Genomic DNA, 72,089 nt, shown 5'->3' with positions numbered 1-72,089 from the left:
AGTTGGTTGGTTTGGTTTGGTTGGCTCGATTTCCTCCTCATCATCATCGTCTCTGATTCTCTTTGTCCACTTCCTCGACATTTTCAACCACCTCTTCATCACTTGAATCACTGGCGTATGATTCAATGTCAACACCACTCTCTCCGTTTTGGATAGCATCAATGGCATCTTGCACAGTGCAGTACACAACTCTCCTTGCTGGTGTCATTCTGAAATGGAAATAATAGTTAGAGTATGTTCAAATATAACAAATTCCAATGCAAATGAGTCCTATTTATGCAATACATTCCACTGAAGTCACACAGTACTGTCTGGCTAGCCTTATGTGCTCTCTACTTAACAATCTAAAAGGAATATACAAACCCCCGGACCTCATAAATCCACACTTTCCAGAACATTAACACCTGTCCCTGAACAATGCACCAAACATGCAACCCCCACATTCCAAAACATTTGCACTTGTCCCTGAACAACCATTTTCTGTATCTGCCTTGTGCAACAAGCAGATATTTGGGCAAACAAACAAAGTCCAGATAAAAAACTGTTAACTATATTTGACTGCTAACAGAAATAACATTGATTTAGAATTATTCAAATCTGGTCTAAACTGAAAATTATTGCAAATAACACATTTATAAAGAGTGAATCATCAAATACATTGTATTTCTGTACATATTTATCCTATATGTGATAGTGTAATGTCTCCATGCAGTGTGCAAGGTGAAAAAGTGCTATTTTGACTACCATTTTCACCCAATGTTGTAAAGTTACAACAAAGACATAACAAGCTAAAAATCTAATTTGATGCATGCAATCCACAATAGAACATGTAGCTCATGTAAATACAAACAATCACAAAAAAAAAAAAAACTGAGATTTTACTTACTTCAATGTTGATATATCCAGTCGAATGAAACAAGGCGATGCACTTTCAGGAAAGTTTGCAGGTGAAATGAGTTCAAGGCCTTATGGCCAGACCTATTTACACATTTACTATCCAATGGCATTGTGATGCAAGACAATAGGACCCATTGGCTATGTAAATGTGGTCGTTAAAAAAAAACATTTGCAAATGTGTTTTTGGAGAGCTAAAATTGATGTTGTGATTTTACAACAATGGATCTTACAGGGTTAAGCCTGGATGAAAGAACAAGTGACACATCTGTATATAACTCCGGTCTTTTAATGACACAACCACACTGCGATAACTCTATAAATAAATTGAGGAGCCCCCATAATATGCTATTCTACGTTTTTTGTTGACACAAGACAAACATATATGCATCGTTAAATGAATATTCTGGGCTCAGTACAGGTTAATTATATTATAACTAATTAGTATAATTAGTTTACTGTATAATGTTGATACCCATAAAAAATCATGTCAACTCAATGAAAATCGAGGTTACAGTGAGGCACTTACAATGGAAGTGAATGGCGGCAATTTTTGGAGGGTTCAAAAGGCAGAAATTTGAAACTTTTAATTTTATAAAAGCACTTACATTAATTCTCAAGATGAAATTGTATATTATTTGAGCTGTAAAGTTGTTTAAAGTGTCATTTTTACAGTCATTTTAGGGGTTGTTTAACGTGACATCATCATGGCAACAAAGTTGTAAAATTGGCTATAACTTTACACAGAATAGGTTAATAGGAGATTTTATTACACTAAAATAATTTTAACATGCATATTGTTTACGTAATGTGGCTATACTTTTGAAACAGTGCCTATTTTTTATATTTACAGACTGGTCCCATTCACTTCCATTGTAAGTGCCCCACTGGAATCCATTTCAGTTTTTGGGCAAGTCAAAATAAATTTTTGTGGTGATCAATATTATGCCACAAATACTGTCGATTGAGCTTAACTTGTATTGAACCCAGAATAGTCCTTTAATTAAGCATTTGATCAGTAATGACTGAAACCCATTCATCCTCTTTGAAAAATCGTAAAAAACATAATTTGGACTCTGATTGTTTTTCAATAAAGACTAAGTAAAAAATGAGACCTCATAAAGCAAAACCTCTCTCTTTTGTATCTTTTATCTTTATATGTGAAATATATCATAACTTTACTGAAAATAATTGTCAATAAAAACATGATCTCATATCATAGCTCTTTATAAAAATCTAACAGATAGCTTGCACATCACATTTTAAAGTAGTGCCTCTAAAAGTGCAAGTCCAATACATACGAACAAAATAGGAGGAACAGAAAAAAGAAAACTAAGATAAAAAAGAACAGAAACCTTGCAAAGCTTATGTCAGCCAGCTATACACGAGAGCACCACAGATGATAGCGAGAATTGTGCAGCACAGCATGATCATCATCTTCTTCTACAGAGGTGTAAGGGAGAGCCAGGAAACCATGGCAATAACAGTTGAGGAGAGCAAGAGGAATACAAAGTGAATGAGAGATTTGAAAGTTGAAGAGAACAGATGTAGAAGAGGTGTTAAATTCATGTGCAAGAGACAGAGGACATCCATGCAAGAAAAAAAAATGAAGAGAGAAGAAAAACAGATTAAACCCAGTGGAAAAAATAAACTGAAATGGAAATTAAATTCTTTTGAGCATGGTAGCATTGGAAGTCTGCATTTTGTCATTTTATATACATAAGTGAAATTGTAACTGGCATTGGAATTTGACACTTCAATTCACTGCATAGTACCTATAGCTCTAAAGTTACTGTACAAACTGACAAAATTGGCTCTTTAGTGAAAAAAGTTTCCCAACCCCTGCTCTAGAGCTTACTCAGAATGGTCCCAAAAACCAAAACATCCAGTGAGTGGCAGTTCTGCGGACAGAAACTTCTTGTTGATGAGAGAGGTCAACGGAGAATGCCCAGACTGGTTCAAGTTGACAGAAAGTCTATGGTAACTCAGATAACCACTCTGTACAATTGTAGTGAGCAGAATTGCATCTCAGAATGCACAACATGTCGAACCTTGTGGTGGATGGGCTACAGCAGCAGGCGACCACGTCGGGCAATTTATTAGGACCATAGTGTTCCTAATAAAGTGCTCAGTGAGTGTGCTGTATATCCACATATCTTGTAATTTCCAAGTTTACCCTGCGTGCTTCCTGTTGGAACTTTGCAGCCTTCTTAGTGTCAGCCACGGCTCTTTCCACAAAGCCCACCGTTTGGTCCATGTTGCTCTCAATCCTGTCTATCATGCTTCCCTGTTGACAGAATAAACTGCATATAAAATTTTGGGCATTTATAAAATGTGGTTTACAATGTTCTGCCAAAGAGGGACAGCAACAGCAGTAATAGTACAGTCTAGAAAGTTGGCCTAAATCCTACCTTTACTCTCTCTTAGCAAGAATGGCTTGCTACAAAGTAGGAGATGGACATAGTGGGAGTACAAAAACAATTGATTTGTGGCCATTTTATATTGTGGGCTTGTGGAAGTGACAGGGATTGCTGGGTTACTTGAGATTTCTTTATCAGCACATCTGCTGAAACTCTTTCCTCAGTATTGGATGTCAAACTCTGCTCAATGCCTGTTGACAACATTGGTTTACAATTACTATTTTAGCTCAGAATTTCTGAATATAATATATGAACACATTTAATCATCTAGTGACATAATAATTTAGTGGCATCAATAGGATCATACAGTTAAAGGATTCATACAGTTAAAGGATTAATTTCCATAGACAATAAAAAAAAAAAAAGAGCAGAAAACTGACTTTTGAGTTTATTGCGAGCATTGTTGGCCAGTTTCTTTATCTCATTGGTGACTGCCTCCAATTCATCCTGTGTCTCTGGGTTGGGAAATGATATAAGAGGTAAGAGAAGAAAAGAGAGAATTACAGGCAAATGTATAGAAACAGACCTAAACTCAATCATGGGGTGAGAACAGCATAGTACACATAAGTATATTTTAGATATGTATGTGGTATTATGCATATTTGTGACATTACAGAAAAATAAAGATACATTTAGATAGATATAAACAAGATAGAAGCTAGATAGAAACAAGCAAGAGCAAGGTCAAGGTAAATGGATGGGTGATTTAAACATAAAGGGTGATAAGACTTACTTTGGTCTGATGTAGGTGCAGAGAGGATGACAGAGGATGTCGCGTTATCTCAACCACTTTCTCGTCAATCTGGTCTGGATCGGATTTCTTCAATCTGTAGAACATACACAAAATGAGTCAGTTGTGACATTCAGTAATGCGATGTCCAGATTATTTCAGATAAAATGTAGTTGATTTGCAGATACCTGTGTAAAAAACTCATCCATAAATTCCTTATTTTCCATGGGAACTTCCACATCATCAGGGAATTGATCCGACTTCTGTTAGGATTTACAAACATTTGAGTATGATTTTTCACATCACTCTGCCAGCAAACCTAAAGCTTCTACCAATGTATGATCAACATGATCCATATTGACGCTTATCTTCAATTCTACATAAATGAAACACCTAAACTGATATGGATGTTTGCCATGTCCAGGGCAGGAAGACACAGTAGGTGACTCTCTGTCCTTTTCCTTTGGTGCTAAAATGCATTTGATAGGTTTTGCATCGGCTTTACACTCTCTTTTCTTCATGTTTAAATAAATCAGCGGCATATTATCTTATTTAGGTGTGAATTCTCTACTTTCAAGCCATTCTATAAACGTTAAGTAACAAAAGGTGGTTTCACACGGTTCCTCTGTATTTACAGGTTCCTTTTACAATGGGAGTAAGGCAGCACAGTCAGCTGAACAGATAGGGCATCAGCGTTTGCCAAGCTCATTAATGGAACATCAGCTGCATTGTCATGCATGAATGCTTATGGCACACATTGCACAAGATAAATATATATTTTCTTTTCGTGGCCGATTCCAGAATCGAACACGCTGGAGACGATGCAAAAATGTCAGATAGGAGTTGACGCTTGTCAGAAAGTCAGCATAATGGGGCCGATTATAGTGTACCATAACTCTCGGAAAACAACATGCTGATGATCATGTTACTCGCCTAGAACGGCACTCTTTTAACGGGCCCTTGTTGCCCCTTAAAAAAATAGGTGCATGACGCCCATGGTGTCAATGCATGTGCGCTTCTCTGATCTTATTGTCAGACAGGTTTTTTTCTTACATGATCTAACATTAACAATGTTCGCAGTGAAGATGTTGTTTACTCATAACGTATATGTATTTTGATAATTGTAACACATTAGCCCACCAATTATGATCCCCGAATCATCTTTCAAATTTGTATCTAGAAATGTATAGGCCTAGAATATATATAAACTTGTTACGTACACTTGTAGCCAAAAGTTTGGAATAATGTAAGATTTTACAACTGATCACAAAATATAGTCAGGACATTACTGATGTAAAAATCAGCACCATAACTATTTGAAGAAAGTCATTTTTGATCAAATCTAGACAGGCCCCATTTCCAGCAGCCATCACTCCAACACCTTATCCTTGAGTAATTATGCTAAATTGCTAATTTGGTACTAAAAAATCACTTGCCATTACATGAAGATTTCATACAAAATGTACAGTCTTCAAAGACAAACGACAACTGGCTCAAACAAGGACAGAAAGAGATGTGGAAGGCCAGATGTACAACTAAACAAGAGGATAAGTACATCAGAGCCTCTAGTTTGATAAATAGACACCTCACATGTCAGCTGACAGCTTCATTGAATTCTACCTGCTCAACACCAGTTTCACATACAACAGAAAAGAGAAGACTCAGGGGTGCAGGCCTTATGGGAAGAATTGCATAGAAAAAGACACTTTTGAAACAGAAATACAAAAAGAAAAGGTTAGAGTGGGCAAAGAAACAGACTTTGGACAACAGATAATTGGAAAAGTGTGTTATGGATCTTAAACTCATTGAGCTTTTTGGGATTAGCTAGACTGTAAGGTGCATGAGAAGTGCCCAAAAAGACAGCCACATATATGGCAAGTGCTACAGGAAGCATGAGGTGAAATGTCACCTGAGTATCTGGACAAACTGACAGCTAGAATTCCAAGGATCTGCAAAGCTGTCATTGCTGCACATGGAGGATTTTTTTATTAGAACGTTTTGAAGTAGTATAAGAAGCTCTGAAAAAAAAAAATTCAAACTTTAATAGAAATTTTTCATGTTATTAATATCCTGACTAAACATTGTGATCAGTTAAATGCCACTTTGGTGAATAAAAGTGCCAATTTCTTTCCATAAGAGCAAAATCTGTACATTATTCCAAAATTTTGGCCACCAGTGTATACAGGTGCTGGTCATATAATTAGAATATCATCAAAAAGTTGATTTATTTCAGTAATTCCATTCAAAAAGTGAAACTTGGATATTATATTCATTCCACACATATTTCAAATGTTTATTTCATTTAATTGTGATGATTAAAACTGACAACTAATGAAAATACCAAATTCAGTATCTCCGAAAATTAGAATATTACTTAAGACCAATACAAAAAAAGGATTTTTAGAAATGTTGGCCAACTGAAAAGTATGAACATGAAAAGGCGAGACGCTTCTGACGCTGTGTCTTGTTCAAGAGTGGCTTGACACAAGGAATGCGACAGCTGAAACCCATATCTTGCATACGTCTGTGCGTGGTGGTTCTTGAAGCACTGACTCCAGCTGCAGTCCACTCTTTGTGAATCTCCCCCACATTTTTTTATTGGTTTTGTTTCACAATCCTCTCCAGGGTGCAGTTATCCCTATTGCTTGTACACTTTTTTCTACCACATCTTTTCCTTCCCTTCGCCTCTCTATTAATGTGCTTGGACACAGAGCTCTGTGAACAGCCAGCCTCTTTAGCAATGACCTTTTGTGTCTTGCCCTCCTTGTGCAAGGTGTCAATGGTCGTCTTTTGGACAGCTGTCAAGTCAGCAGTCTTCCCCATGATAGTGTAGCCTACAGAACTTGACTGAGAGACCATTTAAAGGCCTTTGCAGGTGTTTTGAGTTAATTAGAAAATATTGAACCTTTTCACAATATTCTAATTTTCTGAGATAATGATTTTTGGGTTTTTCATTAGTTGTCAGTTATAATCATCAAAATTAAAAGGAATGAACACTTGAAATATATCAGTCTGTGTGGAATGAATGTATGTATACATTATCCAAGTTTCACTTTTTGAATGGAATTACTGAAATAAATCAACTTTTTGATGATATGCTAATTATATGACCAGCACCTGTATGCCCCTTAGCTGCATTTGCACCTGAGGTGTTCTGAAACACTGTTAGCTTCCTCACAGGTGTCCGGTATATGAATACGTCATACCTGAATCCCTGACCAAAAGGTTGAGCTCTGCATGGTGTTAGAAAAAATTTGAGGAAAACAACATTGCTGTGTGCAATTATGATTTTCATTGGAGTTATTTAGTGTGTTTGACATTGCGTATCGGTCATTTTTCACCTTTTAGGATTTGTGCTAGGTATTGTGCAATGTCCTGTCTCGATTTTGTGTGTTGACATCATTTTTGTCTTCCTTGCTTATAGATTTGAACATTGAGTTAGCTTCTGGCTATAGTTTTGATTGCAAGGATCATATTGCCTTGTTTGTGTTTTGTTTTTTGCATTCAAGTTTTGTCATTTTGTTTGTTGCAGTATTATTTTAGCCAGATTCATTAATAGGTACACTTTACCCTAACATTCAGCCAAAGCAGCCATCAAATTGCCACTAAGGAGGTATGTATGGGGTTAATAATCTCGTTTTTGTTTTGCCCATTACATTTATAGCACTGCTTTCAGATGTAAGATTTTATATTATATCCCCTTTTCTCCTAATTTGGATTGCCCAATTCCCACTACTTAGTAGGTCCTTGTGGTGGCCCAGTTAATCACCTCAATCCGGGTGGCTGGGGACAAGTCAATTCTGAGACAGTCAATATGCGCATCTTATCACGTGGCTTATTTTACAGGACACTGCGGAGACTCACAGCATGTGGGGGCACAATTTACCACATGCCCCATTGACAGTGAGAACCACTAATTGTGACCACGAGGAGGTTACCCAATGTGACTCTTCCCTTCCTAGCAACCGGGTCAATTTTGTTGCTTAGGAGACATGACTGGAGTCACTCAGCACACCCTGGATTCAAACTCATGACTCTAGGACAGGTAGTCAGTGTCAAAACTCGCTGAGCTACCCAGGCCCCCTCCAGATTTTATTTTTAATTATCATTCTGTTTTCTGGTATTGTAAGATATTACAACTTTATGGTTGTTTCAGACTTTATGCAGCCAGGAAAGTAATCATTTAACTTCCTGTGACCCAGCATGTGATAACATTTTTGAAAAAGATGTATATGTGTTGCATATGTAGTATATATTTAGGAATATATCATATTTAGGGATATTGTTAAATTTCGAAACCCATAAGTCCTGGTGTCCCTATATGATGTCTTATCTCTAAAAAGAAAATCACACTATTGCTTAAATGTTTATTTACAAAAAAATATTTGAAAATCAGTAATTATAATTACACATATTTTGCCCTTATATGTGGGAGCTAACTGCCCCAGAGAAAGTACAAAGTCATTTTAAATTTTGTATTAATTTATTTCCTTTAAATTTGTCATCTGCAGTCATGTCTGATATGAGAGAATGCAGTTTTTCACACTCAGGTTTCTGATAGAAGTATTTGCATGATGAAGATGAGCAGATGTACAGAAATGTACATGTGTTCAGTGTTCAGGAGCATCCCAATCCTTTAGATGAGCACATATGTGGATGTGTGTTTGCACACACAAAGCCCTCGGACAGACAGACACACGAACACACACACACACACACACACACACACACAAAATGTGTCAACTGCCCTTTTGTGCATCATCTTCCATGTACACTCTTTGAGGAATATTTCAAGATCTACATCATATTATGTTGTGTTTGTGCTCATTTGAATCTGGATAGTCTGTTGTAAATCATGTCATTGTCTATGTTATATATATGTTTCAGGAAGTAATAAAGAAAAACGTGAAAAAAAAAAAGTTTATTATACAGGTGCATCTCAAAAAATTTGTGGAAAAGTGGAACTTTCATATATTCCAGATTCATTACACATAAAGTGTCATATTTCAAGCCTTTTTTTTTGTTGTGATCTTGATTATTACAGCTTACAGCTCATGGAAAACAAAAATCCAGTATCTCAAAATATTAGAATATAGAATTTAAAAGACAGAAATGTCGACCTTCTGAAAAGTATGTTAATGTATGCACTCAATACTTGGTCAGAGCTCCTTTTTCTCGTCAGCCTGTGGTACTGCTGAGGTGTTATGGAAGCCCAGGTTTCTTTGATAGCAGCCTTCAGCTGGTCTGTATTGTTGGGTCTGGTGTCTCACATTTTCCTCTTGACAATACCCCATAGATTCACTATGGTGTTCAGGTCAGGTGAGTTGGCTGGCCAATCAACCACAGTAATACCATGATTAGCAAACCAGTAACTAGTAGTTTTGGCACTGTGGGTAGGTGCAAAGTCCAGCTGGAAAAGGAAATCAGCATCTCCATAAGCAGATGGAAGCATGAAGTGCTCTGAAATCTCCTGGTAGATGGCTACATTGACTCTTGTCTTGAGAAAACACAGTAGACCAACACCAGCAGATAACATGGCACCCCAAATCATCACTGACTGTGGAAACTTCACACTTGACTTAAAGCAACTTGGATTCTGTGCCTCTCCACTCTTCCTCCAGACTTTTGGACCTTGATTTCCAAATTAAATGTAAAATTTACTTTCATCTGAAAAGAAGACTTTGGACCACTGAGCAATAATTATTTGCAGTAATTCATGCAAAATGAGCCCCAACAAAGTATTGAGTGCATAAATTAACATACTTTTCAGAAGGTCGACATTTCTGTATTATACATTCTTTATTCTAATATATTGAGATACTGCATTTTTGATTTCCATGAGCTGTAAGCCTTAATCATCAAGATTAAAACCCCCCCAAAAAAGTCTTTAAGTATTTCACTTTATGTGTAATGAATCTAGAACATATGAAAGTTCCACTTTTTTTTTTTATAAAATTACAGATAAAAACTTTTCCACGATATTCTAATCTTTAGATGCTCCTGTATATATGTGTGCCAGTGGGAATTCCAACAATAAAATATATATATATAACACATGGCTATCTCATCTTTTTTATGTTTTAAATTTAAAGTTGTGAAATATAATTGTTGTGAAAATAAATGTATTAATTACTAATAACTGTTCTAATTTGTCTGCAAATTAAAAAGCATTATTTATGAATTGGTAGGATCAGCTACATGCATTGTACATTTCTGATTCTAAGCTTTAAAATGACATTTATTTTGATCAAGCAAGAGGTTATTCTTTTATTACATAATTATTATTTTTATTTTATTTTTTTCTGCAGGGAGTGCACCCACTAGCATGGTATAAGCTCAGTTCAATTAATTATTCAATCAATAACTTTGTTAATAGATATATTCTGAAAAAAGAAGTACAAAAACACATCATAATTACTAAAAAAGAAGTTGACAGTAAGATCTAATGCACTATCTTGGGATAACATACGCAATATAAGAGATGTAATAACAATCTTAGTGGGATGGCCATATTTGACAGGGAACACAATACACATTTGGTAATTAAGCATTTATTAAAAAACAAAAAAAATTATTTGGCATATTGCCATTATATATATATATATATATATATATATATACACACACACACACACACACACACTAAAGAGAAAGGTTTTGGAATACTAAAGAGATGTAACTCTAAAAAGAGTGAGGTACAGGGTGTTATGAGGTCCTGGGTCACGAGGTATGCATTTAAGGGTTAAATAGGAACTGTTAAATCTAGCCTTCATGAGCCATCCAAAAATCTACAACCACCTTAAAATCTATCGTTTTACGTATCAGGACACAATAAAAAATCATTTGGTCCTTAACAGGTCTTAAAATTAGGTAAATGTAACCTCAGATGAACAACATGCCATATTACACCGTGCCATGATTTAGTGAATAAAAATAAAGCCAAAATGGAGAAGCCATGTGTGAAAGACAAAGTACACCCTTACTGCTTCCATAGGAATTAAGAAGCTAAGTAGTAGCCAGGTGCTGCTAATCAAATGCCCTTGATTAATTGATCATCATCAAGTGTGACCACCTCTATAAAAGCAGACGTTTTAGCAGTTTGCTGGTCTGGAGCATTCAGGTGTGTTAACACAATGACAAGGAGAAAAGACATCAGCAATGATCTTAGAGAAGTAATTGTTGCAACCTATCAATCTTGGAAGGTTTATAAGGCCATATCCAAACAATTTAGAAGTCCATCATTCTACAGTGAGAAAGATTATTCACAAGTGGAACACATTCAAGACAGTTGCCAATCTTCCCAAGAGTGAACATCCCAGTAAATTTACCCCGAGGTCAGACCGTGCAATGCTCAGAGAAATTCTGAGAGTTCAATCTCAGACAAGCATGTTAAAGTTCATGACAGTACAATTAGAAAAATACTGAACAAGTATGGCTTGTTTGGAAGGGTTGCCATGAGAAAGCCTCTTCTCTCTAAAAAGAACCTGGCAGCACAGCTTAAGTTTGCAAAGTTGCATCTGAACAAACCACAAGACTTCTGGAACATTGTCCCTTGGACAGACAAGACCAAAGCGGAGATGTTTGTTCATATTGCACAGTGCCCTGTTTGGTGAATCCTCATACCAACTGTCAAGTACGGTGGTGGAGGGGTGAAGATTTGTGCTTGTTTTGCAGCACAGGACCTTGGCACCTTGCAGTCATTGAGTCGACCATGAACTCCTCTGTGTAACAAAGTATTCTAGAGTCAAATGTGAGGCCATCTACCAACAGCTAAAGCTTGGCTGAAATTGGGTCATGCAACAGGACAATGATCCCAAGCACACCAGCAAATCTACAACAGAATGGCTGAAAAAGAAAAGAATCATGGTGTTGCAATGGCCCAGTCAAAGTCCAGACCTCAACCAAATTGAAATGCTGTGGCGGGACCTTAAAAGAGCTGTGCATAAACATTTGCCCACAAACCTCAATGAACTGAAGCAACGTTGTAAAGAAGAGTGGGCCAAAATTCCTCCACAATGATGTGAGAGACTGATAAAGTCATTCAGAAAACGATTACTTGGAAGTTATTGCTGCTAAAGGTGGTTCTACATGCTATTGAATCATAAGGTGTACTTAGTTATTCACACATGACTTCTACATTTTGGCTTTAGTTTTGTTGAATAAATTATGTCACGAGTTGTTGTTCATCGGAGGTTGTATTTACCTAACTTTAAGACCTGCTAAGGACCAGATGATTTTATCATGTCCTGAATCGTAAAGCCATAGAATTCATGGAGGGTGTACTTTCTTTTTCACATGATTGTAGCCATCCAAAATATTAACAAAGACACTAATCAATACAAGTAAAATACAAAAACATCTAAAAGAAGAGGCAAGAGATTGTTGAAAGGTTTGGATAGAGTATTAATTTATTCATTACACACGGTCCACAAGTATTTCGTCTTTGTACAATTCTCACAAGGACAAACAAAACTGTTTATCTGTAAGGAACACACTTGCTGAAGAGCTTTTATTTGTAACACTTCTTCCTTCATTTAAATCCTCTAGACAGACAGAATATCCAAGGAAGAAGGGAGAAAGTGGGGAGGATGGATCGTCGGTCTTGAAATGAGGATTTAACTTGGGCCTTACAATGGTGCATCACCCATTTCAGTTTTCCAGAACAACTAGGTTTGCCTGTCATTAGGCTCTGCTAAAAATTAGAGCTCTGATGTACAAAGACATGTTTCAGTATGAGGCACCACTATAAGACTGTGTTTTATGGACATGAATGTGTGAAGGTTGAAGTTAAACAGTATGTTCACACTGAAAGAGAAATCAGAATGTGCACCTTCAAAATAATCAGTCTCTGGGCTTCAAGATGCACTCAGCATAACGGTCTAAAACCAAATCTACCTTATTCCATTGAATATTTGACTATTGGTAATTGCTTTTATTTCACTGTCTGTGTTGAAATAAGACAGCCTGTATTACTGTTTATCTGTACAGATAGTCAGCCTGGATGTTGGCAGCAATCTCAGCCTCCCACTTGTCTCCATTGTTGAGGAGTTTCTCCTTATTATACAGCAGTTCCTCGTGAGTCTCTGTGGAGAACTCAAAGTTGGGGCCCTGAGAGAAAGACAGAGGAAAACATTTGCTTCAATTAATCTGGTCCGGTTGAATGTATGGTCAGTTAATTCTATGAGCAATATCATGTCAAATATCAGATTATACATTTCACTAGTAGATCCCAATACTAGTGAAATTATCGGTGCCTTAAAAGTGACATCAAATATTAGCTAATAATTCTGCTTACTGGAAATACAGAATTATGTTAGATACATTTGCTGCTTACACACAGTTGCTGATTACATACATTTAAATACAAATTCTAAAGAAATACTTTCTCATTACATCTAAATAATCTTTTCAAAAATACATATTTAATGCCAGTGCTTGCTCATCCAGTTAATTCATACTTTACTGATGAAATCAATTCAGACATGATAATTGACATTAGGATGATATTCTCCCATTGCATTATTATACATAATATTCCACACTATACTGTATATAGTAGATTTATTAATATGGCACTCTCATTAAACCTCTGTAAAGTAAAAACTTTTCTCCTGCAGTGTCAAACTCAAACATTCAGAGCTTCAAACAGACATTCGATCCCTAGTGCTGAAATTGTGGCCACGATTCTGCCATTGGAGACAAATTTTGGGAATCCTAAAGGATTTCTATCATTGTAGGGCAAAATCGGCAATCTTACAACGTTCAGTGTGACGCGTTCAGCGACGGCCGATTAATAGCGTTTGCGATGATCTTTAGCCTCTGACAAAGTTCTGGCAGTGTCAGAAATTTAGCATTGCAACCATATAGTGTGACTGCTATTACGACAGCCAGATGATATAGTCTGCGCCTCTCTCCCCAATTCACTTGGAAAGAAACCTGCTCACATGTGCACTATAGCAACATTTGTGCTCAGTTATCACTCAAGCTCTTTTAGTGTTTTTTCTTCTTTTAATTTGATATAAAACGTTTTATTAAATAGACAGAAAATACTTGGCGAAAAGTGTAATACTTCAGAAATATGAACGCAATATTCTCTGAATTAAATAAATACAGAGCTTACAAAAAAATAAAAAATATAGCATTTTCTCGTTTTTTTTTCTTTATATTTATCATGCGTTTTCTTTAATTACTATTTTACTTTTAATATATTTACTTTAAATGTCTGTAAACTTCTTTATTTAAGATTCACACCACAAAATTTAAATTGGTAAGTATTTAGGGACATTTGAATCCAAATCAGCAGATACAGTTTGGATACAATTATAGAAATCTGTCATTTTTGTGTATTATCCATAGGGAATTTGCAAGCACGATATGTTATTAGCCTATATACATTTTTTATATTTTGTGTGGCCGAAAGTTAACTTTTAATAACCCACCTTTTTATTTTTCCCCTGTGTGAACTGAGAAGCCCACAAGTCTTTTTATTTCCACAATGAATATTTGCTTGTGGTACCCACTCATTACTGTAGGCTACCTCCCGCAATCGCGTTCATTCTCAACATCTGTAATTGTTCGTATTTGTGATCAGGCTGTCTTATTATAAGCCTATTTGACAAAATCGATCTTTCTTTTTACATTTTAGCATATGTTTGTGATGAAGTGGTATTGGAGCATCAGAAATGCTGATGTCCTGACTTTCAGAAGAAGTTTTCTGAAAAAATGCTCCTCCAGGGCAGGCAAATCTTTCGCTTCCAATCTTTTCGCCATTTCGCTTCTATTCTGCAACGCTTCACGTTCACTGATCGGGACCACAGTTAGCTACAATGTGTATCATACAGTCTGACATAATGTCGCAGTGTGCCTTATCGATATCAATGCATCCATATCATACAGTCTGACAAGCAACAATCTTAAAGGACTGAAAAAATCCTACAGTGTATAGCAGGCTTAAGTTTCCACTGTATCAGCCGAACTCATCGTACAACACCTGTGGCTACTAGTGTGCAATGAAGCGATTTCCATTTAGGACATCAAGTGTATTGGATAGAACAGATGCTAAAATAATAATTGTCACTTTTTTTTTTTTTTTATTGTCACGCAATGTATTGTCCCACGATAAACCGTCACACCCCTAATGATTATACACATACAAATGTTTTGATATACTGACACGCAGTACTTAAAAGTGAAGTTAAATTGTTCATTTTCACTTCAAATATAATGTCAGTAATGCCTGAATTGCCACTTAACAATAGTGATTTTTTAACCTAACAACAACTGTGGAAACAGATCAAACCCATTTTATATCCAACCACTGATAAGCTTTCATTTCTCTAGATTAATTAAAATATACCAGAATTTCTTGAATAAAGTGCTTATGGCAAAAATCAGTAGTCTCTGTCTTGCACGTTCTCAACTTTAAAGCATGTGCATGATGCAGCAGCAGCTCCATAAAAAGTGCTTACAGAGAACGCATAGAATGCACAGCTTATCGAGAATTCACGTGGGTGACATTTTTATGTCTGAAAAAATGGAATTACAGGTTAATCTGGAAAATAAATCACATCCCTCGTCTACATACAGGCTATACCATATACTTGGTGTATAGAATATACCTGGTGACCTCTCTCTACCGAAATCTCACCCCTTTGCATGAAAAACACAGTGATAATGGCCAGGATGAGTACTTGCACTAGTGTGGCGCCAATCTCTTACCTCTACAATGGCATCTACAGGGCAAGCTTCCTGGCAAAAGCCACAGTAGATGCATTTGGTCATGTCTATGTCATAGCGCGTTGTTCGCCTGCTGCCATCAGCACGAGGCTCTGCCTCAATTGTGATGGCCTGAAAGAGAAGCAAAGGGTGTCACCAATTTACATGCATTACTTTGGGGGAGAAAAAGTATGTAACAATCCTGACAGCTATAACATTTTATACTGTTGTAAATACTATTCCTATTTATTTGTGATACATAGCTAAGTTTTCAATAAGATGAATTTACTGCTTGTAATTACACTGTTATAAACACAGTGTAAGCAGAAAGACCAAGTGCAGTGTAAAAAAAAAGATTGTACCTGTGCTGGGCAGATGGCCTCACATAGTTTACACGCAATGCAACGCTCCTCTCCAGAGGGATACCTGCGCAGTGCATGTTCACCACGGAAACGGGGAGAAAGAGGGCCCTTCTCGAATGGGTAGTTAATTGTGGCAGGCTCACGGAAGAGATAGCTCATAGTCATTCCCAAACCTGCACCAACATTCAGATAGGGCCATACTATTTAGAGGTATCCCATATTAAATTATAAAAAGAAAGGTAACAAGTTGTTACTGACCTCTGAACAGCTCTGTCCACAGAAGAGTCTGAGCCGCACGGTCCGTGATAGACTTCATATCTGTAGCTTCCTCCTCATTGTTGACATACTCTAAATAAAGAAAATAAGCATTGTGACAAATGAAAGGACTTTGAAATAAACATACACTAGATTAAAATAGAGTGATTCCTGTTTTTGCTATTTTAGATACTCACTGATCCCCGCTCTGTGCGCTGATAGGCTGAGAGGACGTGCAAGATTTTGACTGGCCAGTAATGACCCTAAAGAAGAAGCCCATATCATAATCAGGTATAAGGCAATAAAATAATCTGTGCTTAATTCAGGGACAAACTCTCAATATTTTGTTGATATGTATATACTCCAGGGTCTGAAATTAAGGATGGCTAGGGGCAAAAATGACAAAGGCACCAGTAATTAAAAAAAAATGCCCTTATAATGAATTCTGCTTGTATATATTTGTAACATCAGACATAGTTCTTAAAGGGATAGTTCACCCAAAATGAAAATTCTCTCATCATTTACTCATGTTCATACCATCCCAGATGTGTAGGACTTTCTTCTGCTGAATACAAATGAAGACTTTTAGATAAACTCCAAAAAGCATTTTAAGGCCACATAGTCCAGTGATTAAATCCATGTCTTCAGAAGTGATATGATAGGTGTGGGTGAGAAACAGATCAATATTTAAGTCCTTTTTTACTATAAATCCTCCTCCCTGCCCAGTAGTTGGCAATATAAATGAAGAATGTAAATGATCAAAAACATAAGAATGTGAAAGAGAAGATTTATAGTAAACAAATACTTAAATATTGATCTGTTTCTCACCCACAACTATCATATCACTTCTGAAGACATGGATTTAATCACTGGACTATGTGGCCTTAAAATGCTTTTTGGAGCTTCAAATTTCTGGCCAAACTTCACTTGCATTTTGAAGACCAACAAAGCAGAGATATTCTTCAAAAAATGTGTGTTTGTGTTCAGCAAAAGAAAGAAAGTCAAACATATCTGGGATTGCATGAGAGAGAATAAATGAGAGAATTTTTTACTTTAGGGTGAACTATTGCTTTAAGTTTCTATTATAGTCCTAGTTATTCATATTATGCAGCAAATATGAGTTGATGTTGAATACATTTTTGGTTAAGAGATAATCAATTCTTAATCTTGAAAATTGTATTAATAAATTGATTAAAGTATTTGACAAACGAAAAAAATTGCCCTCATAAAAGGTAAAAATGGCCTTAATATAAAACTTAATTTCTGACACTGATATATACATATGTCACTGCATTTGTTTCAATTTAATTTGTACACCACAAATGTTATGTTGACTCACCTGGCCTGGATACGGTGTAGAGCAGACGTAATGCTGCAGACATCTTAAAGAAGTCCACTGAGAGTAACAGGGAAGAAGATAAGGAAATATGACTTGTTATAAAAGTATCTACTATGTACATTGCTGTGAAAAAGTATTTGCCCCTTCCTGACTTTGTCTATTTTTCATACTAATTTGTTTTAGATCTTCAAACGAGATATAACATAAAAAAGACAACCCGAGTAAACACAATATACAGTTTTTTTTATTGAAGCAAAAACGTTATCCAACCCCTATATCACCCATGTGAAACACTAACTGCCACCTTAAACTTATTAGCTGGTTGTGCTACCTTTAGCAGCAACAACTGCAACCAAATGCTTCAGATAACTGGAGATCAGTCTTTAACAATGCTGTAGTGGAATTTTGACCCACTCTTCTTTGCAGAACTGCTTTAATTTAGCCACATTGGAGGGTTTTCGAGCGTGAACTGCCTATGTAAGTTCCTGCCACAGCAACTCAATCGGGTTCAAGTCAGGACTTTGACTAGGCCACTCCAAAACTTTAATTTAGCTTCCTTACTCCTATGCTTTGGATCATTGTCTTGCTGCATAATCCAGTAGCAATTCAGCTTCAACTCACAGACTGATGACCAGACGTTCTCCTTTAGGACTTTTTGGTAGAATTCATGTTTCCCTCAATTATTGCAAGTCAACCTGGCCCTGAAGCAGCAAAGCATCCCCACACCATCACACTACTACCTCCATGCTTGACCATAGGTATTATGTTCTTTTTGTGGAAATCTGTGTTTGATTTACGACAGATGTGACTGGACCCTGTCTTCCAAACAGTTCCACTTTCGACTCAGTCCACAGAATATTCTCCCAAAAGGTTTGAGGATCATCAAGGTGTGTTTTGGCAAAATGCAGATGAGCCTTAATGTTCTTCTGTGTTAGCAGTGATTTTCATCTCACCACTCTTCCAATGATGGCATTTCTGGCCAGTGTCTTTCTGATAGTGGAGTCATGAACAGTGACCTTTATTGACGCAAGACAGGCCTGCAGTTCCTTGGATGTTGTCCTTGGCTTTTTTGTGACTTCCTGGATGAGTCGTCGCTGTGCTCTTGGAGGAATTCTGGAAGGTCGGACACTTCTGGGTAGGTTCACTACTGTGTCAAGTTTTCTCGGCTCTCACTGTGGTTCTTTGGAGTCCAAGGGCCTTTAAAATATCGTTGTAACCCTTCCCAGACTGATGTATATTAATCACTTTTTTCCTCATAATTTCTGGAATTTCTTTCGACCTCGGCATAGTGTGCTACTGGGTGAGACCTTTTAGCCAACTTCATGCTGCTATTTAGGTGTTTATTTTATTAAACAGGGATGGCAGTAATCAAGCTTAGTGTCTAGTCCAGCTGAACACCATTATGAATGCACTTTCATAGATTTGGGGATTTAGTAACTAAGGGACAAATACTTTTTCACACAGGCCCAGTTGGTATTGGAAAACTTTTTTGCTTCAATAAATAACATTATCATTGTGTTTACTCAGATTTCTTTCGTTATTTAAATTTTTCTTTGTTTTTAGATTTTTTTTTTAATTTTTGAAACAATTTAGTATGAGATGTACACAAAAACAAGAAGAAATCTGGATGGGGAAAGTACGTTTTCACAGGATTGTACATTCAATTGTTATCAGATTCAGATGAGATTACTAAAACATTCCGGTGGACAATCTATTGATGTGTTTTATATATCATGACAAAATTAGAAACAGGTCCATAGATTTTTGGTTAAAATGTACAAGTAATGGGAAATGTATATATTTTAGGTCCTGTGACTGGCCACCATTTCTTTTCACCAATTTTTTACTTTAAATTTGTTGCTTACTTGCCACCATTTCTTATTCATTTCTTAAATTCTCTTTGTGAGAATTGAAAATATTCCACGTAGCTTCTTAATTAAAAACTATCTGCACCAATAATAATTTACAAGAAATAACAGTAGTTTTAGATGAAACCCTTGACATTTCATGTCAGCTACCCGGTCATACAAAACAGTGTGCCATACTTTCCCCCTACAGAAAGTAAACAAAAACCCAAAACATTTGTTCCGCTAAAATCATGATTAGGGATGGGCAAACCCACATATTTTATTTTCGATACCAATAATTTCAAGTCCAATATCACCAATATCGATACTTCTATTACATTGATTTTTTTTTTGTTGAGATTTCTTGGGATAAAATGGGCAATATAATATATTATTTTTAGTCATAATTCAAGTCATTATTTATTTTTTTTTACATTCGTGAGCCTAAACAAAAAAATATTACACTTCCGTTTTGTTTACACTTACAATAATTAACCATGGTTTCACTACAGTAACTATAGATTAACCATGGGCTTTAGTTGAACCATAGTTTCCACACAATTAACCATGGTTACTACTACAATTTTTCTTGTAAAAAAAAACAAAACAAAAACAAAACTTAGTTTCTACAATATTACTTTAGTTCAACCATGGTTAACTTTTTTTTTTTATTTTATTTAATTAGTTATTACAAACAATTACACACAATTATAAGTAAGAAATGTCACCTTTAGATATGTTGTTATTTTAGTGTGGATTTACTACCGAAGCAATGATGTAGTAGTGTCTCTAGAAGATGACATACTGTGAATTACTGAAAAAAAAATAACACATGAAACCTGATTTCTAAAATGTATTTACATTTATATACAGTACATGTGTAAAATGTGTAAGAAATTAATTTTTTCCATAAAAAAAAATGGCTATTGTAATTATAGTCCCACATGAACATAAATGTATATCTTGGTAAGTTTCTTGCTGGCATGGTGTACAGAACACTACTAAGAAATGGTAACTTGATGTTAAATATGTATTTAAATTAACAGGTGTCATTAATGTTCCTTTTATTAGGCTACTATGAAAATTGTTAATACTTTATTATTATTACTCAAATAATCATTCATAATACACAATAAACTGTCAAGCATTGTAGCTAATATGAGTGTAGTAATGTTCACGTAAACACGTTATCTTGGAATACCATTTATAGCCTACCTAAAAATGAAAGGTTATTTGTTTTATTTTTTTACTATTATGTGATTTTCTATGTATAGTGAAATTGTTTTCCTACTTAAAAATATAATTTGATATAACAAGAAAAAGGCAATAACATGCAGTATTTTCACAAAGTTTAATTGTATACGTTATATTTAAATGTATATACATATATTTTGCAAGGAAATATATTTACAGTGCAAATTATGGTCACTCCTTGTGCATTAGACGCTAGAAATTCTCAGATTTTTCTGTAATTACCTCTACAAGGCACTGATCTCTCTTGTTTGAAAGAGTTTTGTGACAGCGCAAGCGCGTGTCTGCTTGTCTTTCAGCATTTATGCATGAAAATGAGCGGAAGAAGAAATAGTCCCCATCCTGCACAATATTTGCTCATATAGCCTAATCCTTTTTATTTCACTTTGAAGCGTATGTTTACTGTTCATGGTAACCAAATATTAATATCCCTAGTTTAAAAAATATATCCATATTTTTGTATGAGGATCGATATTTTTACAACTTCAGTATTGGAAGTATCGATACTTTAGGATCGATCCGCCCATCACTATGAAGCAGAAACATTAGATGTGAATGATTTCCGCCCGCATATCAATGACCTCAACTCTATGAACAGTACGCATGTAAAACGTGTAATCTAATGCATAATCCAAGTCGTGCAAAGCCTACACACTCCAGACAATAAGGACAACAGCAGTAAAGTTCAGGACACTCGTGCTATCCACGCGTTTACTGGTTAAAACATAGCGGTAGTGAGACATAGATATACATTCATTTATTCTTCGCACGGTTATCATTACATATTTAAGTGTTGTTTATTTGATATTAAAAGGCTAAATGTTGACTGTGCAGTGGTTCTGGTAGCTTAGCCACAAGTTAATTTCTCAAGGACTTTCAATGACTGTAATGCCACTACGCTTACATTCTTTATACCAATAATTGTCTGATTACCATTATACAATTCGCTCAGTTCAACACAATGCGGTGTCTGACTACTCAAGGGATAGACGATAAATACAATGAGTTTGCAAATCAGTTCACACTCACCGGACAGTCGCTATTTGGCCTTCTCAACCAGAACAGCGGACGATTATGAAAATGCACAAGCAGAACGCCGGAAGTGAGGTCACACATTAGATTATCTTCTTCTTCTCCTTCTTCTTCTTCTTCTTCTTTTGTTTTTTTATGGCGGTTGGCAAACCAAGTTAACGGTGCATTACCGCCACCGACTGGGCTGGAGTGTGAATCAAGAGATATTGGAACTTAGCTAAAAAAAAATAAAAAAAATAAAAATTTAAATCCTTTTGTCTAAGTCTATGTCTCTCAGATACTTAATAACAAAGTGATAAATGTTACTAGATGTTTTCCCTAATAAACCTTGCATTGTGAAATTATTCTGATTGATCATTCTGAGAAACTGAAAAAGCTGGTTTCTTTCTTGACTGTATTTTGTGCACTGAAATAAAATATGCTCCACAGTTTCTGAATGAGTACAATGTTGGCATTTCCCTGTTGGATGTTTCCCTATTAATTTCAATGAAGAATTGAGCCCTGTGTGTCCTATTCTTAACCGTGTAATTATACTTTCCTCTCTTCTACTCCTACACTCTATCCTTCCTATACCCACTTCTGGTTGTATATTATATAAATGTCTCCCTTTATCCTGATCCACCCAATACTCCTGCCATTTTGATCTTGCATATGCTTTAATTAATATTCTAACTTCAGTTTTAATAATCTATTATGTTTTAGTGTTTGTTTTGCAAGTTTATCAACCTCCTCATTCCCTTTCACTCCAACATGTGCAGGTACCCAAAGAAACCTAATTTTTAAATCCTTTACATTTAACTTATGTAAAACCATACATATTTTATGAATTCTATCATTTCTTATAGATTTCCCAGATTTCATGCTTTCTAAAGCTGAATAACTATCAGATATAATCACGGAGTTATTTAAATCATTTCCCTCTACCCATTCCAGGGCCAACAAAATTGCAACCAGCTCTGTTGTGTATACTGATAAATCATCTGTTATTCTTTCCTGACATATTACCCCATTCTTTGGAATATATACTGCTGACCCAGCATGTCCTGTCTTTGGATCCTTGGAACCATCTGTATATATAAATGTATATTCAGAAAAATGCATATCCAGATAACAATTAACAATATCCTTCACTGCTACTTCCTTTGATTTATTTTTGATTTCCTTATGAATGCCTAAATCTACATCTGGTATAGGGAAAAACCATGGAGGAATAGGAGGGACTGAAACCGTTGAACAGTACTGTAACTTATGTAACCCTATATTCTCAGCTTTCACATCACCAATCCACCCAAAGACTGTTCCCAGCAGTCTTTTAAGATAGCTTTAGCTGGGTGGCTATCAACTTGTCCCCCACATTAGATTATCACACAAACAAGAGCCTTAAAAATATTTGTGCCATATATATATATATATATATATATATATATATATATATATATATATTTTTTTTTTAAAGGAATGTTCCAGGTTTAATACAAGTTAAGCTCAATCAACAGCATTTGTGGCATAATGTTGATTAACACAAAAAAAATCTGCCAATACAGTAAGACAAAATACACTTATATAAAAAATAGATTTTATGAAGACAAAAAACCTTATGCAGTATTGGTTTTTACTAAAAAACCAGAAAAAGTTATTGTAAATTGTTTTCTAAGTGTTCACATGTAAATTATACAATGTTAACTATTTCTGCTGCTCCAAACTTACTTCAAAACCCCACAGAATACACACAAGGACATCGTTTTCTGATCCTATAACATCATATCCAACTTTTCACTCATAACAGTGTGAAAGCGTCCCCTGTCTGCTCATATGAATGTAAGTAACACATCATAAAAAAGTGTTTCTCAGCTGTTCAAACACCATTGCATCATATGGATGTTTTCCAAGCAGACTAAAAATTCAATGAAACAAATGAAAATAAAATGCAAAATAATCTCTTCATTAATCAAAATACTTTTTGAATGTAACTGATATCAATTTATTTAAATGATAACTTTAGTGGATTACAGTTACTAAAATTCTGTATTTTAAATATGTAATCCCATTACATTATTCCGTTACTCCCCAACCCTGTGTGTTTGCATGATTTTAGTGCAAGTCACTACCTTTTTCAGTGTAAAGTTATATCCAATTGAATTTTGTTGTCATGATGATTTAAACATTTTAATCCCACAAAATGACAATTTAAATAACTTTACAGCTTAAATAATAGTAATAATATTAAAGTGCTTTTATAAAATTATAAGATTCACATTTCTGCCTTTAAACACTCAAAAAATTAGCCCCAATCTCTTCCATTGTAAGTGTCTCACTGTAAAAAAAATTTAAACAAAAGTAGGGACAAGTTGAAATAATTTATTGTGGTATTCAGCTTCAAAATACGGTTGATTGATCTTAACTTGTATTGAACCCAGAGTATTCCTTAAAGCAATAAAAAATCAACAGCAAAAATGCTCATGAAATATGCTTTATAATGTATATGATTTTCCTGTATCTAACACTGTACTTTTGTGTATTGTATAAAAAGATGCATTAGCAGATCTTGTATTTTTTTTATGACAAAATCAGAAATAATGTTTCCCTTGCAAAAAAAAAAAGAAGTAATGTAAGCGTAGTTCTAGCGGGAAAACTAGCAGCTGTACATCATCACACCATTCGCTGGTTAATTCCCAGCCAATCACATGTAAGCCGTTGCTTTATAAATCTGCTCACAATCTATCACATTGCTGTTTCAGTGTGCAAATATGGCAACCTCCACCACCCTACCACCACCAGTTGAGTCCCGTACTGCAAAGGCTCCTCGCCCCTGCCTCCTATCTCCGGCAGGATATGATGGTTCCGAGGACAACTTCTTCGGATCGCCAGACGGGGCCTACGTCAAAGAGAGACATTACTTTTCTGTTTTATATTCATCAAATAAATGTCATCAAACATTTTAAATACACATAAAAAGTATCAAATTATCAATGACGTCGCTGGACATCATTTTCATATAATAGGCCAAATTTATTTGCTTCTGTCACACATAATAATTCCTGTCATGTTTGCACACTCTACTGATCAGTTAGGTTTAGATAAGGGGTTTGGGTGACGGCATAATATTAATAAACATGTCCTTGGGGGGCCTGGGTAGCTCTGCAAGCATTGACGATGACTAACATCATTGGATTTGCGAGTTCGAATACAGAGTGTGCTGAGTGACTCCAGCCAGGTCTCCTAAGGCTAAGCAACCAAATTGGCCCAGTCGCTAGGGAGGGTAGAGTCACATGGGGTAACCTCCCCGTGGACGCTATAATGTGGTTCTAAGTGGGGCACATAATGAGTTGTGCATGGATGCCGCGGAGAAAAGTGTAAAGCCTCCACAAACGCTATGTCTCTGTGGTAACTTGCTCAACAAGCCATGTGATAAGATGCGCGGATTGACTGTATCAGACACGGAGGCAACTGAGATTCGTCCTCCACCACTACGCCTCCTCGAGGACCTAGCGCGCATTGGGAATTGGGCATACCAAATTGGGGAGAAAAGGGGAGAAAGAAAAAAAAAGCATGCCCATGACACCTTACTTGGACATCCAGGCATTTGCACGTGATGAAGTGGTACAAATTCATAAGAATGAAAGTCATACAAAATAGCCAAGTCATACAATATTAAAGGCTATTTGCGGTAGTTCTTCGAAATGCAGGTGCATATACTCAAACTTCCCTAAAATGTATCTCATGGGATTGAAGCATCAAGCTTTGGTATGTGCACATAGTCCCTGATTTAATTTTAGAATGGATCTATTAATAGTAAATGTCATGCTATTATAATTACTGCAAAGAACGCTGAGCTTTTTATTATTAGATTTATCTTTATACTTCCCTTTTATTTTCGGAATCTAAAAAGTTGTTGAAAAAAATGTGTCAATCGATTCCAAAACCAGGAATCGGAATCGATTTCTAAATTTCTAAAATCTAACAGCCCTAAGAAGAACTACAGTGGGTAATTTAGTAACTATATGGTTAGCACTGCATTTGAAATTTATTTCATGTGCAACATCTACCTGTCCTCATCGCTAACACTTATCCATATCAAGTCCCATACAAAGCATGATGGGAAATGGAAATCCCCTGCAGTTTCATTAATGTACCATTAACACCACAAAAGTATTAATGTAATCTTAACTCAAACAGATTAAGTAAACTTCAATTTTACAAATTTAAATGGATAAAATGCAATGAAATCAAGTAGTGAATTTTTTTTCTAGAATTATGTTGCTTTAGCTCATTTAAATTAAACCAATTAAACAAGAAGCAAAAATATCCCTTAAGGGTCAAGTGTGTAATTTCTGCAGCACTATCATCACTAAACAGAACTGCACAAAAATAAAAAAACATTTTCCCCCTGTCTGCTATTGGTTAGACATACAGATTGTGCTATGTTGTAATGAGATAAAGAGCAGTGTTCTGACAGCACAGCAGAGACACATTGTTTTCACATTTCATGGAAATCAACCTACAAATAGCTACTTGTAGTTTTCTCTACATATTAAGCTGTGATATGATGAGAAAGTATTTGAAAATCTTAAAGGAATATTCCAGGTTCAATACAAGTTGAGCTCAATCCACAGCATTTGTGGCATTACGTTGATTAAAATAATTTTGACTTGTCCTTCCTTTCCTTAATAAAAAGCAAAAAAGTTGCAGTTACAGTGAAGAACTTACATTGAAGAACTTGCAATGGAAGTGAATTGGGCCAATTTTTGTGTATTTTAAGTAGTTTAAATCATAATTTTTACAGTCATTTAAGGGGTTTGGTTTTGTTTGACATTACATCGTCATGGCAATGAAGTTGTAAAACTGGTTATAACTGTACAAAGAAAAGGTTGTTAGTGATTTCATCACACTAACATCATGTTACCACACATATTATTTACATCTTGTGGTTACACTTTTGAAAAATTGAGTATTTTAATGTTTACAGATTGGCCCCATACACTTCCATTGTAAGTGCCACACGATTTTTGCTTTTTTAAAGAAAAGGACAGGCAAGTAAAAATAATTTTTTGTGGTAATAATCAATGCCACAAATGCGGTCAATTGAGCATAACTTGTATTGAACCTGTAATACTCCTGTAATTACCAACTTCACATTATATGATAAAAGCAAATATTAAGGGCTTTAGGGCTAATTCTGAGCTCTAAGGAAGATTGTTTTACTTGTATTAAAACCTCTGTTCTCTGTGTTCAGCGGTATACTGTATGGGCATTCCTTCCTAAAGTAAAGGGCTGTCTGCTGTTGTCATGGCAGTGGCATGTTTGGCATCATAGTATACTGGAACTGTGTTTGGAACAGTGCCATTAGTGTATGACTGGATAAGTAAAAAAAACCAGTAATGATCCTCAGAGTCAGTACCTGATTTACAACAGAAATCCCACTTTCCAAATACATGTATCAACATAAAATCCATATGTGAAACTTTGTGCTCTGGGTCCCCTATTCAGGTATGACCCAGCAGAGATGTTGTGTGCAGTGTTCTGAGAGAACAGTTACTTTGACATTTACATCCTCTGTACCTTCTCCATCACCATTTCTGTCCAATTCCTCCTCATAATGTCCTTCTGACTCACATAGGCTATGGGAAAGACTGTTTCAAGATTGTAGAGTTGTTGAAGTTTTTATATGGCTAGATTTTTAAAAGGATTTAAAACTAATTTCTTATTAAAATAGTGTGCATATCCCCCAACTATTTTTGTCTGTAATTTTATTTGTAGCCAGGTTGACCTGTTCTCCGTCAATCCACTGCTGGTGATCTTGTATCTGTTCTGCTATACAACATTCACAGCATCTGAGGTAATAAATTGCAATAAATAATGTACTGATAAAAGGTCTCCTGCTTTCATAGTACTTGTCAACAAAAAGCACAAACAAATAGAATAATCTTTGGTATGGCTAACCTGGCAGTCTTTTCAATGAGTTCCTCTGAATTGACAATTCTGTTTATTCTTGTTGCCCTGTTAGTTGGTTCTCCTTGGAAAGCTTGATCTGTCTCCATCCCATGACTGGCTGATATCACTTTCATCAGTAATGGTGTATTTGGACTGTGGTTTGAACCCCTTCCTCTACTGCACAAATAAAGACTTCTGAGAGGCGGTGCTCATACTGTTGTGGAACAATAAGAGATTAAACCCTCCTGAGCTTTGCATTACGAAATATGAGGATTACGAGGAAAAACAAATAAATCTAAAAAGAAATTTTCTTTAGCTCAACATTTCTAAATGGATCAAATAATGATGTTATTGATGACTAATGACACTCATGCCTAGATTTGTTCTATTTATAAGACATAAACATTGTAGTATAGGAGTGACTCCAGACAGGTCCCCTAAGCAACCAAATTGGCCCGGTTGTTAGGGAGGGTAGAATCGCATCGGATAACCTCCTCATGGTCGCTATAATGTGGTTCTCGCTGTCGTTGGGCATGTGGGGAGTTGGGCGTGAATGCCATGGAGAATAGCATGAAGCCTCCACATGAGCTACATCTCCCCAGTAACGCGCTCAACAAGCCACATGATAAGATGCACGAATTGATGGTCTCAGATGTGGAGGCAACTGATATTCATCCTCCACCACCCAGATTGAGGCGAGTCACTACACCACCATGAGGACTTTGGGAATTCCAAAATGGCCGAGAAAAGGGAGAGAGAAAAAAAAACATTGTAGTGGTGGTGCAGACATGCTGATAATAACAAAGCAGTAGTTGTTTTTGCTCAAATTGTGCTTTTTTATTTTCTACCACTCTCAACTTTAAAATTATACATTATGCATTTACAGTCATTACAATGTATTGAGTATTATGTATGTACATCATATATTAATATCCATATGGGCTGAACTTGAAAGTCATTTAGGGTTTGTGGTGTTGTGTCATCTTGGCAACAAAGTTGTAAAATTGGCTATAAATCTACACAGAAAAGCTTAGTAGTTTTATTACACTAAAATCATGTTAACATGCACATTGTTTACGTTATGTGGCTATACTTTTGAAACAGTGAGTATTTTAAAGTTTACAGATTGACCACATTGACTTCCATTATAAGTGACACAGTGTAACACAGTTTTGTTAAGAAAAGGAGGGGAAAGTCGATTTATCTTGTGTAATTTTTGTGGTTATCAACATTATGCCACAAATTATGTCGATTAAGCTTAACTTGTATTGAAAACATTCCTTTAGCAATCTGATCAGTGTTTTTTTTTTTTTCATATATTTTATTGTTGACAAAAAAAAAAAAAAGAGCCAAGTAATGCATTTTCTTATATTTTGTAAATGTATAGCCATATGCATTCTTTCGTTATTCAGTTGTCAAAAGTCATTAAAATGCAGTTTATGAGCATCTATAACGAGCGTTTATGTGCCCTTTCACTGAGTCGCTTGAGAAAACAAAAACTGTAATGGAACTGCAGAATATCACAAACTTTGGACCAGAAATGACCTGTGAGATTTTGAAACATCCAGTATTCTGCAAGAGTATGATCCAGGAGCTTCAAAGCCACAAAACCACAACAGGACAGCACGGCCAACAAAAGGTAGCGCATAGACATCTTATCTCCGTGGCTCATCTGCGCGCGGACGCCTTTGTAGACGGCGAAGGCAATGTGAGAACCCAGCGCAACTTCAAATCCGCGGTCATGACAGAGCGCCAGTCCATAGCTGAGGAAAGAACAGCTTTCAACCATTAAGGCGTATCGAGACGACCAGCCGCTGACAATGACGTTACACCACACCAGCACCCACGCAAAAATAGGTAAAGTGAACCACTGGTCCAAAACAGACGGCGCGCGCAGCAAGGTGGCCAAACGGACCCACTGCACAGGTCCGTACACGACTGCCATGAGCGCGAAAACGTCTTTGGTGTAGGTGGCTGTGTCTGGTAGCCGTTGAAAGAGCCAGTAGATACCCAATAATATGTATCCTACGTTTATAAGACAGTTGAACGGCATGGCCAAGAAGGCAGGAAGGTTGTCAACTTTTTTCTCCGCGTAGTGATCATAACTGACATCCACCAAAACTTTGTCGAAGATGTCAGTGTTTGCTAGCGTTACGCAAAGCGCGATGGGTATCAGAACGTGGACGACCGCTGACATGGTCAGTTTTAGATAAAAGAGATATGATCCAATGTAAAGCAAAAGACCAAATGGAATTTTTTGGAGATGTGTACAGAGGGTACAAAGTATGAAAACATTGGTTGTCTTCCGCAATCTAGAGACCATGTGACGCCCACTGTGACCTTTGAACTCTCCACTGTCGCAAAATGCATGAAATGTCAATCGGCAGGCTACACATACTAATAATCTGTATGCATGGATTATCATGCTGAACTACTATATTTGCCAAAATATGCAATGCACTCTCTGTGGAGTAAGTGAGATAATGTGTCACCCATTGTAAGGCACTCAACTAGTCCTTCCATTTCCACTTTGACAGATGAACTGGAAGAATATTAGATGTTTAAATAGTTCCGTCTCAACTCTTTATTATTTGATTTGACCAAACATTTTTTTATTATTATTATTTTTTTTATGAAATTAGATTAAAAGTGTAAAGGTTAACCTGCCTTTATTTCCCAGGGTTGCCATCGGTCCAGGTTTTTCCAGGACTGCTGAACAAATTCATTTCCATTCCAGGAATTTCAGAATTTTCCTGACACGTTCACACATATAAACCCTTGTTTATACAGAGTTGGGGAGTAACTGAATACATGTAACGGGATTACATATTTCAAATACAAAATATAAGTAACTGTATTCCACTACAGTTTAAATCACTGGTAATTAGAATGCAGTTACTTTCAAAAAATATTTTATTTACTGAAGAGGTTACTTTGCATTTTATTGTTTCATTTAATATTTAGCCCTTTCAGATGGAAAACATTTATACATATAAATGATGCGATCCAATGTGCATTTGATTAGCAGTGAAACACTTTCTTATTATGTGTTACATTCATACGAGCAGACAGAGAAGTACGTTTGGAGCAGAAGAAATAGAAATAAACCTTGTGTAAATTATCAGCTTTACGCTAAGCTAAAATGCTATTTCTAGACATTTTACATGCACATGTTACCAGGCACGATCATATTTTGTTATCAAGAAAATTCACGTTGGATCTATAATTCTAGTAAGACCTTTGATATTAGGGCAAAAATCGTATTCTTGATAATAATTTTTGTATTGTTTTCCTGTAAAAATATAAAAAAATCCTTAAAACAAGATCAGTTTGATTGATCTTGTTTTAGAAACAACACTCATAAGATATTTAGTTTTTTTTTTAGAGAATTTATTTTTAACGTGTATTTTTTCTCACTGTACGGCAGAGTTTTTATAGTCAAAACATGTGACAAAATCTACCAGTACTGAAGAAGTAATCCAAAGTATTTAGAATACGTTACTGACCTTGAGTAATCCAACAGAATATATTACAAATTACATTTTACAGCATGTAATCTCTAGTGGAATACATTTCAAAAGTAACCCTCCCAACCCTGTGTTTATAAGCACACTATGCGAGGAGGAGGAGTTTAAATGAATAGTTTAAATAGGAGGAGGAATAGGAGGATTTTTAAAATGTATTTTAAACATTATATTTATATATACATATATATATATATATATATATATATATATATATATATATATATATATATATATATATATATATATATATATATATATATATATATATATATATATTATACATTTTAAAACATTTAAATGTTCAGTGTGAACCATAAACTCAAGAAAACTGCTAAGGGCCAGAATATGTTAAGTACATAATATGCTAAACCTGTAAACACACACATTCTGAACTGTGTAATTTCATAACAAAATTATATATATATATATATATATATATATATATATATATATATATATATATATATATATATATATATATATATATATATATATATATTAAGGTTTTATTTAAATTAGTTACAAATTACACAGTTTATTTATATGGAATTTTGTTATGAAATTGAAATGCATATCTTAAAAATAGGATAAAATATTTTTTTGAGTGTATTGATGTTGTTGTTTGAATGAATTATATGCTATATATAAGAGTAAACAATCCTAAATAATATGTTTCAATTCTTGTACGATGGCCAGCAATACATTTTCATCACTGATCAGGTCAGGTGTCCAGGAATTTTCCTTTGCCAAGGTGTCAACCCTATTACCTGCTCATAAATCGATTCCACTCACTGAATTAAACGTGCAATATAATGAGGCCATTTGACAGTAATGTAACATAGTAAGTAGATTGCTGCAATTCTATTCTGAACAAAGCAATTGTGCAAACAATGATGTGGGCGTGTATGCGCATGCAAATATGTTAGCGGGGTGTGTGTTGGCATGTGTGCGAACGTAGAAACATGCAGAAGTAAAAACATTTAAAATTGTGGATGCAGCATAACGATATAGACAAAGTGTAAAGTACCAGGAATTCAATAGATTTTTTTTATTTTCCTTTTTTATTATTCAGGTTTGTCTGACCTGACCAATGTGCTTATCTGTTCAGTCCTTCAATGACATGAATACATTTTTATATTGCATATTTTTTTTCTTGACTTGAGTTATAATTAGCCAAACAAACATTAAATTCATATTTATTTATAATTTATATTTAAACATTTTAAATGCTAACCAAAGGGCTACAGCTATATAAATCAAAGTGATTTAACATGTCACACATAGGACACATAGATAGGAAAAACAAGGAAATCATTGATGCACTTGAAGGTTTACTCCCATATGCTAGGAAGAAAATATACATCTGAAGAGTTAAAAAACCAGTTTTGGCAGTCCAGAAAGAGAGACAAGGTGTTTCATACAGGTTGCACAGCAGTTAAGGAATGCTATAGAGACTGAAGACAACACAAAGTTTAGCACACTACGCAGAGAAGAAGCAACAAAATGTTGGATTAGTAAAGAATGAATGAAAACGAGAGACTATGGAAAGACAAACAGCGGAGGTATGACAAATAAATGCTAGATATAATGGTTGAAGATGAACTAATGAATCAAACATTTAAAAGAGCAAAAAGTAAGAAATCTATAATGCTGTTTTGATCCATGAAAATGCTAATAAGTTGATTTCACTCATTTGATTGAGTAAGCTCATTCCCTAAATTAAATTGAGTAATGGCATCTCCAAAACTTTTGTAATTAAGATCAATTAACTTGGTGTTTGTATAGAATTAACTTTACTATTTAGCTTAAGTTAACTAGATGCAAGTGGATGTTGACGCATTAAGATTTGCTATTTAAACGTTGTTTCTACTGTTGTTAATAATTTTAGTTGAATTGATTTAATTTTAGATCAAACAATAGTACAGCTCAAATAAAATTTTAATAGATTCTAAGTTAGTCATTAAATACATTTAATTTTCCAAAGAAATATTTGGACTTTAGCTGCATATTCACAAATAGATTTTTGTTAACAGAGTCCAACTTCACTAAATGGGACACTGATCACCCTAATTGTGACATCACACGAAACAACTATTTGTAACAAAACAACATAAATAATAGTACAAAAGAGCTAAAACATCTATAAATTGTTAAATGCTACTATTTAAATGCCCCATAACTTCCCTTTGATCAAGGAAACATAATTGAATAATTCAAATGCAAAGCATTATGGGCATTCCCCATAGCCTCAGTTTTGCACTCAAAGGTTTAAGTTATTAACAATTAAAATCTTAAGTCTATGGATTTTTATGATAAATAAGTTCAATAGATTTTTCCAGTAATGACAACGGTAGGGTTTATAGTGACGTAAACCTTACTGTTGTCATTACTGGAAATGTCATATTTTGGGCACATAACTCAAATACCTTTGTTCCTTGGACTTATTTTTCTTAAAAATTCACAAGGTTTTATCTTTTTTTGTAGAATGATTTATGTTGTTTTGTTGCAAATAGTTGGTCAAGTTGAACTCTGTTAACAGTTTCTCAGTTCTTCTTGTTCATGTGCATTTGAAGTAGAGAATGCATTTTTGTGGAGAAATAAGTTTATTTAATTATTGATGTAGAATTAGTTATAATCTTCTATATATAATCTGTCTTATTGTTTGACCTAAATTTGAGCCCATTCAATTAAAATTATTAAGTAGAAACAACATTTAAAAAGCAAATTTGTGTTATTTCTACTTGGATCTACTAGTTGCCTTAACTTAAATAGTTAAGTTCATTCTACAGTATATGATCAACAAGTTGCGGTAAGTGAACGTAATTACACAAGTTTTGGAGACGCCATTATTTAATTTAATTGAGTGAATAAATGTACTCAATCAATTGAGTAAAGTCAAATTATTAGGGTTTTCAGTGTAGTGTTAGATTGAAAAATGTGCAAATATGGTCTGTTGCTACTATAACCAGTTCTACTCGACCCACTCCGAACGGGATTTGAACTTTCATGGGAGGCAGGCACGCTAACAAGGAGGCTAAAGGCTACAGCCTCTAGTAGCAGTCGCTAGTGTGCCTTTTGAGGCCAGGCGAGTGAGGTTTACATACTGCATAGCTACCTACCAGCTGGCTACGTTACACTCACCCCCCTAAACCTCACTCCCATCCGGGTCATGGCACCGCTATAACCGGTCCTGCTCGAACTGCTCTGAGCAAGATTCAAACTGACATCTTCGGCATGGGAGGTGGGCATGCTAACGAGGATGCTAAAGGCTACAGCCTCTAGCGTCAGTCGCTAGTGCACCTCTTGAGGCCAGGGGAGTGAGGTTTACACACTGCACAGCTACCAGCTGGCTACCATTACACTACTAGTATATTGCTTGTAAAGTCTACAGAATATAGGGCTAATAAATGACTGAAATTACAAAAGAGACTACTGACAACTAATATGATATAGACCAAATTAAAACACAGTTTCCTTTTATGCAGAGTGATGAGCGGTGTGATCCGCAGACTGGTATTTCACTGCTGCAGGCTATGCTGATGAAACTGAATACAGATGATAATGTTCACCATACAAAAAAACATAATGTACAATCGAATGCACACCCAGACACAGTCAGCAAAAGTGTGTCTCAACATTTCTTGGAGTTGAAAGGAGAAATAACAAATAAAGATGCAACTGATTCAGATTGCTCTGTAAGACCTGATGGTGATGAGGAGCGGCCAACTACTTCTGAAACTGAACATGTCAATGAAGCTGTAGAAGAGTTCAGAGGCTTTCCAGAAACGATTCCTAAATGGGAGGCAAGGGCATTTCTTGCTATCTCTTTGTCTGAAGAAACAGAGGGGGGTGAACCAAAATTAGAGGACAGAGAGAATAACGAGCTTGATATGGACGAGGACATGGCTGGAGCTACATTAATGCTTAACAGTCAGAGTGAGGCACCTTCTAAACAATCATGTGAGATCCCGTTTCAACTCTCATTGTCCTCTGAAAGAGATGACTTGGTACAGACAGAGATTAAGGATGCACTAGCAGAAGAGGCTTGTGTTTGTCCCCCAAAACCAAGCAGTGGTACAAGCAGTGTTTTAACTCCTGACATTACAAGCAGGACATCAAGGTCTGCTTCTGAACCAGTAGCCCACAAACCTAAGGAAGAGAGACCACTCTCAGCTCCAATTATTTCATACCTACGGGAATATAAAGACAGTGGAGGCTTTGCAAATGACATGTCAATGAACAACACCAGGAAAATAAATGGATTGGAGGATTCATGCATGGAAGAGGGCTTTGGGATTGTGGAACATGAAAATTCCAAAATGCAAATGAAGGGAAAGAAAAACAAGATGAAGTATCTTGGTCAGAAACTGATGGCAAGACTTAAAGAAAAACATAATAAGGAGCACACTGGCATCAAGAGCATCAACACCAGTGAAGAGGAACAATCAGTATATTTACTTACTTTTGTGACCTTCATTTCTTCATCATACTTATACATCTCATATTACACTTTAAGAGAACTTTAAATATCTTAATCTAACTTGTGCTTGGGCTTGTTTTTCATATGTACATCACAATTAATCACCGTCCAGTTGAGTTCGATGGAGACAGAAGTTGAAGAACCAGTGAGTCCACCACCAGTACCCCCGAAAAAGGGGAAATATGTTTTCTTGGAAAGGTAAGATATGCTACACATATTTAATTTAAGTACATTATATACAGTGTTTTGGTTTTAACAGAACAATTAAACTGATTATGCATTTCAGATGATATAGCAAAAAAAATTTTTAATGCTAGTGTGTATGTATGTGCAGTTTCTCCATTTGACACCTATTTGTTTTATTGTTTTACAAAAACAAATATATTTCCTTTTTGTACTACTATCCAGTCCCCATATTAATAGCCCAGAGCTTGTCGCATTTCAAGTTATGTGACATTCCTTTCAATGTATTTTTTTCAATAGAATTTTGTATTGTAAGCAGTATGAGAAATATGATAACACTGAAACTGGAAAAAGAAAAAAATAGTTTAACTTGTGAAGTAAAACTTTACACAGTTAGCACTTACAGCTTGCAGTACATAGCGGGAGCGGTGGGGTTACCTTCTAGCGATTCTGTTCTGACAAAAAAAAATACAAAAATAATAATGGTGAATGTGGCAACTAACGAAACGTATGTGAAGACGGCACCTTACAAATGTGTGTTGAACGTTTTACCATCACCCCATGCTGTGTGAATATGAATATGTACTTTATTTGGCACAATAGAGTTAGACTGAGTTTTGCTGAAGCGCTAAAGCTAGCATAAACAGATTAAGTGCGTTTGAAACATCACTTCCGTTAGCTGAAAAACGCAGAATGCTTTCATGTAGTAAAAAAAGTGTAGTTTACCACTTGTGATGAATTACACATCAAAACATTTTACACAAGAGAATAGAGTATAGTGTAAGTGCATTGTGCATCATTTGGGACAAAACTTTCACCTCTGGTAATGTCTGTTTTGGACACATGCTGGATTGTCCAATCATTTATTTAAATCATTTTATTTATATAGCACCTTAAGCACAAAGTGCTTCACAAAACATAAAATAAAAAACACACAGTAATACACAACATATTCACATAGTAATAAAAGCCAGTCTATACAAATTTGTTTTTAAAAGCAGATTCAGCAGATCTAATATCCTATGGCAGACAAACACTCTCTCACTTTTAGTTTTGCATCTGGATCTTGGAACAGCCAACAGTTCATGACAAGAAGATCTAAGAGGTCTAACTGTTTCATAAGGTCTTCTTATTTCAAGGATATAGCTTCTCTATATCCTTGAAACTCAAGACATGTATAACCTTGGAAATGTTCCTTAACTGACAAAAACAAGATTGAAATTCTGGACATGATATTGAAAATTTAAATTGATATAAAAATAGACTACCAAATGTTTCACAACCATCTGATTATTTGGGACCACCTGTCTGACTCAAGTGCTGACTCAATCTGATGTTTTTTTTTTAATCATGACCATTAAGTTAATCAGATCATTGGGATTCAACGACAAATACATTTGCAGTTCATCTGCATAGCAATGAAAATTAATGTTGTATTTGTTAGTCACAGAACCAAGCAGTAACATATATAGTGAAAACAGTATTGGCCCTTAAAGGGATCCTTGCGGATCAACACAATACATTTTTAAGCCTTATCTCTAAAAGACACTACAAATTTCCTATTCATCAAGTAGGAAATAAACCAGTATAAAGGCACCACAGATATTCCCACCCATCACTACAATGTTTAGATTAAAACTGAATGATCTGATCTGTATCAAACGCTGCAGTTAAATCAAGCAATACTAAAACGGAGCACTCTTGGCTTCCTCCACCATCAATAAGTTATTGGTCACCCTAAGAAGGGCAGTTTCTGTTCTGTGGTTTTCTCTAAAACCTGACTGTAATTTCTCAAATATCTTGTTATCCTTCAGTACCTGTTACTAATTACAATTAATGATCACACTAAATTCGGCGACAATAGGTTGAATGTTCTGCAGCTGAAAACTGTCTGTGCTTACCGAAATTTGAATCACTGCCCACCAGTGGAAAAATCTGGAAGTGTTGAGCTTCATGGGAGCTTCAGATTCTGTGTGAAATGTCCACAGAGTGGCACCAAAAACGAGTTGGTTTTTTTTGTTGTAAATTATGTAAAAGATATAGCATTAATGCATATTTTATTAACTCTACCCCAAACCTAAATCTACCTGTCAGTAGATTCCTGTCAGTGGAATAAAAATTTAATTTTAAAGCAAAAATGCAACATCTGAATTGTGCTAGCCATTGTTTATGTGAATGATTACTTACTGGATCCCACAGGGCCAGAACCTGTGTCTTGTAGGTTGCTTAAGCAATACAATATCAGTAGAGCTAGAGAGAAAGGTTATCATGATTGAAATCATAGAAAATGTCTGATGGGGGATAGTACTGTTCAGTAGTAAACTGATTAATATAAATCAAATTCTTCTTGTTTTTTGAACAGAACATTTACTTTAAAAGACTTCAAACTCAACCTTGAACCAATCAATTTAATGGAAGAAATATTCATAGGGGAGGAATGGCTGAAATACCTACCCAGCAAAGCCACTCTACCTCAGAAAGACACTGGCGAACAATCGATTCCAGAATTTCCAGATAATGTTCTGCATCCAGATAAGGACACTCAGGTTTATGAATCTCTGCTGACAACAGAGCATGACCTATCAGAGGACAGCCAGTACAATCAGTCAGACACAGATCAAGACAATATTAATATTACTCAGCTGGAAAATGTATCAAAAGTGAACAGACACTTGTGTGCAATACCAGTGGAGCCGAATGAAAACATTTTTGCTATTCCCAAGACACTACTAACAAATAATGTGAATAATCAAAGGACATCTGGGTTAGTCTGTGAGTCCAACAATTCTGATGTCATTAATAACTGTATGGGGGTGTACATGATTTCCAAACATGACTTTCGATTATTGGACAGAAAGTCACAGGATGTTCCTCTGGACTTTTCAACAGTCAAGGTGAGTCTGTTCTGTGCTGCAAAGCTGCAACATTGTGTTAATACTGATAATTATTTCTTGCTATGAACATAAGCCATTACTGTAGTTCTTAAACTAACATGCAAAATGCAGCCAATGTTTAAAGGTGCACTCTTTTTACCCTTTATATGGAGCTGGCCGCCACATGGAGGTAGACATCTTTAGATCACATGACCAGCTGAACTTTACTCACTTTATCTAGTTAATGCCAAGGTGTCCATATATGTCCAAGATGACTTTCTTACTGCCCTGTGCAACATACAGGTGAAACTCGAAAAATTAGAATATATTATATAGACTCATTACAAGCAAAGTAAGATATTTCAAGCCTTTATTTGATATAATTTTTATGATTATGGCTTACAGCTTATGAAAACCCCAAATTCAGAATCTCAGAAAATTAGAATATTGTGAAAAGGTTCAGTATTGTAGGCTCAAAGTGTCACACTCTAATCAGCTAATTAATCCAAAACACCTGCAAAGTGTTCCTGAGCCTTTAAATGGTCTCTCAGTCTGGTTCAGCTGAATTCACAATCATGGGGAAGACTGCTGACCTGACAGTTGTGCAGAAAACCATCACTGACACCCTCCACAAGGAGGGAAAGCCTCAAAAGGTAATTGCAAAAGAAGTTGGATGTTCTCAAAGTGCTGTATCAAAGCACATTAATAGAAAGTTAAGTGGAAGGGAAAAGTGTGGAAGAAAAAGGTGCACAAGCAGCAGGGATGACCGTAGCCTGGAGAGGATTGTCAGGAAAAGGCCATTCAAATGTGTGGGGAGCTTCACAAGGAGTGGACTGAGGCTTCAAATGTCGTATTCCTCTTGTCAAGCCGCTCCTGAATAACAAACAACGTCGGAAGCATCTTACCTGGGCTAAAGAAAAAAAGAACTGGTCTGTTGCTCAGTGGTCCAAAGTCCTCTTTTCTGATGAGAGCAAATTTTGCATCTCATTTGGAAACCAAGGTCCCAGAGTCTGGAGGAAGAATGGAGAGGCACACAATCCAAGATGCTTGAAGTCCAGTGTGAAGTTTCCACAGTCTGTGTTGGTTTGGGGAGCCATGTCATCAGCTGGTGTTGGTCCACTGTGCTTTATTAAGTCAACGCAGCCGTCTACCGGGACATTTTAGAGCACTTCATGCTTCCTTCAGCAGACAAGCTTTATGGAGATGCTGACTTAATTTTCCAGCAGGACTTGGCACCTGCCCACACTGCCAAAAGTACCAAAACCTGGTTCAATGACCATGGTATTACTGTGCTTGATTGGCCAGCAAACTCGCCTGACCTGAACCCCATAGAGAATCTATGGGGCATTCCCAAGAGAAAGATGAGAGACATGAGACCAAACAATGCAGAAGAGCTGAAGGCCGCTATTGAAGCATCTTGGTCTTCCATAACACCTCAGCAGTGCCACAGGCTGATAGCATCCATGCCACGCCGCATTGAGGCAGTAATTAATGCAAAAGGGGCCCAAACCAAGTACTGAGTACATATGCATGATTATACTTTTCAGAGGGCCGACATTTCTGTATTTAAAATCCTTTTTTTATTGATTTCATGTAATATTCTAATTTTCTGAGATTCTGAATTTGGGGTTTTCATAAGCTGTAAGCCATAATCATAAAAATTATATCAAATCAAGGCTTGAAATATCTTACTTTGCTTGTAATGAGTCTATATAATATATTAGTTTCACCTTTTAAGTTGAATTACTGAAATTAATGAACTTTTGCACGATATTCTAATTTTTCGAATTTCACCTGTACACATAAAATGAGGTGCACCTTTAACTCATTGTAATGAGTAAGTTAAAGAAATGATAATACAGAAATCTCATTCGCTTTAATTTCAAGTCATTTGGATTGCTGGACAACTCTGCTCTCAAGGGTCGAATCCGTCTAAGCAAAAAGAGACCCCACCGACCACCCAAAAGAAACAAAAATGGTGAGGTTGTGTTTGTGGGTGAGCTTGTATTTATCACTTTATGAGGACCAAATGTCCCCATAAGGATAGTAAAACCTGACATTTTTGACATTGTGGGGACAATTTGTCAGTCCCCATGAGGAAAACAGCTTAGAAATCATATGAAATTATGTTTTTTGAAAATTTTAAATTGCAGAAAGTTTTCTGTGAGGGTTAGGTTTAGGGGATATAATATAAAGTTTGTACAGTATAAAAACCATTATGTCTATGGAAAGTCCCCATAAAACATGGAAACCCAACATGTGTGTGTGTGTGTGTGTGTGTGTGTGCTTGTGTGTGTATGTGTTTGTGTTTGTGTGTGTGCTTGTGTGTGCAGTGAATGTGAGCTAGCAAACAGGCAACAGCAATTCTTAAACATATCCGTTTTATATGTTTTCTCTCAGTAAAGACAGAAAAGACAAACACCAAATTCTACAAGATTCCCAAATCTTTTCTGAATGAATCCACTGTCGGGGCTTCCTCACTAATTCCTTTTTCCACGTCTCCTCCACTGCATTCACCACCGCATCTCAACCATTACCAATGACTCCATGACTGCTCCATCATCTGCAGTTTTCTGGTCAGCAGAGTCACAATCAGCTGAAGATACATGTTGCAGTAGTTAGTTCATTGTCCGACCACTGTAATTTACTGTGTTATAACAAACTGTGCAACCTGGTCTCATTGTGAAAACATGACTCTATATAAATGTTTAGTATACTTGTTAAGCGTGTCTCCAGATACATTTCCCTGCAGTTTCCAAGAGAAATGAACACTATAGGTGCAACAACAACAACTGTGTGTTTTATTTACTTTCACTGAAATCATGACTTTAATGGCTGTTTATGACTTTATAAATACTTATTTTTCTTTCTATTACTCAGATCCTGCTATTTTATGATATCGACACACTTTTACTCAAATGCATCTGTTGAAAAACAAAACATGTTAATGCTTTTATTACAGACTCACCTACACACTTATTCCCATAATGATATCTAGCTCTCCTGGTGTTGGACTTACAGTTGGAGGCCCGTGGTTCAAGTCCTGCCATGAACTCAAGCTGACATGTGCCATTACAATCATAACGAAATGAGGTTTGGCGCACCCAGCTTGACCTGCAACCAAAAGTTTATACAGCACATATATTTTCAAAAGATTTTGTCACGTTCACCATGCAAATTTCATGAGACCAGGCTGAAAATGTGATATAAATGTTTTAGTATTATATATAATATATAATTAAATAATTACTACAGTAGTATTACAAATAATCACCACTGTAGAACTTTTTATTTATACTATTATAGTAAACATTGTATTGTATATTCCTGTCCACATTATAGATTTTATGCATTACTTCCAGATGAAGTTAATATTAATAAACAAGGACTTAGGAATAAACATGTAGGTCATATATTTAAATGTTACATTTATATAAAACGAATGATTCATAACTGTTCAATAATTGTTCATTAACTGTAGAGTGCTATAAAGAATTGTGCTTTTGTCCTTTGCTGGCCTTTAGAGTTGACTAATTTCACTAATGAAGTGCTTGATGTGAAAAATTCTATCTAATAAGTGATGACCTATGATAATGAATAGTTATAGATACATGAAAGGATTCCTCTGAGGTGAATATTTTTTAAGAGATCTTTGTGTCATGTAAAAACATTTGATGTAGTTTGTGTTTTATGGCATAGCCAACGATGCAATTTCAGACAAAAAAGAAATAAAAAATGATCATTTTGATTGCAAAACTTCTTTATAATCATGTTGAAGTCATTTGCAAAATTATTTTTATTTTTGTAAGTTTTTTAATGCAATGGAGACAATTTTATGCAAACAGTTTTATGGTATGATACCCAGATAAAACAGTTCAGTCTACTCATCAAAGTTGCGTTTACGCTTGAAGGCACAGAAGTAGTTTTTTTGGACCGTACAAGAAGCATCATTCCACATGCCAATGTCTGAAAATAAAAGAGACAGTGAAAGAGAGATTAATGTACTTTCTGTATTGTGTCTAACATCATTTGTTTAACCAATTCTGTCCATCCCACCCTCCTTACGTTTCCAGTTCATCTCCACGCATTCCTCTATGCTAGTGAAGATGTTGTTGGGCTCACCAGGTGTCCAAATTTGATAGTCCCAGTAGGAACCATCAGTCCAAAGAAATTTGCCAGACTGAGAGAGTGAGAAAGAGATATACAAAAGTAAATAAGTTGTTTGGGGTTGAGAGAGGCATTTTAGGAAAAAAATATGGTGAGTCAAACACTATTGAATATTTTTGAAGAACAGTGACCATAAAACATATTTAGATTTTGATACTTATGTCTCTTTTACCTGAAAAAATGAATAGCCCCCAAGCCAAATGCGCAGGTTTTTTGGATTTAACTTCTGCACAATGCATAGTAAATCGTCATTAGCATTTTTATTATGCAATGACACCAGATGTCCACCAGGGGCTTTTTTTCTACAGCTGAACTGGATAGAAAACAGGAAGAACATTGAATCACTAAACACACAAAAAAGTATTTTCCTTAAATGGCAGCCTCTTTATTTGTATGATAACAGAAATGGAATCTTTTTAGTGTACAATGCTCTTTTTTCCCCAAATGATACTGCTTACCTCAGCCTCAGAGAAGTTGAGACGCGTGTTGAAGTACTTTACGCAGTCCTTGTCCACTCTGAACCAATCATTAAAGCCATCCACATTACATGGTTTAGCTATACGACAGTATGATGTTACATTTGCATTGCCTGCTGTATCAACTAAGGGACAGAATCGCAACCATGTATATTATTATGAGTTCTAGGCCTTAAATACTAATCACGATCAGTGTTAGGTGTAATCCAATTACAAAGTGATTAGTTACTGTAATCGAATTACTGATAGTTGGATTTGGAACATATCTGGCATATGTTGTTAAATAAAGTATATATGAATTAAAAGTTACCTCTTTCCATTGTTAGGGCGTTACCACTCGCAAAACAGAGTGTAATTAACAAAATGTTAATACCCGCTGTACCCTGTGAATAGAAAATATCAGTGGAACAAATTTTTTATACCTCTAATAATTCCAAAATGTTTGCATTTGATTTAGATAATATATATTTTGCTTCATTAGTAAATTATTTCTACCACACCATGGATTTTGCAGCAATACCATTGGGTTGCAAAACATGCTAAATTTGCATAACTACACATTTGGAGAAATGCTATGAATTACGGTAGTGTAATATCTATGGGAAAAAGGTTTAACACCATACTGAATGTTACTGGAGAAATGGCAGTATCCTACCATCTCAGACAAACAAGGTTGAGTAAATATAACTTTACTTGGACTTCACCTTGTTCACTGACATACTGTAAGAGACATAACTCGTAAGATGAGAATGCCTGTAAGTTAAGGGTTTAACTCTCCAACTAGAGCAATCAGACAGTAAGTCTCTAATTAACTGCACATAAGGTGCAGTGACATTGATAAATGTCAAAAATTCAAACTAAGACTCAATCCCAAACTAAAAACTTTACATAATTGTGCAGTGATAACAAAATAAGGATTTTATTGTTATTGGATATGAGGAGTGTGTTAATTGGAGAAGAGGACTTACCATTGCAAACCTTCCACTTTAAGTCTTCTATCTGTCCTCAGTGTAACATTTGCATTTGTCTCAACGTTTACCTCTTAATTTATACTATTCTGTTCATTTTCACAACTCCTCCCATTCTCTCACTCAAGCTATCTATCATCAGAGTATTGTATTGACCTAGGAAACTGCTTCACCTGTACATTGCCTGCATTACCATGTTGCTACAATGGCAAAATGCATATTTTCACTATATATTACTCTTGTACAAAATGATCTATTATGTAAACTACATATATCTCAGCTCTGTAGGTCCATACAATGCAAGTGAATGGTGAACAGAACTTTGAAGCTCCAAACAACATATAAAGGCAGCATAAAAATAACCCTTTAGACTCCAGTGTTTAAATCCACATCTTCAGAAGCAATATGTTAAGTGCGGGTAAGAAACAGATAAATATTTAAGTCGTTTTTACTACAAAGTTTCTTCCTGCCATTGTGGCAATATACACAAACAATGCAAATCGGCAAAAACAAAAGAAGAAGAATGTGGAAGTGAAGTGGAGATTTATAGTAAAAAAGGATTTAAATATTGATCTGTTTCTCATCCCGACCTGTCATATCGCTTCTAAAGACACATATTTAACCACTGGAGTCTTATGAATTACTTTTATGCTGCCTTTTTGGAGCTTTAAATTTCTGGCCACCATTCACTTGCATTGTATGGACCAATAGAGCTGAAATATTCAGCTAAAAATCTTCATTTGTGTTCAGCAGGGGAAAGAAATCATACATATCTGGGATGGAGTGAGAATGAGTAAATGATGAGAGAATTTTCATTTTTGGCTGAACCATCCCTTTAATGTACAAGCCATGCATTTAAAAGATCCACATTTCAATGGATAAACGCAAACAATGCAAAGATTTAGCTGGACAAGTGCTTTATTTAGGTTTACATTCATGTATTCAGAAGTCACTTTCTTTTGAAAGTGACTTTCTTATTGGCCAAACAGTGTCCTGATCATTAAAACATACATAAATACATTAGCATAAAAATATTTGTGAAATCGTGATCTATTTAGGACTCTTTTCTTATGTTTTAAATAGTTAAGTGTGGTGTCTTTCACTAGAGTGAATGGATTCAATTATTGTTATTCCTTGCTTAACTTATTTTTTTATTATTTTTTTTTTGTATGAAACACACTAGTAGGTTTATCATTGAAGAACATTGATTATCTGGCTATTCTTGCAGACAGTTGCGGTAAGTTGGTTGGAAAAAGGCATCTTGTAAATGGCATGCAACTAACAACTTTTGTTATCAGATTCAAATTTCAAACAACACAATCCAACCAATGAGTCTTGTGGTTACAGATACAGTTGCTAGCCTCTTTGACTTTTGGCTTTCACACATGCCATCGCAAACCAAAAAAAGTTGTTGCAACTCAGAGGCTGAATGACTTTAGAGGTCAAGAAACAAATAGCCCACAGCACATGTTATTCAACCAAAAACCTACTAATGTGTTTTAAACAATAAATGCTTTATGACAAATTTATTATTTGTAGTTACTTAAAGTTAAAGACAAGGATCTTAAAATACTTCATCATATCCTAGTTTAAAATGCCGAAACAACTGTAAGTAGGCTAAGCCATTTGTTGGTTGATTCCCCTTAAAAGTGTTGGCTCTGTGGTGCTACCAAAACAATGTTCTGTTTGAGCATCCCAATCAGCCCGACATAGCAACATTTGGGGTGTTTGGGGTGGGGCTATCTGTTTGTCTGACCAATGCAGATGTTTGGGAAACCTGTTTGAAAACAGTTGTTATTTTTGCTGTTCCACTGTGTGAGAGTGTTTGTACAAAAATTTCACACTTCCCCTTTAAACTGTAGCTATTAATTGAACTCTTCAATGTGATCTTATTTGGGTGTTCCCATCAAATACTCTACACGAACGCATTATTGCACAAAAAAAGTTGGATTGCAACAAATAGAACAGAACACAGATGTCTTAAGACGCGTTTTTAAAAGTTGACGTTCTGCTCTCCTGCACTAGACGCTGAAAAAACAGTGAGATGTGGCACAATGGTCAAAGACACTTGTCTAGTGCATGTTTACGTAGAAAAATAATACGAAAACAGGGCAGATGGACGTGAAAATGTGTTTATGCAAATGTCCCCTTAGCATGATTAATTTACATCTGTCACCTTTTGTCAGTCACTCTATACCACACTCACACTGTATGTTACTATCTCAACTCATCCTTTCACATTTTCTTTCTTTCACACATTTACTGCTTTCAAAGTTCATCTTTATCACACATGATGAAAACCTTTTGAAAAAAACTGATGTATAATAACACAATAGCTGCCTGTATTAGATCTTAATGCATTAGGCTGCAAAAGCATTAGTATATCTCATTAACTATTATAGCAAGACAGAAAAAAATGCCAGAAGTTGTCTTTACTACCTCGGTTTGTAATATTTTGTATGTCTATAAAATAGCAATATTGCTGTCTAAACACATCACATGTAGTGTCCTACTAAAGTTCTAAAGTTAAAGGTTTGTGAGTTTTACTAAGCAAAAAATAGACACTGTAATAGCTAAATGTTTATACACCTGCTGTAATGATGGAACCTGGCTTTTTTACATCGATTATACAATTTTTTTTTTTGCCATTTATAGCTTGTTGCTCTTTGTACCAGTTTACAGTGATAAAGGGCTTGTACAAATTAGCTCACTTGATGCAACCCATGTTGCAAAGTCTCCCCTGAAAACTTGTGTACCTGTATGATGTTATTTCAGTGCAGCACAGCTGAAGTTACAACAGTAAGTAACATTGATAAGTTCAATCTGGACAGTATTGTCATCATGGTTGGCTTTTCAAGTTTTATTTATGTTGTTGTATTAGGCTGAACACCAGCTGAGGAGACAATATCAGTGTATCAATTTGCTAGTAATTATGGGAAGTCAGATTCTTTACAGCAAACCGGTTCTTTTGGATGGTTCGTTTCAATGAACTGGTTCAACAAAACGATTCACCAGTTAATTTACGTCATTTTGTAATGACGTCACTATATATAATGAATATGGTAATATATATAATGTATATTACACTATGTATAATACGCCGGCATCCTATATTACATGCACAAACACATTCAATAAAGCCATATGTAAAGGCATATTATAACAATTATTTAATTAAGTTATAATAATAAGGGTGTTTATTGTCATCAGTGTTTAATAATAATATAATAATACATAAGTCTTATATAGCGCTTTCCAAGGAACTCAAAGACGCTGTACAAATGAAACAATCAATGGTGGAAGTGGTATTATAGATTGTAGGCAAGGTGAAATAGATGGGTTTTGAGCAGTTTTTTGTAGGTGGTCAGTGAGTCCGAGTTTCTGATGTGGATGGGGAGTGAGTTCCAAAGGGTGGGGGCAGCGATGGCGAATGCTCGGTCCCCCAAAGTTCGGTGTATTGATTTGGTGATGGGTTTGAGAAGACCTAAGTCGGCAGAGCGGAGGCGTCGGGCAGGGCGGTGATGCTGTAAGAGGTCTGTGAGATATGGAGGTGCCAAGTTATTGAGGGCTTTGTAAGTGATGAGTAGAACTTTGTAATGGATGCGCTGTTGTACAGGGAGCCAGTGAAGCTGTTGAAGGACGGGGGTGATGTGGTCTCTGGAGCGGGTGTGGGTGAGGAGGCGGGCAGCGGAGTTTTGAACGTATTGCAGTTTTTTTATATCAGAGGATGGGAGACCATATAGGAGACTATTGCAGTAGTCGAGTCTTGATGTAATGAATGCATGAATGAGAGTTTCCGCAGCAGATGTGGAGAGGGTAGGGCGTAGACGAGCAATATTACGTAGGTGGAAAAAGGCAGTTTTGGTGATATGACGGATATGGGACTTAAATGTGAGTGTGGGGTCAAAAATGAAACCAAGATTTCGGATCTGGGGAGAGGTGGTAACTGTATGGCCATCGACGGAAAGAGTGAAGTCTTGGGAGGAGGGGAGGAGTGATTTGGGACCAATGACGATGATTTTCGATTTATTGCAATTTAGTTTAAGGAAGTTGGCGTTCATCCAGGATTTTATTGCAGAGAGGCAGGTTGTGATGGTTAATACTGTGGCAGGAGTGATGGATCTGGTGCTAAGGTATAGTTGTGTGTCGTCTGCGTAACTATGGAATTTTAATCCATGCTTGTGAATGATAAGTCCAAGGGGAAGCATGTACAGGATAAACAGAAGGGGACCTAGCACCGAGCCTTGAGGGACTCCGTGATTGACAGGTATGGTGTGAGACATACAGTTGTTGATGGATATGAATTGAGATCTGTTGGTAAGGTAGGAGGTGAACCAGGAGAGAGCTAAGCCAGAGATGCCAAGATATTGTAGGCGTTGTAAAAGGATGGAGTGGTCAATGGTGTCGAAGGCGGCAAAGAGGTCAAGTAGGAGGAGGATGGAGAGGGAACCAGAGTCAGAGGCGAGCAGGAGGTCATTTGTTACTTTGAGTAGTGTAGTTTCTGTAGAGTGATGAGTACAGAATCCAGACTGAAAGGTTTCATAGAGCTAATTTGATAGGATCGAAACCGAGCGTTCCAGGATTTTAGACAGGAAAGGTAGGTTAGAGATGGGGCGGAAGTTGTTGGGGTTGTCAGGATCCAGGCCAGGTTTTTTAAGTATTGGTGTGATGGCTGCAACTTTGAAGGAAGAAGGAACTGTTCCAGAGGTGAGAAAGGAGTTGATGATAGCCATGATGAGTGGGGTGAGGCAGGGGAGGCAGTGCTTGACCAGTGCAGATGGAATGGGGTCCAGTGGGCAGGTTGTGAGGTGGATTTTGTTGAAGTGGTTAGTGAGATCGGTTTCTGTAATGACTGATAGGGAGGGGAGAATGATGTGAAATGGGATGGATGAGTCAAATTGAGGGTCTGTGCTGGGTGAAATGTTCACAGAGAGTTCTTGGTGAATGCTATCGATTTTGTATTTAAAGAAGTCGATGAAATTATTGCATTTGTCCATGGTGAATAAGTGAGTGATGTTGTCAATGGGTTTGAGTAATTTATTAACTGTGGCAAACAGAGTCCGAGGGTTGGAGGATCCAGAGTGAATGATCTCAGAGTAAAATGCTGTGCGGGCTGATGTGAGCGCTAATCTATAATGATGGCTGTGATCCTTGTAGGCTTGTAGGTGTATAGTGAGTCCAGTTTTCTTATGTAGGCGTTCCAGTTGTCTGCGTTCTTTTTTGAGTTTGTGCAGTTCAGGAGTGAACCAGGGAGCAGAGCGGGAAAAAATAACTGTTGCAGTTTTCACTGGTGCGAGAGTATTGAGGCTGGATGTGAGTGTGCAATTGTAGTGAGCTACTAGGTCGGCGGTGGTTGAGTTTTCAGGGATGCTGGGTATGGAAATTTTGTTTGTGATATGGGAGGAAAAGGTGGTGAGACAGAGGGACTTTAGAGTTTCATTCAGTGATCTTACAATACATCCTACATTAAAGTTTTGCACATAAAGCACCCAATACTGACACTGATATACAAACAGGGATGTTCATGTTTAAAGCATAAAAAGTGATTCAACTAGTCTTAATCAACTCACCCTTTTTTACACAAACCATGATCCAGCTCATCACAACTTCAGATATAATCTGCATGCACAAATTAGTTTACATCTCTGAACTGAAACGTTTCGACCCCTCATTTAAGTCCTTGGTTCACGCATGCTCATCAGCTGCTCACTGATCAGCAGTTCTCAGTATTATGTCCGAAAGAGGCGATTCTCAGTTCATTGTACTGGTGACTCACAAACTGCTGTGATCCACTCAATGTGCTGTCCTCGATCAGTGTACTGTTGACTTGGGAACTACTGTCCTCTGATCAGTGTACTGTTGACTTGAGAACTGCTGTCCTCAGATCAGTGTACTGTTGACTTGAGAACTGCTGTCCTCAGATCAGTGTACTGTTGACTCAAGAACTGTTATGTGCAACTCCTTGTACTGTTGACTTGAGAACTGCTGTCCTCAGATCAGTGTACTGTTGACTCGAGATCTGCTTTCCTCAGATCAGTGTACTGTTGACTTGAGAACTGCTGTCCTCGGATCAGTGTACTGTTGACTCGAGATCTGCTTTCCTCAGATCAGTGTACTGTTGACTTGAGAACTGCTGTCCTCGAGATCAGTGTACTGTTGACTCGAGAGCTGCTGTCCTCAGATCAGTGTACTGTTGACTTGAGAACTGCTGTCCTCAGATCAGTGTACTATTTTCTCGAGAGCTGCTGTCCTCGGATCAGTGTACTGTTGACTCGAGAACTGCTGCGAAAAACTCAATGTACTGTTGACTCGAGAGCTGTTATAATAATAATAAAAAGTTTATTTTATACAGTGCCTTTTTTCAAACTCAAGGTCGCTTTGCAGGATGAGTGTAAACGAAACAAAAAAATATATATATTATTTTAAGAGTCAAAGATCAAAAAGATATGTGTTGAGATTGAGTTTGAAATCATGTATGGTGGTGTGATCATGGAGAGACTGAGGGATAGAGTTCCAAAGCGAAGGGGCAAGTGGGCAAAAAGCCCTACCACTTAGTGAGGTCAGCTTGCAAAGTGGAATGTATAATAGGCCCAAATCAGATGATCTAAGTGAGCAGCAAGACCATGTAAAGCTTTGAGTGTTGTAAGGAGAATTTTGTATTGGATGTGAGAGGATTTCTTTGAGTAGATGAGACTCTAGCTGCTGAATTCTGGAGGCACTACAGTTTGTTTATTGTCTCAGTCGGGAGGCCAGAAAAGAGGGCTGTAGTCTGGATCGTCTTCATACGTTGATAAAACGATCCAGTATGTTTTATTTGTTACACTCTCTGTTTTTCAGCAAATTACACCTGAAACATTCATTTCACCCCTTAATCAAACACATGCTCAATGTCAGCAGCTCATTGGTTCTCAGTATGTCGGACACCTCCGAAAGAAGCAATTCTCAGTTAAATGTATTGTTGACTCGAGAACTGCTGCGAGCAACTCGTTGTACTGTTATCTTGAGAGCTGTTGCAACCCAAGAGTTCAGTCCGATTTGTGAACTAGTTGGAATTGCAAAGAAGAGTTGGCAAAAGCAGATATCACCAGTTCTAGGATCATATTACTCCCTGTTATCGGCTCATTTAGATTCATTTAAGATAGAGTAAATTGTGGATCAGTGTTGACTTGAGACGTGAACTGTTTCAAATGATTCAGTCCGATTTGGTGAACTAGATCAACTCGTTCACTAAAAAGAATCGGTTTAAAAGAATAATTTGTTCACGAACTAGACATAACTATTTGCTAGATATTCTTCCCCCTGCCCAGTAGGGTGTATAAACACAAGAAGAAGAATGTGAAAGTTAAAGTGGAGATTGACTGAGCAGGGAGCAGAATTTACAGTACAAATTGACTAAAATATTGATATTGTTCTTACCCACACCTATAATATTGCTTTTGAAGACATTGATTTAACCACTGGAGTCATATGGATTACTTTTATGCTGACCTATGTGATTTTTGGAGCTTCAATATATTGGCATCTATTCACATGCACTGTCTGGAACAAAAGAGCTGATCAATTCTTCTTAAAATCTTCATCTGTGTTCTGCTGAAAAAAGAAAGTCATACACATCTGGCATGGCATGAGGGTGAGTAAATGATGAGAGAATTTTCATTTTTGTGAAATCTGCGTTCTTGTTTACATGATGTTTCAGAATGCTTCTTTCTGCAAAAACCCTGGAATAATCCTTTTTCTTTAATGCTTTTAAATGTTGGTCATTGTATTACATCCTTTACAGCTAAAAACATTTAGCTCTGTAGGCATTTTACCAAGAAAGTGGAGCATCTGGCCTTTATGTTCAAAATACTTCCCACTTCCCACTTCTGCCTCTGGGGGCAGGGCTTCAATTTTTGGTAAGCACAGACCGAGTTTAACTTAAGAATATTTAGCCTATGGTTTATGGTCAGAATTACCTCTTTTATTTTTTTATTCCATGGTGGGATCCAGCTTCATACGCTTCTTTACTACAACAGCTTTAAAAAAAAAATTAATAATGATGCAACAGAAACTTCTAATAGTTAGAAAAATGCCATATTGTTTTATGTTTTCCATGTTCCAAAACCAATAAGATCCACCCTATTTTTAAATGTATTCTTCTGTCCCGTCTTCCCTTCTCCTTATGGCTCCAGTTCATCTCCACGCAGTCCTCATTGTATCTGAATACCCGGTTAGGCTCACCAGGTGTCCAGATTTGATAGCTTCATGATGAACCATCAGTCTAGATAAATTTACCAGACTGAGAGAATGAGAAAGAGATAAAAATAAAAGTAAAGAGATGCAGAATGTTTGGGTGGACATAGGTATTTTTGTGGGGTTAAGTGTAACACATTTCTGTGTCCTTTACCTTAAAGAATTCAAAGCCTCCAAGCCAAGTAAGCAGGCTACTTGGGTTCCCTTTTGTAGGAACTCAAGCTGCATAATCACATTGGGACACACCCTGAGTGTCACGTGATCTGAAGTCCTTGTACAATCACGCTTAAAGCTAAATGTTTACATGACAATTATCACAAGGTTTATTTCTATTTTTGCCAAACTTATTTCAAACTAAGTTCTCTCTCTGCTCGTATGAATGTACACAATGTGACGAGGAGCAGGGCGTGGCCGGGCTGTGAGGGTGCAAGGCCGGTGTGAAGTCAACTGATCAGTGGGAGAGTGGGATAAAGGGGAGCCAGAGACACCAGTTCAAGAGAGAGAGAGAGAGAGACATGTGCGGCTGCTGTATGTGTGTGCGTCTTTGTTTTATGTTGTTTTAAGTTGAATTTCTGTCTTTAAAGATACGTTGACTGTTCTGCCGGTTCCCGCCTCCTCTTTGCCCATCCCTTACTCATTACATTGGTGCCGACACCCGGGAAGGAGGAGGGATGCTCTGTCATGGAGTCCTTGCCACTGCCGTCCACCAGGGGAGGAGGCAGTGTTGTTTTTAAAACAAGACGAATCTAATTGATATTGTTTTAAGGATTTTTAGACGTGTTAACTGGAAAACAATAAAAAATTATTATCAAGAACACGATTTTTGCCCTAATATCAAAGGTCTTACTAGAAAAAATAAATCAGGATCCAATGTGAATTTTATTGATAAAAATATGATCGTTTTTGGTAACATGTGCATGTAAAATGGCTAGAAATAGCATTTTAGCTTAGCGTAAAGCCGACAATTTAAACAAGGTTAATTTCTATTTCTTCTGCTCCAAACTTACTTCAAACATACTTCTCTGTCTGCTCATATATGAACACATCTTAAGAAAGTTTTTTACCACTGATCAAATGCACATTGGATCGCATCATTTATATGTATAAATGTTTTCCATCTGAAAGGACTAAATATTAAATTAAACAAATTACAATAAAATGTAAAGTAATCTCTTCAGTAATCAAAATACACTTTGAATGTAACTGTATTCTCGTTACAGAACATACATACAAGATTGTTACAACAGAAAAAACACAGGATTTTACATAAATGATGATACTTCACCCGTCACCATCAGTGTTATCGCGTCTGCTCTATTAGACACAAATGACTCGCAGCAGCTGTTGATGGATATTTACTTTTTTTCCAATAAATTAAGCAAACTCTGTCTGCAAATGGGTGTTTTTAATTTCCATAGTGTTGGCGCTGTGACAGATATGAGGTCAAATATGATCAAACAATGATCTTATCTGATCAAGACCACCATTTAGAATATAACAGGAGGAACAGATTCCATCTTCACTAATGCATGGACTATTGTTTGTGAAAGGATGAGTGAATAAAATATCATACTGCTAAAATTATGTCTTTGCATTTATTTTGAATGCTGTAAATAATATTGTTCAATCAAAACGGCTGTTATTAAGTTTCGATTTGGAATGAGATCATATTTAATTAAAATATAATTATTTATTGTATGTGGGTTAATAATTTAAGAAGTTAACACACATATTGTATGTCTTATGGTAGTCAGATGGTAGTTTTAATTTCTAATTACCCAAATTCTTAGACTTTAGAAGTGTGTTAAACATGTGAGGATGTGTATACATCAACCTGTTACATGTCCGACATAATCATACAGGCTCACTAAACCGAGTTAAAACTTGTTTTCCCGATATTTCAGAAAATAATCCACATAATTTCTTCACTGTATATCATAGATATTCCTTTATAATAACATTTATTAACATTAAAAGATATTATTACTTTATATAAAGCTTCAAAGATTATTAAAACTGCAGCTCTGCCTATTTCCACCATTAAAATCTGCTGCTCAAAAGAACCAGGAAGTGGGGTTTTCTGCGGTGTGACGTCAGAGTAATTTCATCTATAGGAAGTTCCCTAGCATTAGGGGCCTCTAGACTTTTATTTTTAATTTATTATGGTCCTGTGTTCTTGTTTCCTTTTTTATATGTTGATTGTCTCATAATGTCTTGTTTTAGTCTTGTTTACCACATTAGTCTGTATATTGCCCTCTTGTTCTCTTTTTAGTCTGATCGTTTGTAGGCTGTAATGTCAGTAAGTTTTGGTAACCTGTGTCTCTAGTCTCTTGCATTATTGGATTTTTGCTAATTGACAATCAAGCACCGTTCTTTTCTACCACAGACAGTTATATCTCTTGTGTTACAGACACATTCGCTGATCTCTTTCCCTTTTAACTTCTACTTTTTACACAGCAAACTAGAGATAATGGAACTGGTTGAATGAATGTACTGGTGGTGTGACTCAAGAGTCCAGTTTCAGGGAAGGTCAGAAAGGTTGCTTTTTAGAAGAAAAGCTGGAAAGCCTTTTTACAAACTACTCCTACTTTCACGTTTACTCAGCACTTTCATACTTATTCAGAAATCCTCATAACACATGAACGCCTCTTTGCATGAGGAAATTTGAGAAGAACAATGATTGAACAGTAGCCTAATAACTATAAATAAAGACTCATTAGTCATGATAAAATGTGTAAAAAAAACTTGCACCAACCTATTTGAACTTTGTCCACTAATTGCAAGCTTGCCATGTTCTTTAGATCGACAAATGCTGAAAGTGATACACTATGGCTGTCTATAAAAGGAAGACTGATCTAATTAGCTGCATAGTACAGCGCAAAACATCAAATGTATTACAGTGAAGTGCTAATATATAACTGTACTTAAGGTATCAGTACTATATACCTGTTGGCACTCTACCTCAAGGTGTTTTTTCCAATTTTATTTCAGGACTGTCTACTAAGCAATTTTGTTTAAGTTTAGAACTGTAATTCATTCTAATATAAAAGATAATTAAAGTAAATATAAGTGTTTTTGTTTTTATTTATCTGCTTCCCCATAGCAAAAATTACAAGCAAAAATCAAAACTATCTATTTCTTAATGGCAACTCTATATATATATATATATATATATATATATATATATATATATATATATATATATATATATATATCAATATTGTTTGTCAGGTGTTGTCTACATTTGATCAATGCATTTAAGTTTTCATTAACACTTGGCTAAAAGTGGGATTGAGACTTACATTTTATGTAGATTGTGAAATTTTCCATCACTTTTTCACAATAAGTTTATAATCACAAATTAAAAACACATATAGTTGCATTTGTGTGTACAAAACAATTTCAAATGAGTAAACATTCCTTAATACTAATGTTATTGGTTTTGTGAGACTATGAGAAAGATCATGCATATATTAAGATCCAACACAGCAATATTGTATTATTTGGTAACACTTTATTTTAAGGGTCCACAATAATGCACTCGTTAAGCATGAATAAGACATCAATTAACACTTGACTGAATGTAGGGTAAAGCTATCTCAACTGGCTATCACCCCCTCTTCTAATGTGAACATTTTACCTATTCAGATTCTTGGTTTGTTTTTGCATTTTATTTAAATATATTTAGTTTTGTATTAAAGACAACTTGACATCCTGTTCTTAAGTATAATTTGTACATACTCAAGTTATTGGATTGCTTTGCACTTATTAGGTGGTATTTTAAGTATACTGAACTATATTAAGACAGCAATATTGAATATTAGAACCGGTTTTACTTAATTGTTACTAATGAATTGTGTTAATAAACTACTACTAACTTACTAATTTATTAGATACATTTATTAAGTATTTACAGTATTTGTAGTAAACAAAACAAAAAACTTCAATTTGATTGTAATTAAAATATGTGGAAAAAGATATTTTTATAATTTATTAGAAACAGATTTGAAAAGCCAATAATTAGCTTTAATTACTGACTTAACCCTATAACGCCGCCTGTATCAAATTTGATAAGCTATTTTCTAAAGACTGCATCATTAACTTATTCAAAAGTTTGTAGAAAATCCTGTTGTCTGCAATGTATTAAATGTCTGCTGCTACCTGGTGGATGTTTCCGGGCATTTCTCGATGGAGAAATATGTTTTTTAAATTTTCCAAAAAGTTTTGCTTTAGTATTGCAAGCAATACAATTTTTTTTAAATGTGTAATCTATGCTGATTATAATAAAGAAAATTGAGAGTAATGATTATATTGCTACTGATATTTAAATATGTGAATATAACCAGTTTGGTTAAAATTTTGTACATTATTTTATTGAAAATGCATGTTGAAATCAATGTATCAAATATGATACAATAGGCTTTTAAGGTATAGCTTTCAATCACCATTACATTACATTTATGCCCACCACAAAAATTCTTTTTATAAGATATATTTAAAGTGTGAACTAAACCTTCTGTGAGTTTTCATATATACAGCCTGCTCTGTCATTATAAAGATCTTACTATATTACATTACAAGCTATTATGTTGTCATCTCACCTTATGATGTCATCAAGTTCCTTAGACCCAGGGAAAAAAGTTTAACAATTTCCCTTTTTTAAATGTCAATATAGTGTTTGGTGCATACAATACATATGATAACAATTGTTACATTTCAATCCATATTTATAGACCAAGGAGAGGAATTTGTCATGGCCAAACTCTCAAACATTTGGTATCTCTATAAAGCCCAGGGAGTCTTCTGATAAGACCCCAAGGTTTTCCACTGTAGCATGTATAGGCTAAGAAAAACTTAAATATCAAATGTCCAACACAATTATGAATTGCTGGACCTCAGGAGGATATTGACCTTTAACACCTAATGTATCAAATATGATACATAAAAAATTTGAAAATAAATAAAAACGTGTACATTTCGCTTTTTATAATTTCTTTTTCTAATGGTAATTAAAATAGATTAATATAAAACAAAATTAATTTTCTGATCATTCTTTCATAAGTCAGGCTTTACAGAGTTAAAACTGTTTAGTAAACTTGAAATGTATTTACATTAATTACATTAATTTCTACACAAATATAAGACATTCAATAAATTGTATATTATGGCTAAGTTAGCCTTACTCTACATTCTATTAATTATTAATTAATGTCTTATTCATCCTTAATTACTGCATTATTGTGGACAGTTAAAAAAGTGTTAATGATTATTTACCTAATACTATTATTTACAAAATAAGTAATATACAGTATATATATGTAATATACATGATATATATTGCACAGATTCTGACATGGGTGTTTGAGAGAGTTTTTCAGTAAACATTCCTAACAAAAATGTTTGGACCATGGTTATTATTAAAATATTATTTATAGTTATAGTAAATTTGGCTGCTGTAAGCAGTAACCTATGGAAGTAGGTGTAAAAAAATATCTAAATAGTTTGCATAGACTTCTAGGTGGTAGTTTCTATGTTTAGTGAATAATGAGAAAGATTACGAAGTGCAATGAGTAAAGCAGAATGATTTTGGAATCCTCCCCCAAGTGCTGCGATCAGCCATTATTCATATCGTCCAAGGGAAAACGCTCCAGAGTCATTCAAGGACTTCTCTTCTGGTTTGTCTAACTCCTGGCTCTGTTCTCTGGTCCTGTATAATGAATTACTGCTCTGAATATGTGAATCCGATACCTAGAATAAGAGCAAAAGATTGAGTGAGATGATGATTTTTAACAAGATAGATAATTTCATGTTGTTGGAGACTGTCTTAAAAAACAAACCTCTTCAAATTTCTTAGCTTTGTACTGGTCAGCTCCTTTCAAGAAGTTCAGCAGAATGATATCACAAAGGACTGTTCCCTAAAATAAGGAATGTTAAAAAGGCATGAGTTTTGCTCCTCTTTAAGTTCTGAAGCCATTGAAAATGCCATTATTAAACATTTTCAATATTATAATATTTATATTATATAATCAATCAATTTTTTTAGGAATACATTCATATATCCATCCATTAACATTTTGTGTTAGAAATATTTTATTAATTGTTATAAATGATAAATTAAGAAAATGTATGTAGTAGCAAGCAGTAAGTTGCCAACTGGCACTGATTATAACATGATCAACAATACAATATATTCCATGATTTTTCACAAAGTTAATCAATGGAATTAAGGATATTTTGCATTTTATTTCCACTAATTGCATTTAAATTAATGATAAATTAATGTTTTGTCAAATTTGCATTCAGGTCTACCTCCATTCTGGTGTGCTACGCCCACTTTTCACAATCCAATCAATTACCGGTTAATAAAATGAATGCTGAAGTCTGTTACTGTTTCTGTGTTAAAGAGGTCATGTCATGAGGAATAACATTTTCCTTGATCTTTTGCCACATAAGAGGTAATTTTACTATAAAAACATACTGTAAGTTTCAGAAGCTGCAAAAATGGCTTGTTTGGAATTCATGGAACTTGTGAAGTCATATCCGCTTGTCTTGGTGTAAAATGGAAGCATTGTGTGGCAAAAGAAAGTGTTTGTTTTGAGCCATGCAGCTGCAGTGATGAGCTCGACTCGAGTGACAGAATGTGCCACTGTAAAATTCCGCTGTCGTAAATGTCCCATTAAAAAACTGTATAAAGAGTAATAAATTACGCATTTATTAACACTAAATTTTTAAAAAGTAAAAATACAAAATTTCCATTCGAAATTTACTTGAGTAAAAATTACCCACAATTAAACATCCTCAGAGAAGTGAAGATTTTCCAAACAGTTACTCAAGTAAATGTAGCACATTACTACCCACCTCTGCACAGGACACCTTCATGTGCCTGTCCGGATTTAAATGTTTTTCTACATAAACATGCACAGAGAGACATCTCTAACAGCTTGAAACATATCTTGGGCCACTTTTCACTTGTCAAGTTACAACTCTGAAGAGGAGAAGCTCTCTGTCATTCAGCTGCTGCCTCGCATTCTTTCGCCCATCTGCGCTATTCATGATACTGGAAACTGGGTGTGTCTTCAATGTATTTTAGAGTGGATTGTATGTTCGGCTCATATCATACCACTCATAATTGTCAGAGATCAGTCAAGTTCATTGCAGTCCACCACTCAAAGATCACTCTCCCCAGAATTCTAAATCACAAACACCAGGTCATCACTTATCACCTCATCAGCCAACTCATAAAAACACTCACCTTGTATCCAGTCTTTGTCAAGCCTCCAACAGGAACAGACCATTTCTCCCTGAGTCCTGATATCTCCGTCGAGCCTGAAAACCTGAGTATTCCGTTTTCTTACCTGATTCATACTAACCCTATGCACTGTTGTTCTGCCATCTCCAGATCACTTATCTGATTCCTGAACCCTTGTCTGAGATCTGATCAAACCGGCCCGATTGCTCCTAGAAAAGAGAAGGAGTTAACGAACTGATACAGAGTGAATGTTCTACGATCCAAGTCATTTGGATTTCCAGTTGTTCTCCGTGCAGCGAACTATCTTCACTAAACCAGCACCTGAAAAGTCACCTGATACTTACCTTTCACCTTCTATACTTGAATAAAACTATATTTGAATCACTTACCTCCGATCTCCTGGTCTCTACCCTGACAGAAGGCTTGGCGAAAAAAGGGGAAGAAGAACAGCTGATGGAATCTGTTTGTAATATTGATAACCCTGCACAACCGACAGCCGCCGCTGTTAATCCCAGTCAGCCAGCTTCCAGCACTTCCGTAAACCCGCTCCTTCTCTGGTTTGCTTCTCCAATCCAACTTCCGTCCAGCGCCATTCTCCGGCCGGGCGGAGGATTGCAACGGTTTCCTGTTACAGTGTTAGCTCGCTCTAGAACAACAAATCCAGTTATACCCCACTGAAAAGTCGAGGGTTGCTTTTATTATTCAACAGTTATCAGGAGCTGCATTAAGATGGGCTGAAACTTTGTGGCTGCAGGAATCTACCGTTACTTCCTCTGTACAAGAATTTATAAACCATTTCAAAGAAGTTTTCGGGCGTCCAGTAGATGATTCATCCATCAGTGACAAGCTATTGCAATTACACCAAGGCAAGAAGTCAGTTGCTGAATATTCACTGGAATTCCGCAATCTAGCCGCCACCAGTGGGTGGAACGAAAAAGCACTCATTTCCATCTACCGACGTGGTTTGAATCCTACACTCCGCCTTCAACTTGCGATTTATGATGATAGCCTGGGGGGTCGAGAAATTCATACAGCAAGCTCTCCGTGTGCACCAAAGATCTCAAGGCTGCTATCGCGAAGCCCAGCAACCCACCTTTTCACCACCTCAGTACCCCGATAAATGACCCTCCGAAGTCACTGTCGAGAAGATGCAGGTGGATAACTATCGACTGTCCCAAGCTGAGCGTTCTCGCCGTCGAGAGTTAAAACTGTGTCTATATTGTGGAATGGGAGGACATTTTCTTCGTTCATGCCCTACACGACCTCCTAGAATGCTTGTGAGTTCTGTCTGCCGTCCGCCTCTGTATCAGCTCCGTTAATCGATATCTGTGATTCTGAAATCTACACGTTTCCATGTCTCTGCTACAGCCACTGTGGATTCGGGTCAGCAGGAGACTTCATCTCCGGGCAGCTCTGTCAGAAACTCCAACTTCAACAATCCGCCACCTCCAAGCCATACGCCATCCATGCAGTGACGGGTGAAACCATTAATCAGGGGTATGTCACGTCTCGAATTAAACCTATTCTACTCTGTATTGAAGACACCCACCATGAACTGTTTGAACCTTTTGTACTTGAGAATAGCCAGACTGATATTATCCTTGGCCGTCCATGGCTTATACGACATCAACCTAACATTGACTCGAAATCGGGTAAGATTTTGAAATGGGGTTGCCTGTGCTCGATCCATGAGTTTTGAACACCCGTATACGCCCATCGCCAACTTGCCCGACACCATCCCGATGAATTCAACCTCCATTGAAAGCCCCATAGACAACTTGTCGGTATCCATTCCTTCATGCTACTCTCAATATTCAGATGTATTCAACCCCGTCAAGGCTGCCAAGTTACCACCCCATCGAGCATGGGATTGTGCCATCGATCTGATTCCGGAGAATCCATCCCCAAGGGGCGAATCTACTCTCTGGCTATTCCTGAGCAAGAAGCCATGAAACAGTATATTGAAGAAGCATTAAAACAAGGCTATATTCGGGCCTCTACTTCACCTGCTGCCGCCAGTTTCTTCTTTGTCCCTAAGAAAGATGGAGGTTTACGTCCGTGTATAGATTATAGAGCTTTAAACAAGATAACCGTCAAGTTCAGTTACCCACTCCCATTGGTTCCCTCTTCACTTGAACAACTTCGAGAAGCCAAGATATTCACCAAGCTGGATTTGAGAAGTGCATACAATCTCATTCGAATCCGAAAGGGCTGACGAGTGGAAGACTGCATTCATCACTCCAGCAGGACACTACTGAATATCTCGTCATGCCGTATGGTCTGGTCAACGCCCTTCAGTTTTCCAAAGTTTCATGGATGAAGTTTTCCGAGACTACCTGAATCAATTTGTCATTATCTACATAGACGATATCCTAATCTACTCCAGAAACTTGGTGGAGCATCAGCAACATGTCTCTCAGGTACTCCAACGGCTACGTGAATTCTCCCTGTTCCTGAAAGCAGAGAAGTGCTCCTTCCATCAAACCTCAGTCGAATTTCTCGGTTACCACCTCAGTGAAAGAGTAGAGATGGATGATCGTAAAACCAAAGCCATTACTTCCTGGACCACTCCACAGTCTGTCAAAGAGTTACAACGATTTCTTGGATTTGCGAATTTCTATCGAAGATTTATTTATCAATACAGCCTGCTTACAGCTCCTCTGACCTCTCTACTCAAAGGAAAACCGAAAACACTGCTCTGGACCACTGAGGCTGAACATGCCTTTCAATCTCTCAAAACCGCATTCACCACAGCCCCTTACTCCAACACCCGAACCCTGAAAAGATGTTCATTGTGGAAGTAGATGCTTCTACAACAGGAGTAGGAGCGGTGTTGTCACAAGACTCTGCTTCCTCACCTAAACCCATGCCCTGTGCATTCTTCTCCCACAAGCTATCTCCTGCAGAAGTGAACTATGATATTGGTAATCGAGAACTCCTGGCCGTTAAACTTGCGCTAGAAGAGTGGAGACACTGGCTAGAAGGAGCCAAACATCCATTCCTAGTTCTCACAGACCACAAGAATCTGCAGTACTTGAAAGAGGCAAGGAGACTTAACCCACGCCAGGCCAGATGGGCACTCTTCTTTACTCGCTTCCATTTCCAGATCTCCTATTGTCCGGGTTTGAAGAACGTCCGAGCAGACGCCTTGTCCCGTCTCCATGCCCCCGAAATTTCCCACGAAGAACCTGAGAGTATACTCCCCGAAAAAATGTTTGTCAATCCCATTCAGTGGGACCTAAATGAACAACTGCTTGAAATGTCTCAACACCAACCCAGTCCTCCAGAATGTCCTATCGGAAAGATATACGTACCCGAAGAATTTCGTACCTCTCTAATCTCCTCCAGCACACTCGTCTGTCGGCACAGGTCATCCTGGAGTTAATAAGACCTATTCCACTCTTCAAACTCGATACTGGTGGTCCAACATGTTACAGGATATCAAGACTTTCATCCAAGGATGCATTCTCTGTGCCATGAACAAGAACCCTCGTCACTTACCCACTGGAAAACTCATGCCTCTGCCAGTCCCATAACGACCTTGGTCGCACATTGGAGTCGACTTCGTCACTGACCTTCCTCCCTCAGACGAGAATACATGTATCCTGGTAACTATTGATCGTTTTTCCAAAGCCTGCAAATTAATTCCCCTCAAGAACTTACCCACAGCCTTCAGGACTGCAGAGCTATTGATGGAACACGTCTTCCGAATTTTGGCATCCCGGAGGATATTGTGTCAGACAGAGGGCCACAATTTATCTCCAAGGTGTGGCGAGCCTTCTTTGCACTAATGAATGTTACAGTGAGTTTAACATCAGGGTACCACCCACAAGCAAATGGTCAAGCGGGCGAAAAATACAAGATGTCAGTCGTTTCCTTCGTACTTTCTGCCATTCGAATCAACATCTCTGGAGCCGATATCTCGTATGGGCAGAGTATGCTCAAAACTCCCTTCGACAAACCTCCACGAATCTAACACCATTTCAATGTGTACTGGGTTATCAACCACCATTGTTTCCATGGTCCGGTGAGTCATCTGAAGTCCCCGCAGTTAACACTTGGTTCCAAAACAGTGAGAGGGTATGGAACCAAACTCATCATCATCTCCAACAAGCCTTGAACCGTCAACAACACTTCGCAGACATTCACCGCAGTAACACTCCCGAATATCAGCCTGGGCAACTGGTCTGGCTTTCGACCAGAGACATCCGTCTAAGACTCCCTTGTCGTAAACTAAGTCCGAGATACATTGGTCCATTCCCGTTGTAAGACAACTTAACCCAGTCACCTACCAGCTCCGTTTACCAGCCCAATATCGCATCCACCCCTCATTCCATGTCTCACTCTTGAAACCCCATCATCCACTTGTTCCTGTTCCCTCCACAGACCTAGTGCACGATGACAACCCCCCAGTACCTCCCATTGAAGCCGACCCCATCTATACTGTTAGAGAAATCCTGGACTTCCGACGTCGTAGGGGTCTACTCGAATATCTGGTAGACTGGGAAGACTATGGCCCAGAAGAGAGGTGTTGGGTACCTCGAAGGGACATCCTCGACCCCATGTTACTCACAGAATTCCACGAACTTCATCCTGAAAGGCCTGCTCCGCGACCCGAGGTAGACCCCCACGACGTCAAGGTACTAGGTCAGCTGGCGTGACTCTGGAGGGGGGTAATGTCAGAGATCAGTCAAGTTCATTGCAGTCCACCACTCAAAGATCACTCTCCCCAGAATTCTAAATCACAAACACCTGGTCATCACTTATCACCTCATCAGCCAACTCATAAAAACACTCACCTTGTATCCAGTCTTTGTCAAGCCTCCAACAGGAACAGACCATTTCTCCCTGAGTCCTGATATCTCCGTCGATCCTGAAAACCTGAGTATTCCGTTTTCTTACCTGATTCATACTAACCCTATGCACTGTTGTTCTGCCATCTCCAGATCACTTATCCGATTCCTGAACCCTTGTCTGAGATCTGATCAAACCGGCCCGATTGCTCCTAGAAAAGAGAAGGAGTTAACAAACTGATACAGAGTGAATGTTCTACGATCCAAGTCATTTGGATTTCCAGTTGTTCTCCGTGCAACGAACTATCTTCACTAAACCAGCACCTGAAAAGTCACCTGATACTTACCTTTCACCTTCTATACTTGAATAAAACTATATTTGAATCACTTACCTCCGATCTCCTGGTCTCTACCCTGACAATAATACAATTCAAGCTTTGCAAGGGAACTGTTATCTAAGGACGGGCCAGTTAAAAACACTTGGACGTGATCGTAAAAAAACATGAGTAAGACATTTCATATTTCACATGTCATGACCGTGTGATAGTTTATGGTGCTGACACTCTGTTTACACGGGGTGTGTCCGTTGACACGACACGATGCAATGGCTTGAGGCTGTCCACACCGGGCATGTTGATATGAACTTTCTATTAATATTTAAATATCAAGGAAAATGTTATTCTCCATTTCATTACCCCTTTAATATATTTGGATGCAATGTGTTGGATGTGTGTTATGTGTAAACGCTGACATTTAGTTAAAGAAAGTTTTGGTTCTTATTAATTTTCTTCTGATTGAGTTTCAAAAATGGCTCTGCTCGAGGGGCTACACGATGTTAGCCAATCATAACATTTGGCACAACATTTACGTTGAAGTTTTAAGGAGGCCCTTATGCCAAAACCGAGTGTTTCAAACAGAGGGCCAGAGACAGGGCGCAAAATTATATTTCTAAATGCAGTCAGTAATTTATTTTCCTCACTTAAAAAACATTTAATTCTAAAGAAATTAAAAGTCATTTTGAAACATATGTATAAAATAATAACCACTTGTGTAAGATGAAGATCTCATTCATATCAGTAACCTTATAAAAGCTCTTTTATTCTACATGTTGCAGGGGCGCCTCATGGGGGCAGCCATGTTAGCATCACATGACCAGCTGAACACTACTCGCTTAATCTCAGTAACTGCCCAGTTATTGGACACTTTTGCGTAGTGAATTTCTACAATCCAGGCATCCAGGCTACTAGGTGTCAGTGTAAGCCAAAGTAAGCTACTTCGACATATATATAAAAAAATGACTGAGTGCACCTTTTCAAATACTTTTATTTATCCCAACTTAATATGCAGAGACAACTGTAAGCAAGCCATTTGTAGGGGCAATAAAAATGCCTCTGTTTGTTTTGAGTGACTCGTCCATACCAACACAGTAACCTTGACTAAACAAGTGGTGTGAGCTGGGAGTGAGACTATCTATTTGTTTGTTTGTAAACAATGCTTATTTTTACAATTCCATTCGGTGGCATGGAAGAAATTACACACATTAGCTTTAGTCCTGCCTTACATTTTTTTTATTGTTGAATATCTACTTTCACTCAGCATTGTCACATAACAGACGTACAATGAGTTACGAATGGCAATTCACTGTGACTATAATGTTTAAAATGTATCAAAACAGAATATTGTATATTAGATACACCTACCACACCCACAGAGGTGAAGGCAGCAACCATGTTGATTAGAGTTGGGATCATATCAAATTTTCCGGCCTGTAAATTTGAGCAAATAAGCACACATACAAAGATTTACAAAAAAGTTCCATTTAAAAACATTTGTAAAAATGTATATTTAAATATGGGATGGTTCACTCAAAAATGTATATTTTGTCATCATTTACTCACTCTTATGTTATTCCAAACCCATATTACTTTTTTCCTCTTATGTGGAACACAAAAGGAAATTTTAGGTAGAATGTTAGCCACAGCCACCATTTACTTATATTGAATGTGACTAAGACTATCATTCTGCCTTCTTTTCTACCTTTGTGTTCCATGGAAGAGAGAAGGTCTTACAAATTTGGAAAAACATGAGAGTGAGTAAATTATCGTCACCTTCCTAAAATAATTGCCTAAGTCATTTTTTCACTTTTCTCAGAAAACACAAAACACTGAACCAATAATTGAATATATGATATTTATTGATAATGTCACTCAAAAAGGTTATGGCATAAGATGACTACTGACATACTAATAACAATGCATGTCAATTATGTAACGTAACGGGAATAAATGACTTAGGCAGATTTTTGAACATGCCTTTGTTACTTAGGCAATTTTAAATTGACAACTCTGTCAACAATAAAACACTAACAAACAAACTAAACATCATTCTGAGGAGGCATGAGTAGCTTTTCCATCTTCTTGATGCACCTGCCATCTTAAAAAACTTGTAAAATTGTCTCATTGCCTTTTGACTTAGGCAAAATAAAACGGCCTAAGTCACACACTTGACATAGGCCATTATACTATAGGGGTAGAATTGCATGATCTGTTCAACTGAGGATGTGGGCGATTTTACCAAAGGTGGCCAGCATCATAAGGAGATGACTTATGCAAAAAAATCATTTTTGTCAAAAAATGACTTAGGCAATTATTTTAGGAAGGTGACGTTATGACAGAATTTTTATTTTTGGGTGAATTATACATTTAATATTCAAACTAACCAATTAAAATAAATCTTTCCATCTCATAGAAGTCAGAAACTCACACAAATACATTAGCATAACTTACGTCTCCATTAACCAGCACATCAAATCTGATGGCATAGGCTTTCAGCAGAGTGCGATACTCAGTTCCGTTCTCCATTTTAAAATATTTTGCATACCTAATGACAGATTAAGACATGTTAGCAGATTTTGTTTAAAGATTTTATTTCCAACTGTGCATGATTTGTCATTCTTTCATACAATAAATGTTCAGTATGCAGTATGTTCCTAAAATGTTAGACAATTCGTTATTCTGAATCACCATTCACTTTCATTGCATCTTTTTTCCATACAATCAAAGTAAATGGTGACTGAGGCTGTCATTCTGCCTCTGTCAATATCTCCTTTTGTGTTCGACTGGAAAAAAAGAAAGCCACAAAGGATTGGAGCAAACATTAGGGTGAGAAAATGATAAGATAATTAAAATTTGGGGGGAAAACTGTGAACGGTGTTAAAAAAGGTCCAGAACCTGAAGTTGTATCCTGGAGACACAGAGGTTTTCTCTGACATGGCGTCCAGACGAGTGAAGGAGTAGGCGGGCTTACACTCATCGTCTGCTTTATCTAAATCACATACCCATGCTATTTTTATCCCTATCACTCCCCCCTGAGAGAAAGAGAGAGAAAGAGAGAGAAAGAAATTACTTCCACAATTTCACACCAAATTTAAATTCTGTCATTATTTACTTACCCTCATGTCATTCCAAACTCATTTGCTGTTATTGTTTCTGTGGAACGCAAATCTTTACATAGATTTGTTTCCATACAGTTCATTGTGACCATGTATGTCAAGCTCCAAAAAGGCCCAAAAGGTCCATATGAAAGATACAGTAGCTTTAAGCATGGATCAAGTGGAAATGTATGTTGTTATTCACTGATAATTTCCATCAAAGCTCTGAAATCTCATTTGCATTCACATCCAGATTCAATAAGTTCAGTAAGATGCATTACACCAAGTTTGATGTTATTGACAGAAAATTCCTTTGCTTTTTGTGTGTGTCTGAAACGAAATTGGAACTGAACCTCAAACCGAACCTTAATTTTGGTCTGTTCCTCACACAGAGCTTTGTTATGTATTCAGAAGACTTGTAATTGTAAACTAATGTAGTGCATTAGTTGTGCATTAGTTTTATTTTCATTTTAGAGCTTGACAAACATGGTCACTATGAACTGTAATTTTATGGAAAAGAGCATAATAAAGATTCTTCAAAATTGATCATGTTGCGTTCCACAAAAAAACAGGTTTGGAAGGTAATTAATAATGCTATTTTTAATTTTGGGTGACTTTTTCCTCTATAGAGAAAAGGGTGATGCAATTTGAGAGTTTTATCTATTGTCTTAACTATGAAGCTAGATGACAAAAGGAAGAATGCAAGGGGAAAAATATACAGTAAAGGCAAGTGTAAAATAATTGAAGGGAATTGAATGGAAAGACAGAATGAGAAAGAAAGAGGTCTCACTTTTTTAGCAAGAGTGGTGAAGTCTTGCTGTGCAAACCGGATCACTTCCCCCACTTTGAATATGGGACAATACATGTTATTCTCAAAGTCAAAGTTACATTTCTTTATATAACTACTGTTGATGTTGGGCAAGAAGTTTCCTCTGTAAGGAAAAGAGACAGATTTGATGACACTTGGGATTTCTGAAACATTGAGGGCTCTTATATTCATGAATACCAACAAGAGATGTTGTTACAACGCAAATGCTTATAGAAAAGACAAAATATAATTTTCATTAACTGATTTTGGTCCTCTTAAATATATTTTCTGATAAACTCAAGTACATATTATTGATGTGTTTGTCAGTGTTTGTTTGCCATTACTTTGTGAAGTTAAAACGGGGAAAGCGAATGCTGTTCTTAATGAAGATGGTGAAGTTCTCCACCTCCATCATGGGGTTTCTAAATAAGAAAGGAAGACATTTCTATTATCTCTTCTCTTTATTCAACAATCCATTCATCCATGCTGTCATTCATTTCATATGTTCATTTAGAGTTGGACTTACGGTTGAACGTCATCAATCTCTGCTGGACACCACCCTCTGATCTCACAGGTTTTGTGTGTCATATTGAAGTTCACACATCGGCCTGTCGGCAACCCTTGAAACACAATCAGTGGAATTGAACAAAACATTTAGATCTTACTTTGACGATTTTGAGCTGTGGCCAAACTGACTGATACAGATCCATCAATAAATAAGCAATATCACTTTTATACAACAGTTCAACCAACAAGTACATCATTCCAAAAGAAGCCATATCAGTATACTGTTTGTTAATCTACAGACATGGTTTGGGGTTTTCCAAAATCCCTAAACCAATATCAAAATTATCAAGTGTTACTCCTCCTACAGCTTTCAAGCTACATCCACCAAACTTGGTACAGACCTACTGACTCTTCTGACTTAGTGTGCAATGTCTTCTCTAAATTATCCGACTTACGGTTTTCCCGTAGCGGGTGATCAAGTATCCCACTAACTTACATTGTTGGAATGTTCAGACGGACCAAGACTATTCAAAAAATTCAAATGTTAACTCTTTCTCTCTCTCTTGCTTTTCTTTCTTTTTTATTTATCTATCCATCCATCCATCCATCCATCCATCCATCTACTGTTAGATAGAGCTATCTGCTGGTCTTACTGTAATACCTGTATAACCATCAAACTTCAAACTTTTACATTTAATTTCATTCAAGGTTTTGTCAATCCAACACCAAAGTTTGTCTTGACTTTACCTAGTCAGACAGACAGACAGGCAGACAGACAGACAGACAGAGAGACAGATAGCCACCTACTGGCATAACATGCAGAAATGGCCACAGAATGAATTAGTGAAAGAAATCAAAATAAACGATGAATCAAAATCCCCACCACTATTTGAAAATCCTTCAACCCCGACAAACTGATACAAATCATGAAGCTCCCTGTGCTGGTATACTAAATAACAGCACTCTTGGCCAATCAGATTCAAGGACCGAAAACTAACTGCTGAATGAGTTTAGATAATTTATTGTTTAGAATATTAGAGCTTGACTTAAACAAATAAGATAAGATAATATGTAAAATCTTACCATTGCTAGAAGGTTTTGACAAATGCTTCTTACATGCATTGTCATCATCACATTTGAATTTCATCTCACTCTGAACAGATACATAGACAAACACATGAACATACACATACAGCCATCTATGAAAATGTAAAATTGATGTACAGTAATCTAGAAAGATTTCAGTTCATTACAGAACACACATATTCAGAATAGGTTGTCTTGTCTCACCTCGGGACAGTTTCCCTGTACTTGGTTCTCTGTTGTGATGAGCTTAGTGATGATGCAGAACACTGACGCCCCCTAGTGGACACACACACACACACACACACACACACACACACACACACACACACACACACACACACACACACACACACACATGCACACACGCACACGCACATGTTGGTGTGACTATCCTTATGAGGACTCTCCATAGACATAATGATTTTTATACTGTACAAACTATAGATTCTATCACCTAACCCTACCCCTAAACCTAACTCTGCATTTTTACATTTTCAAAAAACAAAAATATATAGACAAGTGTGTTTTTTAAGAGATTTGTATTATGGGGACACTAGAAATGTCCTCATAAACCACATATATAGCATAATACCCTTGTAATTACCAGTTTGTAACCTAAAAAAATTCCTCGTAAACCACTTAAACCTACCTACCCACACACACACACACACACACACACACACACACACACCGTTTGTTTTTCTCACATGGTGTGGGCTTTCACTGACTTCCTTTGTTTTTATACTGAATTAATGACTTTTATCCCTTATACCTAAACCTAACCCTCAAACAATCCTTATTGTTCTTTTACACTTGCTCATAAAGACATAATTTAGTATGTTTATTGAGTGGTCCCCATGATGTAGGCAAACCTTGAACCTTGAAATAATACAAAAAAGTGCTATTTGTAAAGCTACAAATTTGAATTACTTGAGTCGGTGTGACATAATCGGCTACATCCATGATCCGGTTGTTATACTCTCCAAAACCTTTGACTTTAGTCATCACTGATGATTCAATAGCTGTGTCTCTCACTTGATATGCTTTCTCGGTCAAAAACACCCAACTGAGTGGAGTGGGGGATTGGGTGGAAAGAGAGAGAGAGAGAGAGAGAGAGAGAGAGAGAGAGAGAGAGAGAGAGAGCAATTAACAGGTTACTTCCTTTTGAAATTTCTATAATACAAGATACTATAAATTTTGACAAATGTGGCCAAAAAAAATTGTGTACGTTTTCCAAGCACTTTCTTTTCACTAAGAACAAAAATTTGATGGCGGCGGTTCTTCCTCTCATATAACAGATTTTTAAAATACTTCACAACAATGATGTCATCACACATAGATTGAAAACTACATTTACAGTAACTGTCCAATTACAATTAACCACGTTTATTAGAACATGATTCATTTATTACCTACAATTTTCTTAAAATGAAATATGTCATTATTTTCTCTGTTTCAAGGTACAAGCTAAAATCCACAGAATCTGTTCCCCTTTTGCTGTTGTACATACAACTATAAACATCACTATGTAAAA

General features: G+C 36.5%; 6 protein-coding genes and 1 pseudogene across 6 annotated transcripts in view; 2 read left to right on the top strand and 5 right to left on the bottom strand.

Moving 5' to 3' along the window:
* Positions 1-3,022: 3,022 nt before the first annotated feature.
* On the bottom strand, positions 3,023-7,283 carry LOC127644125 (syntaxin-1A-like; annotated as a pseudogene).
* Positions 7,284-12,432: 5,149 nt separating this feature from the next.
* LOC127644014 (NADH dehydrogenase [ubiquinone] iron-sulfur protein 8, mitochondrial-like) lies at positions 12,433-21,946 on the bottom strand. Its single transcript, XM_052127006.1, has 7 exons — positions 21,843-21,946; positions 17,716-17,772; positions 16,574-16,639; positions 16,380-16,469; positions 16,122-16,294; positions 15,763-15,891; positions 12,433-13,152 (listed from the first exon to the last, which is right to left on the bottom strand). The coding sequence occupies exons 2-7, from the start codon at positions 17,756-17,758 to the stop codon at positions 13,021-13,023; spliced, it is 633 nt and encodes a 210-aa protein (XP_051982966.1). The 5' UTR covers positions 17,759-17,772; positions 21,843-21,946; the 3' UTR covers positions 12,433-13,020.
* A 3,272-nt stretch (positions 21,947-25,218) lies between these two features.
* Positions 25,219-28,092, top strand: si:dkey-9i23.8 (uncharacterized). The gene is given in 5 exon segments (XM_052127148.1): positions 25,219-25,229; positions 27,110-27,220; positions 27,333-27,488; positions 27,603-27,681; positions 27,850-28,092. Coding segments are annotated over 5 exon segments (600 nt in total).
* Positions 28,093-29,076: 984 nt separating this feature from the next.
* tmem187 (transmembrane protein 187) lies at positions 29,077-30,099 on the bottom strand. The gene has a single exon (XM_052127328.1). The coding sequence runs from the start codon at positions 30,097-30,099 to the stop codon at positions 29,224-29,226; it is 876 nt and encodes a 291-aa protein (XP_051983288.1). The 3' UTR covers positions 29,077-29,223.
* A 2,622-nt stretch (positions 30,100-32,721) lies between these two features.
* si:dkey-9i23.6 (uncharacterized) lies at positions 32,722-42,582 on the top strand. Its single transcript, XM_052127257.1, has 6 exons — positions 32,722-32,865; positions 34,789-35,751; positions 35,896-35,981; positions 38,329-38,860; positions 40,727-40,817; positions 41,240-42,582. Exons 1-6 carry the CDS (start codon positions 32,845-32,847, stop codon positions 41,380-41,382), a joined length of 1,836 nt encoding a protein of 611 aa, XP_051983217.1. The 5' UTR covers positions 32,722-32,844; the 3' UTR covers positions 41,383-42,582.
* Positions 42,583-42,589: 7 nt separating this feature from the next.
* On the bottom strand, positions 42,590-44,491 carry LOC127644201 (lectin-like). The gene is made up of 6 exons (XM_052127259.1): positions 44,451-44,491; positions 43,793-43,865; positions 43,465-43,607; positions 43,179-43,319; positions 42,905-43,019; positions 42,590-42,805 (listed from the first exon to the last, which is right to left on the bottom strand). Exons 1-6 carry the CDS (start codon positions 44,451-44,453, stop codon positions 42,720-42,722), a joined length of 561 nt encoding a protein of 186 aa, XP_051983219.1. The 5' UTR covers positions 44,454-44,491; the 3' UTR covers positions 42,590-42,719.
* Positions 44,492-57,909: 13,418 nt separating this feature from the next.
* Positions 57,910-72,089, bottom strand: part of p2rx3b (purinergic receptor P2X, ligand-gated ion channel, 3b) — a 14,541-nt gene continuing 361 nt past the window's right edge. The window contains exons 2-12 of the mRNA XM_052127329.1: positions 71,486-71,621; positions 70,760-70,831; positions 70,553-70,622; positions 69,489-69,582; positions 69,307-69,384; positions 68,945-69,086; positions 67,955-68,091; positions 67,511-67,604; positions 66,425-66,490; positions 58,520-58,597; positions 57,910-58,430 (exon numbers count right to left, since the gene is read on the bottom strand). Coding sequence (XP_051983289.1) covers positions 58,302-58,430; positions 58,520-58,597; positions 66,425-66,490; positions 67,511-67,604; positions 67,955-68,091; positions 68,945-69,086; positions 69,307-69,384; positions 69,489-69,582; positions 70,553-70,622; positions 70,760-70,831; positions 71,486-71,621 — 1,096 coding nt within the window. The 3' untranslated portion in view covers positions 57,910-58,301. The remainder of the gene's footprint in view (positions 58,431-58,519; positions 58,598-66,424; positions 66,491-67,510; positions 67,605-67,954; positions 68,092-68,944; positions 69,087-69,306; positions 69,385-69,488; positions 69,583-70,552; positions 70,623-70,759; positions 70,832-71,485; positions 71,622-72,089) is intronic.

The sequence above is a fragment of the Xyrauchen texanus genome, chromosome 5, assembly GCF_025860055.1.
Source record: "Xyrauchen texanus isolate HMW12.3.18 chromosome 5, RBS_HiC_50CHRs, whole genome shotgun sequence".
Taxonomy (NCBI): domain Eukaryota; kingdom Metazoa; phylum Chordata; class Actinopteri; order Cypriniformes; family Catostomidae; genus Xyrauchen; species Xyrauchen texanus.
The sequence above is the reverse complement of the archived record's forward strand: the minus strand, read 5'-3'. Positions and strand labels throughout refer to the sequence as shown.

What these genes read in the sequence shown, in the direction of transcription:
- LOC127644014 (XM_052127006.1), bottom strand. Translation starts at nt 17,758, where the DNA reads ATGTCTGCAGCATTACGTCTGCTCTACACCGTATCCAGGCCAG. An exon ending in GTGGACAGAGCTGTTCAGAG is followed by an intron (nt 16,295 to 16,379) that starts GTCAGTAACAAC and finishes ATGTTGGTGCAG; the next exon opens with GTTTGGGAATGACTATGAGC. An exon ending in CTGTAGATGCCATTGTAGAG is followed by an intron (nt 13,153 to 15,762) that starts GTAAGAGATTGG and finishes TCTTTCTCTCAG; the next exon opens with GGCCCCAACTTTGAGTTCTC.
- tmem187 (XM_052127328.1), bottom strand. Translation starts at nt 30,099, where the DNA reads ATGGTCTCTAGATTGCGGAAGACAACCAATGTTTTCATACTTTGTACC.
- si:dkey-9i23.6 (XM_052127257.1), top strand. Translation starts at nt 32,845, where the DNA reads ATGGAAAGACAAACAGCGGAG. An exon ending in CCAGTGAAGAGGAACAATCA is followed by an intron (nt 35,752 to 35,895) that starts GTATATTTACTT and finishes ATCACCGTCCAG; the next exon opens with TTGAGTTCGATGGAGACAGA. An exon ending in ACCCAAAAGAAACAAAAATG is followed by an intron (nt 40,818 to 41,239) that starts GTGAGGTTGTGT and finishes GTTTTCTCTCAG; the next exon opens with TAAAGACAGAAAAGACAAAC.
- LOC127644201 (XM_052127259.1), bottom strand. An exon ending in TCAACTTCTCTGAGGCTGAG is followed by an intron (nt 43,320 to 43,464) that starts GTAAGCAGTATC and finishes TTTTCTATCCAG; the next exon opens with TTCAGCTGTAGAAAAAAAGC. An exon ending in CGTGGAGATGAACTGGAAAC is followed by an intron (nt 42,806 to 42,904) that starts GTAAGGAGGGTG and finishes TTTTATTTTCAG; the next exon opens with ACATTGGCATGTGGAATGAT.